Source organism: Melanotaenia boesemani, chromosome 1, assembly GCF_017639745.1.
Source record: "Melanotaenia boesemani isolate fMelBoe1 chromosome 1, fMelBoe1.pri, whole genome shotgun sequence".
NCBI lineage: Eukaryota > Metazoa > Chordata > Actinopteri > Atheriniformes > Melanotaeniidae > Melanotaenia > Melanotaenia boesemani.
Window position 1 is genome coordinate 13426847 of NC_055682.1, and position 59069 is coordinate 13485915.

At 38.8% G+C, this 59069-nt stretch overlaps 3 protein-coding genes across 5 annotated transcripts; 2 read left to right on the top strand and 1 right to left on the bottom strand.

Moving 5' to 3' along the window:
* Window positions 1-489: 489 nt before the first annotated feature.
* Window positions 490-21420, top strand: tnfaip8l3 (tumor necrosis factor, alpha-induced protein 8-like 3). Its single transcript, XM_041982892.1, has 2 exons — window positions 490-838; window positions 20215-21420. Exons 1-2 carry the CDS (start codon window positions 793-795, stop codon window positions 20775-20777), a joined length of 609 nt encoding a protein of 202 aa, XP_041838826.1. The 5' UTR covers window positions 490-792; the 3' UTR covers window positions 20778-21420.
* An 11718-nt stretch (window positions 21421-33138) lies between these two features.
* On the top strand, window positions 33139-45426 carry scg3 (secretogranin III). Of its 2 annotated transcripts, XM_041982601.1 has the most exons (14): window positions 33139-33584; window positions 34157-34209; window positions 34381-34423; window positions 34602-34817; window positions 36022-36164; window positions 36508-36660; window positions 36748-36973; window positions 37274-37390; window positions 40151-40234; window positions 40518-40628; window positions 41698-41787; window positions 43978-44092; window positions 45006-45009; window positions 45339-45426. In XM_041982601.1, the coding sequence occupies exons 1-14, from the start codon at window positions 33482-33484 to the stop codon at window positions 45348-45350; spliced, it is 1470 nt and encodes a 489-aa protein (XP_041838535.1). In that variant the 5' UTR covers window positions 33139-33481; the 3' UTR covers window positions 45351-45426. The 2 variants fall into 2 exon arrangements, with proteins under 2 accessions (XP_041838535.1, XP_041838545.1); XM_041982611.1 differs by lacking the exons at window positions 45006-45009; window positions 45339-45426 and having other exon boundaries at window positions 33140-33584; window positions 43978-44849.
* lysmd2 (LysM, putative peptidoglycan-binding, domain containing 2) lies at window positions 38629-52708 on the bottom strand. Of its 2 annotated transcripts, XR_006009999.1 has the most exons (4): window positions 52264-52708; window positions 50873-51225; window positions 45339-45626; window positions 38629-38643 (listed from the first exon to the last, which is right to left on the bottom strand). XR_006009999.1 is itself a non-coding variant. In XM_041982874.1 (3 exons), exons 1-3 carry the CDS (start codon window positions 52507-52509, stop codon window positions 45575-45577), a joined length of 651 nt encoding a protein of 216 aa, XP_041838808.1. In that variant the 5' UTR covers window positions 52510-52708; the 3' UTR covers window positions 44952-45574. The 2 variants fall into 2 exon arrangements, 1 of the variants encoding a protein (XP_041838808.1); XM_041982874.1 differs by lacking the exon at window positions 38629-38643 and having other exon boundaries at window positions 44952-45626.
* Window positions 52709-59069: the final 6361 nt, after the last annotated feature.

The following is a 59069-nucleotide window of genomic DNA, read 5'->3' on the forward strand; positions in this document are numbered from 1 at the left end:
CACAAAGCTTCATCAGTGATGGGGGGCATATGACCAATTCACAGCCTCCCCACAAAGTTATCCAAAACACTTCAGAAGCATCTAATGATTACCTGACATCATGTGACCATTACAGATAGTACACATTTGATTTCCTAACAGCCAGTAACAAGAGGTCATGGGATTTTTACTGCTGGAGATGAATTTCAAGTCGCCATGAATGAGTCTTTCCCATTCCTCTGCTAAAACACAGGCAGCACTTTTACCAAGAGACAGAGAGGGAGGGAGAGAGGAAGAGAGAAAGAAGAAGAGACAGCACTTGCAGCATACAGAAAGAGGTAGAGAAAGAGTTTGAGTGGAGGGAGCGAGGAGAGGCTGAGTGTGACAGCACCAAATGAGAGGCGGTGGAGGAGGAAGAGGAGGAGGAGGGACAGAGTGGCAGGGAAAAGGGGAGGGAGAAACTGAAGGGGGACGGGCTGAGAAGGAGTGAAGGGAGGGAGCATCGGAGACTGGAAAGTAGATGAGAGGCAGAAGTAAAGAGGGAAATTGAGGGAGTCAAGAGCGCAAAAAACAACAGGAGGACAGCTCAGCAAATCAGAGCAACAGCATTCCTCTCACAGCTAGAGATCCAGGGAAGGGGAAGATTAGCTAGCAAGAAGAATAAAAAAAGGAAAACACAAGAAGTTGAGTTTTTATCTTTTTTTTTATTTTGGGGGGTTAATAAATCACAAGATTCCACGAAGAGAAAAGGGGAACAAGAAGAGAGAGGAATAAGAGAGTTTTTAGAGCCTCTGAGTGTCCTGAAAGGGGAAGATGGATTCAGACTCTGGAGAACAAAGTGACGGAGACATCTCTGCAGGTAAGCCACGACATCCGTTTCTTAGTGTGCCAACTGGTGTGTCAGTTTATCCAGAGTCTCACTGGGTTTTCTTTTTTCCCTTTTCTTCCACGCATGTTTCCTTTGCATTTTAATCAGTTACCAGACCCTCAACATATAGATAGTGAAGCTAATCAATTCCTCTCACAGACGCAGCTCTGTGCTGTGATCAGCAGCCAGCTGCCAACAAAACTGAAGACTTTTTAATTTCAAGTCTTTCACACTTTATCTAGCCTACTTCTGAGATGTATGAAATTCAGCCTGCTGGGGGCTCTGATGTATGAACACTCTGATGCTGGTGACAGGCAGAGCCTCTGAGAGAAAGCCAGCTCAGTCACCACCAGGAACAGGCAAGCTCCAACACGTGCAATCAGTTTGTTCATCAACACATCCAGCCACAGAGAGAGCACAGACTCCCCGAACACTAAGATTTTCCTCCCATTTGTGATGCATCTCACATTCAGAAAACATAAATAAATGTTTAGATGAACAGTTTCCAAGAATGTATGTGCAGTTGTTTGATGGAAAGAAGAATTTATGGTGTCAGAGCACAGGGCAACAGTTTACTGCAATATTGAGAGTTACACATTAAACAGGAAGATAGACACAAACACTCCTAGGACTTGACTTTCGCTGGAAATATTTTAGCCTTCCACACATGTGGGCGGTTTTCTTAGCTGTGAGTCTGAAAGAAATTCAAAGCGGGAAATGAAACAGCTTGTGCAAATAGTTTGAAGATTTGATATGAAAGTTCACTGTAGAAGGTTTTTTATAACACTGTAAAGTGGATTTACTTTTGCTCATCAAGAAGTGAAACTTTCTTCTTCACTTCCTTCTGCACAGAGGTTAATTTTATTTACAAAAGTTCCTCTAAATGTATTTATGAGCGATATGAGGTCTGTCCTTGAGTTCTTTTAGTAGACATGATTTACATGATCTTTATCACTTAAAAGTGTTGCTGATGTGTGATTTCTTCGCAAATTTGTTAGGGAACAAAGAGCTTTCCATGTTAATTATGCTCTGATGAACCATCTGTCTGTCCATCTGTACATTTCTGTCCTTCAGTCCATTAGCAATAGAGGAGGAACCTTGATATTAGAGCCAGAAGGCTTCATTTACATCAGTAGGTGATGATATGTCTATCATTTACTGACTCCAGGCAGTGAAGATTAAAACATCAACCACAACTTTTGTATTAATGGTCCAGCCAGTACATAGAGACATATGATTTATTTAACTCAGAGACTTTTCCAGAGATGAATTGGCACTGTGATAGTTTCAGATTTCTATAAATACAACAAGTCTTTGTAGCATATGAGGAACAAAGCCTTTTAGATCTATCATAGCTGCTGGAAGACAATGTTGCACATGTTGAATAAAGCACAAACAGCTAAATATTCTTCCCGATTAAGAGCCAACAAGAGCCTGAGTCATGCTTGGAATACAACATGCTTAGTGACTGCTGCAGTCTCTGTTCCTCTGTGTGTTGGTCATTAAAGTTTTTTTTTTAATGGCTCAATTTTTAAGGTCGAGTGTCCTACTCAAACTGGAGAAAAGGTATTTTGAAAACATGTCTATTTTGAAACCCTGCCCAACACAAACATGACCCTCATTACTGGATATGGGGATGTGGGTTGTGTGATGGATCAAAGCTTGATGTGTACGGACTCTGGTCCATAACTTCAGCGTAAATGCTGAAGTACTTTATTTCAGGAAACTCTGACTCCCCAGCCTTCCTCCTCAGGCCTTGAGCTGCTGGTGGTTGCTATTAGAGACTGTATCTGTCTTTTTCTTATCTTTTATTCTTCTCTTCTCCCTCTATTTTACCTTCACATGTGTTTATGAGAATGTAATTCTCACATACCTTCCCTGATTTCTCAAGTGCCAATGTATGCTGATCTGAGAACATACATAAACTTGCAGATGAAGTAAAACTGATATGGTACTAAATCTATAAACCAAAAATAGATTATTATACTATATTTGTTGAATTTTTAGAGGTCTAAATCATGAAAATATTGCTTCTAGGCTGCTGATGAGACAAGAAAGGAAGATAACTTTATTTCTTCCTGAGAAGAAATTAGTTTAGTTCCACTTGTATACATAAAAACACTGTAAATAATGGTGGGCGGTCATGTATGTGTTGCTGTTATGTTAGACACAAGAAATAGGAGAAAAACAAACATACAACATAAAATATGCACGTTAGTACATGCAGCACAGCTTAAGTCAACTGCTACTCTCACATAAATGCTAATCTGGCTGTTAACACACATCCAGCACATTGTAATGAATTGAATTTGGCTGAAAACTGAGTGGAAAAAGATAAGATCATGTTGTTGCCTCATTCATTGAAAAATTATGCCTCAGAGCGAATAGAAGGTACTGCAAAGCAAAAGCACCAACATGCAGAGTTACTTCATTTCACAAACAAAGCATAGACCTAAATTCTGAGGCCTCTGCTTATCGGCAGAGCTGTGTGTCCATTACTGAGGGTAATACGATATTTTATGACTTGGAAACTTAGATGAAAACAAATGCTGTACAGGTGTTTTTTTATTCTAGATGATGGCAGATCACTGTTACCACTGTATAATGGCTGCCAGGCTATACCTAACACAGCTTGCCTTTCGGCTCCCAGCCAACCAAACCTTTTAATGCTCGCTGCACGTGGAAGGAAAAATAAATTAAGAAAATAATCACCAACACCCCTCAGTAATTACTCAGTACATTTCATTAATTGTAATCAAAAGAAGTTAAATGATCAGTGCTATTTTTATCCTTTTGCTGTATGCCTGCACATAAATTGTGCTGCTGATTGGTGTCAGCATATCATATTACCTCAGTCCACCTCCAGCAACCCACCTTTAAAGCGGATGACATTGCTCCCCACTGCTTGCTGAGTAGAGCACAGTGTCTTATTGTAGGGAGTGAAAAGATGGTGCACATTTATACCATGAAGAATAAACAATATGTTGAACGTGTGCCATCAAAAGGATTTTAATGTCACAAAGATGGTGGAATATAAGTAGAAGGGAAACTTTCTTGGATGTGAGAGGAAGGGCAGAGCTTCATTACACAAAGCAGTTCATCTCTTCATTGTGTTATCATGTCATTGTTCCCCTGTTCTCTTTTCCTTTTGTCTGCTTCAACCACTCTGAAAGAAACACACTACATAAAAATACAGACAAAAAGATCCCATTTTTACCTATAATCATCCAGTCATGCAGTAAGCATGCCTCAGACCACAGTAGTAGCCACCAACTTCGCCCAGCAGCCCTGTCCTTTCTTTCTGTGGTGGAGGGGAGACAACAAAACACCTCATTATGAATTGTGTTGATGCTGTTGACACACCTGGATCCTGATTTTTGTGAAGCCCACAAAAACTGGACATTACATTTTACAAAACAGCAAAGCTCCTGTGAGTTTAAATTACTTGTCAAATTGATCTGGTGTTATGTTGGAAGAGAGTGAAAAATCAACTTACTGCCGACTTTGGGCTGATTCATCATGGTGATGCGACCCTTAATGCCAAAACCCCAATCTGCCATCTGTGGAACCATTTCCACCAGTTTGTTTTTCCGTCAGTTTTTCCGGGAAAAGCAGACTTGTCGAAAAGTGAAGCTGTTGTAATAACAGCTGTGAGATGCATAAGGGTCATGAGGGCTGTTGCTTTGCTTCAGTTACAAACAAAAAAACCTGCAGATGTTGTTTGATGACACAGCTGAAATTTAATCTTCAGCCAGGTGATCCTATTCCTCATTTGATGCACATTTGCAGACCAATGAACTATTTTGCTTCTGTTAATTATCACTCTTGAGCAAAAATCGTCGCTTTTTTAGATGAGCCAAAGCGCACTCAGCGATCACAGGAGAGCTTCTGCCTCATGATTGCCATGTTGGCAGACCAGCCACATGCTTCACACATGAGAGACAGGCTGACTGAGCCAGCGCTGCACACACTGTAACACTCCCATATACAAACAAATACACACAAGCATGCTCATTCCTTTGCTTGTGTGCTCTCCTAACACATGCATCCCTGATTTTTTTTTTCCCCCTCTGCCTTTAATCTGGCCCACAGATGGAGACTCCACTGAAACCAGCAACACACAGATGCACACAAACACACACATGCTCAAGACACCAAGAGCCAGTTCTGGAAAATTGCAACAAGAACTGAGGATGAAAGGAAAAAAAAAAAAGGAGAGAGGCCATAAGTGGAAAAGACGATGCAGGAAAATGTGGTTTTTCTCTATGGCTGCAGCAGAAGACAAATCCTGTAACTCCCAGGTCACTGTCAATGAGTGCCTTTTCCCCTCCGTGCATATACATGCATGTATGCACTGACACAATAATTTGGTGGAATTTTATTGTACTAGATGGCGCTTGGAACGAGAGTTGTCTCCCTGCGGCTGAGCCATTACTGAAACATGGAATTAGATCGTGGAGGCACTTTCAGTGGCATTCTAGTCAAAGGCCTCATAGAAACACATTCAGAAGGAGAAGAAAGCTGTGGTTTTTCTGGAGGGCCATTCATAGCAAAGCAAACAGTCAGTTGTGGCGCCTGATGTGTGAGGGGAGTGCTTTAAGGTGTGTGTGTGTGTGTGTGTGTGTGTGTGTGTGTGTGTGTGTGTGTGTGTGTGTGTGTGTGTGTGTGTGTGTGTGTGTGTGTGTGTGTGTGTGTGTGTGTGTGTGCAGTGGGGAGGCAGTTTGTATTAATGGAAAGTTGGACTTGTGTCAGTAGCACCTAGCCGGTACAGACGCCTGATTGGTTCATCTGCATTTGATCTGTGATGCAGAGACTTTCAGATCTGTCCCTCCTTTTATTTTTTTACTTGTCTTAACCATAATTCCCAATTACTGACAGAAATTGTAGGAAAAGTTTTCTTAGGATTCAGTTTTGGGCTCGAGTTTTAATGGTTCAGACAAGATTTCTCCATTAATGCCAATGAAAAGTCTGATGTGTTTGTGGGAAGCCACTGCCATCTGGGTTTGTCTTACTTACCTTCCCCCAATATACCCTGGCTGCATGCAGATGGTATCAGGCTAAAAATGTCTCTCTACAATGCAGCATAAATATATATTTGAAAAATTATAGAGTGGGAGGCAGCTGTACACACAGCTTTTCACGCTTAACTCTGGCACAATTGGACTGAACTGTGCTGAATATGGCATTTTAAGGTTGTGGTGGGAAAAAGTGGAACAACCATGTTCAGCATAGTTGTTTCAGCAGTATGTGACATTAAACAGCTTTAAAATAGAAGATTTAAACCTTTTATTGGCAGTAATAGCCACAGTGAGAGACAGAAAATTCCACGCTCTGTATCTGCTTAACAGCCAGGATATAGATTAACTCGAGGAATAATAAGGTTCGAGCTTGTGCAAGAGGTTAAAAGAAAGAATGTAGCCACTAAAGGTCAGAAACAAATCTAAAAAATGTGTGTGTGTGTGTGTGTGTGTGTGTGTGTGTGTAGGTGTGTGTGTGTGTGCGCGATTGCATTTATATGAGTGTGTGTGTGAACCGCAGTTATTTCCTGGTCATTAGTTAGTGGTGGGTTGGCAGCCAACAGAGCAGAAGTACTTTGGCTTTACACTACAGCGTGTCATGGGTCATCAAGGCCAAAGTTTGCAGCATATCCAATTTTATCACTCCAATCAAAGCAAAAGCAGCCTTTTAAATGAGGCACCAAGACAGCTGAAACCCTGCCCCATTTCCTGATTTACCTTTGCTTTCATATTAATTTAATATACAGTAACGAGTTTATTTTTTCTGTCCATATGACAAGCAGACATGTCTACCATTTGCAAGTACAATTTAAACATAATGTGAGTATTTCTGTTTATCTTTACTCTCTAAAAACAACATCCAAACCCATCTGCTTAAATATAATAATGAATTCTGCTGAGAATAAAAGAAAGATGTTGCAGTTCCTCATGGCAACAGCCAAGTTACCCCTTTCATTTGCAGACAGGACAGCCTGGTCATGGGGGCAGGGTTTTAGCTCGACATATAGAGAGGGACAAAATGAGCTTCCCTGCAAATGATTTGTGGGTTCTCAGGGCCTTGTTTTTTGTACGTAAACCCAGTTAAAGTGGGTGAACTAGTAAACAAACCAGGAGGCCGAAGTTCTGGGGAAAGCTGGCAAGGCCTGGACGACGGTGCATGCGAGCTTTTAAGTATGTGCACATCTTTGCGTGCACGTGCATGTCTCTTTGTAAGATGATGCTGGAGCATGCTGAGACTTGGCCGTGGTCTATGAGAGGAGCAGCTCACCCAGGGCCGGAAAACACTCACTTCCTTGCCACTCAGTGTTGTAGATCTGGTGAGAAATAGACAGGGAGGAAGAGACAAAGAATAAGAAATGAGATAAAAACACTAAACAAGAAGAAGTTCTTAAACAGCTGCACATTATGTAAAAGAAAATGATAGTTTTTTATTTTTTGTCTTGTGTGAATCTGTGTCTGAAGGAAAGGGGTTTTGACAGCAGCTACAATCAAACTGTAGACATATGATTCCACCAGTCTTTCTTCAACACCACCTCCCTCATTCTGTCCATCCATCCTCCATGCTCCTTTAAAGTGATGTGACACATCTTCAGTTGTGTAGAAAGGCTTTGATATTACAGTAAGGTTTATATTTTATCTTTGCTAATTCAGAAAGTCTTTCAAAACCTGCTCTTTTTCCCCTCAAAGCCCTACTTTCAAAAGCTCACTTCCATTAATCTTGACTGAAAGGTGTGAAATTAAATGTACATACTACCAGTTCTGCCTATCCCCTCCCTCTTTCACTTACCCCACCCTTCTCTCTGCAAATAGTGTAGCTTTTTCTCTTTAACATGGAAAATATTAAAAAAGACTTTGTTTCAGATCTTTAGGCCAGACATAGTCAAAATATATTGTTTTCTTCTGTGTTTTGTCAACCAGTTTGTCATACCTCACACTTAGTACCAAGCTTTCTATAAATAGAGTGGCACATATTTTTATTAATTACATTATATTTCGGGAAGCTTAGCACACGATTCTTTGCTCAGCTGTGTTTCTACATAACTGTATATCAGTCAAACAGCATTTTATACCAATATCTCACATTTTCTTGAATATTTGCTCTGCTTGACTGCATATAGAGGTTCCTAACTATTCCCGACCTGGTTCTTAGCAAAAACGAAAGAAAAAGTAGCCTGCAAAGTTGTGTTGCAGAAATTATAATTAGAAGTGTCCAGACGTTTTTGCCGTAAACCAACATCCACATTACAGGAATAGTTTTCCAGAGAAGCTCCCAAAGGATTGAAGCAGAGAAGAGAGACAGCCTCCAGCCAGTTCCCATGTCCAGCTAACCAGCTAACTGTGGCCTGGCTCTTTAATATAGTTAAACAATGGCACACAGGAGGAAACCACAGCTGGTGAAGATATTAGCTTTACAGCAGAAGAGAGGTCAAAGTGCAGGATTCTCACAGGACCCTGCAGTCCATGCTGGGTCCTAACAGGATGTCCTGGATACCACTTCGCATCCTCAACGGACCACTTGCTCCTCTGGTCTTCACAACAAGTAGGAGCTGTGATGAAAGCTACAGGGAAACTAAAAGGTGGAGGTCAAATCACTGCCGTATCTCTCACTCCTTCTATTCTCCCTCCCATTTCTTGTGACAGACCATCAAGCCTGAGGCACATTAATCAATCAGATGTCTCCTACCTCCTTCTCCCTTTGCTTCATCTCTCTAGATCAGCTCTACAGGGATGTGGCCATTAAAACTGAGAGACAGAGAGAGACAAAGAATGAGATGAGGGATGGAGCATTAAATAAGGTTGTGCAGCAGCCAAAGGCAATTTTTTCTTGTGTCCCCTCTGATTCAGAAAGGCTCCTAAGTGCCTTTTTCCGGACTGCTCACCACAGTAGAGACACCGGTTGCTTATACCATAGTTTCAAAGACTAGTTCCTAATGCATGATGGATATTTTCTATTACAGTTACTTTGATATGCATTTCGTTATAATTCAGTTTGTATAATATGCATCAAACTATTGCTGACAAACATAAAGATGCTTTAAATCTACATTTAATTTAAACTGCTCGGCTTGATCAACTTTAGACTATTCAGTTCCATTAAATTAGTCTTTATTTAGACTTTAAGATGTTAGAAAACATTTTAGAAAAGGTTTTTACATCAAAATAAGGACTGGGACATGTTCTCCAACCAACTTCATTTTTGTATTAAAAGATCCAAATATCTGTTAAAGATTGAGCAGATATCTTAAGCCTTATTAAAACTTCCAGTTTAAATCTATTTTTCTTTTGTTTCTGTCAGTGGAGCAAAAAACCCACATGGAATAAAATTTTCTCAAACGAGATCCAGACCACATTTGGATTTTGTTCATAGTGGGATTCAGATCAAATCCCTACAGATTTGTCTCTGTGCTCCAATCGCTCAGTCAGATTTTGGTCTTCTGCAGAGGTTGCAACACAACATAGAAGCACATCAATGGCAGTCCTGACAGGAATTAACGTGGCTTTGAGAAGCCTGGAAAACATTCTTACAAACTGACATCAAACTATATTGCTGTGTGTGCAGCTTTGACTTCTACAGGGCTCTGTTATACTGTGTTAGGCTGAGTGGGTCACCTTTATCCTGTCATGAACATCTTTTATCCATATGGGACAGTTATCTTCCAGGATGATGAAGCATTTAGCAGGACAATGATATTAAATATGTTTTGACCTACAGAAAATATAATCTTTTAGTTTGTCAAAACACAGAATGAGGTAATAACCTCAGGTAGATTAGTGTTCATCCCTAAGGTAGAAGGCCAAATACTTGGAGAATAAATTCCATGATGTACTCAAGCTGTTCTGGCACATGATAGCCAAACACCTCTGAAGAAGCCTGTGTGATGGTTTTTCCTTTCATTCGTCACCACATCTGATGAGGGATGGTAGGAGAGAACGCTTTTCCCAAGTCCTGGCTTCTCTTCACTGGCTTCCTGTGAGTTCCAGGATCGAATTTAAAGTTTTACTGCTCACATATAAAGCTCCAAATGACCTTGCTTCATCATAACTCAAAAAGCTCCTAGTTCTACACTGTCCCAAAAGAACACTCCGCACTCAAAAAGCAGACTAACTTTTGGTTCCCCATGTTTCTAGAAGTAGATGGGGAGGCAGGGCCTTTAATTATCATGCCCCCCTCCTGTGGAACCAGCTCCCAGTCAGTGTTCAGGATGCAGATTCTGTCTCTACTTTTAAGACCAGGCTTAAGGTCTATAGTTAGGCTCAGCTTCGGTCAGAGTTAACTTTATGTCTTTTGCAGCACTTTGTAATCAGTTATGTTTATTCTCTTTACACTTTCACTTTTCAATTTGATTTTAATCAATCATATTTTTTACTAATACATTTTACTGTTATTAACTTTTACCTGTTCTATTGATTGTTTTAGATTATCTTAGTATTTTACATTGAAATAATGCTTGATTGCATTTCTTTAACGTGTTTCTTTATGTGAAGCACTTTAAATTGCAGTTGTGCTTAAAAGGTTTAAATTACTTACTTACCTTGCAAATCAGAGTGAGGAGAAACATGTCCCAAAGATCTGAAATTTGTCTGAATTTGTCTGAATGTAGGCTCAAGGCTTCTGTATTATTGACAGGAACATATACAATATATAAGGTTGCTTCTTAAACAAAAATGAAAATATAATCAAATTTCTTAAGATAATTTGCTAGCAAACCAGTTTCGTACCACTATAAGTAATGATATATTCGATATTCTAAAAGAAATACCTTTACTCAACTTCTTTATTTTTCCATTTTACCCTGTAGCATGTTAAAAAAGAAGGAATAAAAACTTTTCCCCCTAAAACGGGAGAAAAACATGTCAATTAAACTTATTCCATCAACAAATAAAATCTAGCTTAAACGAGAGACAAGCGACACCTGCAAAAAAAAAACATGAAAAATAAAAAGTCTCTTTATTTTTTTATATTTTTGCTAAACTTTAGGGTTAGTTTGCTTAACAAATCTATGAAGAGAATTTATAATTGCTGTTTTTTCACCACCTGAAGAGCAGCTTTAACTGTCAGCCTGAAACTCAAAATGATCCACAACTGTAATGAACTTTAAACTCCATGACCCCACTTCCAACAAATGAAAGCCATTAAGGTATTAAAACTGAGTTATTTATTAACTCTAAATGTCTGAATGCTCCTCTACATCCTGAACAGCTGTTAATAGCACACTGAATGACCTCCTTTAGCACCAGACTGCCCTTTGGAAACTGGCACACAGTCAGATTTTTACAAGTCATGAATAATGTAAATCATCACAATACACATCCCAATCTGTTTCTCTCAGTAGAAATCGTATCTTTTTAAGCTTCATCCTTGCCACTTACATCTAGAAGCCAACACACATGCATTACAACAGACAGAGAGTGTGTAGAGGTGGCAAGTTTGAGTCATCATCTGAGTCGCATTGTGGGAGTCAGAAATATGCCTCCACTGAGCCCTTGCAGGTCCAGAGTGAGTGGAGGAGAGATATGAAATGATAATATTCTATTGCTTGAATACTTCTGCAGGTGTAGGAAGGCCTACACTTAAATGCATCTTTAAGCCTTGAATTTACTATATCTTTGTGTGCTTAAATGCCAATGAAACAGTGAAGTTGTGCAGCAAGTCAGCAGCCTTGAGACTGACTCTAAAATAAATTTCCCTCCTCCAGTGTTACTGGTGAAGGTACCAGCTGGCTCAGCACACCCCCTCTGCCCCCTCCCAAGTCTGCTGGCCTCTCAGTCCTGTTTAACATGAACCTAGCAGGCTATTAAAACCCTCTTTACTAGTGCTGAATGACCCACTCCATTGTTTACCTCAAGCCTTGTAAAGGCAGTCAGAGAGGCTCTGCTGCAGCTCCTTACTGCAGAGCAAAAGCAAACCCAAGGGCCAAGGCAAAAGTAATGGAAGTCAAGTTGTTGTCCTTTACTTCTTTTTGTAATTTCGCTGTGGGATGAATAAAGTATATCCCATTTCATTTCTTTCTAAAGAGCATTTCCATGACATTTTCACAGTATTGGTGCTCTCTGAAATGACATTGCTTACTGTATAAGCAAATACTCTTCCTGGATTTCTTGTCACAATATGGGTACACAAGCTTGTTTCTAGTATGTGAAATATGAATGTATGCAACTCCTGCTGCTCAAGGTCAGTTTTACAGCCCACCTGAGTCCCTGAGGGGATTAAAACATACTTCTGAAAAGGAAAATGTCTGGAAAATGAATGCTGTGGTAGCATTTACAGGGTGAAAAGAATTACCTGGCAACCACACATTTCAGAGAGGCACACATTTACAAAAAACAGTCCTGCCTGAGAATGGAAAATGAGTCGCAGATGGAAAGAAAATGTACATCACTGAATATTTGTGATAGCTATAAATGGGCTTCAAGGAAGAGTTACAGAACTCAACTGCTTTTTTTGTTTGTTACCCACCAAAAAAAGCAGCCTTGCAGCTTTCATGCATTGTCTGTCAGCTGCCTTCAGTGTTTGAACTACTAATGTTTAGAGCATAGTGTGAAGCATTTGACCATATAGTAAATAGAGGTCCTAATTTTCGTTTCCACTTCTTCATTTGTCTGTTTTTGTTTTTAACTCACCTGGTTAGCCATATGTAAATATCCAACCCCCACCAGAGTGAACATGTAAGAGCACCTTTGTGTGCCCTGTAAGCACAGATCATGCATGGTGTTATGTGTGCCTGTGTGTCACCTTTGCTGACCAGGTTTTGTTCATGCCAAAAATAAACATGTTGTCATTAATAAGTTCAAACTGGGAGCCACTAATGTGTGTTTCATGTGTCTATCCTTATCCATGCCTACCATTCATTTCCCACCCAATAAGACAGCCAATACACAGTTAAAGAAGGGATACATTTTAAGGTGTAGACTCCTTCTAAAAATCGCAGGTGTTTAGCACAGACTTCCCATCTTTGAAAGCTCCAGGCAAATTTAAAGAAAGGTAGATTCAGCAAACTGTGCTTGTTCCCTATTTCAAGAAGAGGGAACTTTTTAATCATGTTGTGACAGAAACTATTTAGCAGTGACAGTCACCTCTTCTGAGAAGCAATGCTCAAGTCTAAAAACTCCCCTGTAGCCTGATTCCCCCAGGAGGAAGCTTAGACATTAAAAAGAGGGGGTGGAGGTAGCTAATTAATAATGCAATTTATGAAAAAAGACCCATTTTAAATTTAACCCACATCCTGTAATATTAACACCCAACATATTTAACAAATATGTTAGATGCAAAACTTTGGATGTTAGATGCAAAACTACTGTAAATGTATGTTAGTTTATGCAAAACTGTAGCTGAGTTGAAAGTTCTCCTTTTCTGAATCAATAAGCCCAACTCAACAGAATAACACGCATCCACAGAAATGTTGCTGTTTTATAATAAACGCTGCATTTTGTCTACATGGTTAGAAGGATGTTCAGCATTTTGTGATGTCTTGGTACATATTTCAGGATGTCATCACTAGATGTCATGAGATGTGACATGTTCAAATCTGATCACTTAGCCACAAATGTAAGGATTGGGGGTGTTTGGAGATGTTAGTCTGCTGACACCAATCCCACATAATGTTTTCCATATCAACACAAATGGCATCAGTATATCATTTAACACTCAAAACAAATCCAAATAAGGAGGGGGAGGGGTGGCTGGATGGAGCAGCCGAGTGTTGTGCTTTCAAACCATTTAAAAACATGACTTATGACACGATCATAGTTGTGAGCCAAAAAAACATTCTTTTTATGGTACTATTTCACAGCCTGGAATGGTTACATAAAAACTCATCTCATTATGAAAAAAATAGTTTCTTCCTAGTTGGAAGAACAACACTTGGTTAGGGACAGAAATCAATACTATCTGCTCTCATGACAATTTGAAGTTGCATATTCTTTTAATCTAAATATAGTTAGTATTTGTCTGCATGCTCATAGGCCACATGCACATGTTTAGGGTGCAAGGTAGTCTCATTAAACAACAGGCTCTGGATGAGTGGGAATCTCTTCAACTATGGCCTGTGACATTAATATGTTTTGTGGATGTGGACAGTTACACCTATCGCATGTTTTCTGGTGGCTGAGCCTAAAACGGATATGTAAAACGTGACTGTGCAAATGCATGCTTAACATACTTTACCCTAAAAAACCACCTGGGTAACTATTGGACCAATAGTAGTTAATTTGACCTAACAAAATTGGATGTGCACTTTAACCTATCTAGGTGGGTCACAAATGCTAGGTCAAAATAATTACACACCCGGGTACATTCTACTATGAATTGGTTAAATATTATGCAAATTATACTTTATATTCCACCCAAATGGTGAGTCATATGAATTGCAATTGGATAATTCTACCTCAAAAAGGGTGATAATTCGTGATGTGTTTTACTGTAAGAGAATACCCATGTCTTGTAAACAGTTACATTAAAGAACAAAAACACTTTTAAACAATGTTAGAATCTTGGAAGCTGCCATGCAAGGCGCTCAACCATGACCCATCAGAGGCAAATAGGGGTTTGGTATCTTCCTCAGGGGCACCTTGACATGAGTTCTCTGGTGGTGGGATTGATCAGGCACCCCTTGGGCAACAGGACAACCACTCTACCGACTGAGCCATGCCTCCCCTAATCCCTTCCCTAATCTCCTTCCATTCCGTACACTCCATTTTGGAGGAACTCCCAAACTGGTGCACACTGCTTTGGGTACTTGATATCAAATATATAAAATACCTTAAAAGACATTGACTGCTTAAAGAAGTGTCTTTTGCTCCAAAGCCTCCTTAGCGACAATGACAAAGGCCTGAGACGAGTGCCATATGTACCTAGCCCTTCGTTCGCCACGTCAAAGATGATCGGTTGGGTTGCCGCCCAGAGCTCCGTGGTGGTTGAGGGGAGAAGTTGACGTGATGATGTCTGACGTGTTGACGTTCAAAGCATAAACAACCCAGGTGCTGGGTTAACTGATTTTTGTTGGGTTGATGGATTTTAACCATAGACTGTTTATAACTCAATTGTGTTTAAGCAGATGCATGGGTTCACAAAAACAATCCGATAATAACCCAAAACCTAGAAAATGGGTTACACATTTCATAACCCAGCAGTTGGGTTGATGAAATAACCCAGCATTTTTTAGGGTGTTGATAAAGTCAAGGTGTGATTTCTGCATACTGCTGCAATTTCTGATAGTTCAACAGATCCGAAAAGCTACTGCCCATAAATTTAGGAGAAACAGCAGTAGCAGGCATTTCCAGTTATTTAATCTTTGGAAACATGCTTTTTTTCTGGCTAATTCAGCAGTAATTTTGATCATCACTATCATCATTAGATAGTTATGATAGCTGTGACAATGATGCTCAAAATGCATCTAACTATGAGAATTTGTATTTGTTTTTTTCTATTATCAGCGCATGATGCTTAACACACACAAAATAACACACATATTCACACGCTCACACTGGTGCCTCAATCAGACAAGTGTATTCTGCAGCATAGAGGCCGTTAAGCCTCCAGAGCTGACTTGGTAAAGGCCAGTCGGTGCACCCCAGCGTTAGCTACTGGGCCTGCTACTGGCTCATTCTTCTGGTTACTCTGTAATAATACCAACACTAGCCTCAGGCTCCCGTTCTCAAAGAAATGCTCAGATATGTAACTCATTTAGCTTTGAGCTTTATTACTTAAAAAAAAAAAAAAAAAAAGTCAAAATGCCATGAACAACTCACTCAGCATCTAAAGAAGGCTATTTTAATTTTATATGGATTAACTGTATAGATTGATGATGCTATCTTCCAATTTCTGCCTAATTACAGAGTTTTTACTGTTAAGTAAATCTTGCTATCTTAGAAAGATTTCATTCTAAGATCAAGCAACATGCACAATAGCTTTGGTTCAAGTTGGTTCAGGACTAAAGTCATACTTGGATTGGCTTTTTGACATTAGCCACTTCATTCAAGCTTCACTGTTAGTGTTTCATTCATTACCTGACAGGTAAGTCCGAAAGTTTTCATGCAGATGTGGAGCATGGTCATTATTACTCACTCGCTAGAGGTGCAGGTGCAGCTTACTTTATCGTTCCAATCTCTTTCACTGCGAGGAAAATGCCTAAAGCTCAGTATGGAAAGGGGGAATAGATGCATCTTGTGCAGGCCTACATATGGACACACCAGTAATGGTTTGAGAAAAACAGGCAATAAATAAAAACCCAACCCAATCCTAGTTTATGATATTCCCATCCCAAAGCTCAGAAGGGCAATTCTTCAGTCATTAGCAATAAACTTTCACTACCTTGATGTTGTTGTCTTGGACAGATATAGAAATAAATCAGAGTAGATAGACTTTCAGCTGAACACCACCTTCAACAGGGCAGATTTGGCTGGTCTCCATGTTCCACACTGGATGTATGTTCTGACGCAACGCAGCAGAAAGTGTTGACTCAGCCCTCTAAAAACATCAGGCTGAACAACGAGAGACTGTCTGGTCAACAGCCACAGCCAGAGAGCAGCAAGCACCTTGCTAATCCTGATGTTAAAAGTAAACTTTACCAACTCCCAAAACACTGTTATGTAACCACTTTGATGGGCCAGTGCCTCTGCAACTCGTCCTACATCGGTGGTTTGTTTTCAAAAACTTATTCCCACATGCGGCACAGAGTACCCACTTTATTTTGTGAAGACTTAACGCTTGAGGACAAGTGAGGCAGAGAAAATAATGAGCAGGTAGTAGAAAAAGTGTAAGAGCAGGAGGAAGATGAGGACCAGGACAGACAGTTTTCTATCCGTCTCTCTCCTGACAGCTTGAGTTCTTCTCTAACTCTTCCTGACACTCTGGTTCATGCATGTTGCTCATCACAGTCCCTGGGTGACTGGCTGTATGAGAGTGAGTGAGAAAGCTTGGACTTTTCATCGACTTTATGGCCACTTCCAGTAATCTACCCTCACTTTCCCTGAGTGCTAATATCCCCAATCAGACTGAATCATCCACCTCCTTTACCAGTGCTCTGACTCACGCTCAAAAGTGGCCTCATGTCTTCATTTTTGCTTACATTCTTCATCCTTCTGAAAACACAGACAGGGGTCAAACAAGTGACTCGATAGCCACCTGCTGGTCTTCAGAAACAAGCTCAAGGCTGTACAGGGGCGGGTGCAGGAGAAAGAAATTAGCCTGCTTACAGCTCTATACTCAAAACAGACAAGACTTTGTCAGTTTCTTGCATACAACACTCTTTTCAACAATTAGTTTAATTATTACTGGCAATAATAATTAAGGATATTGGATTTTCAAATGGACAAAATAGAAATTGCTGTAGAACTTGTGTAAAAGTTACACATCTAGGTCCATATCCAAATAGTCTGCACAGCCATTGGACTGACAAGGCCTGCTTTATGGAGCAAGCTGTCACCTTTATCAGTGTGCCAGGGTTTCAAAAATCTATCCAATTGGGTTTCTGAATATCAGAGGCTCACTGGAACAAAGAGCTGCTTGAGAGAAACAGGAAATGACAGTGACAAAGAGAGCCTGTTGATGAGAACCACTGATCCAGCTAATGAAAAACAACAGTTACATATCCTGCTTTTGCTTTTCAAATATCATTTAAATAATTATGTTTTTTTGGGGGGCACTTTGCATGTTATCTTTTCGTCACCTCAGACCACAAAATAACCCATACCATTAATTTGTTTATGAGCAGTCTACAGGAGAGATACATGACCTCACTTTGCTTAGACTGATCTGAAATGCCCTGGATTTGTTTAAAGTCAAAGGCAAGCTGATATGCTTGCTGTTGTAAAGCTATATTATACTTGAGGACATCCTTCGTAAATGCACAGTGGCAAAATGGTGACCACATTTTAAACACAAGATACTACAATACTATATAAAACATGGAACAAAGAAAAAAAAACAGAACTGGCTGATTTTCTCTGCAATAACAGACAGTTTTCTAGTGTCTCTCCATACTCGGTGAGCACATTTTTTCAAATGCATTTTATGAACTATATCTGCTGTAATTTGTTGTATACAGGAAAGCCTTTAAACTGTTTTTAATAAAAATCAATGAGTTGTCATATGTTGATTAAATGTATTATCTTTTTAGACTTTTGTTTAAACTAATTCAGTCCCCGATAAACCACCATTAGTGTGTAAAGGAACCAAGATAGAGTGTTTTCATACTGATTACAGTCAGGGTGACTTCCCCTTACGCAATGATCTCACAGTTTACAGATTCAAATTTACTGTTTGTTTTTATATATTTGTTACTCAGTAAACCTGCATCAAGCCCAGAAACAATAACACTTCAGGAGTTAAATAACAGTGGTAACTTCTGCATGTGTGATGCCTGTCTGAACACGTGCTTATTCACCATGTAATATGTCTCAACACACCTCTTATTCACCTTATCTTAAAGGGTGTGGTGAGCATATCAGATATTGTGTATTGGGTGGAAAACTGTAGACAAAAGAATTTGCTTTATTTGCTGTTAAATGTCATGGTGTGCTAATTATATTAGATGAAATGTCATTTAGCTTCAGACCAACACATGAAATGTCACTCCTCTACATTCATGTGAAATGCCACGGATTAGGTTTCTCCCAGTTGTGATGCAGACCTCTTTTGTATGCATGTATTTAAATAACAAACGACCAGATGATGTGATGACTGTGAGAATTATTGTCAAATATCTGTCTATTTTAATTAAATTATAATGACAACGCACCAGGTGTTCCTCTTTGAATTAAGGTTTGCTGCTGCTCTGAGCTAAACCCCCCATCCAATGTCTTCCTACTCTTTCTGCTTTTAAACGAACATGTGGAGGAGGATGACTGTAAGCCCAGGGAGCAGGAGGGAAAAGTGAAGCCTCTTTCCTTGGCTTTAATCATAATAGGAGTTATCTGGTGTGTAATTTGAAGCTGGGTGGCACCTAAATAAAACCCTCTGTCCAGCCTCCCACTCCTCATATTCATATAGACACATCAGGCTACAGGCATCACTGTATGAGGACACAGGGAGCCTTTCATTTTGGTCTCTATGGTAAAGTGGGACTGCAGTGGGACATAACATAAAACAGTGATTAGTCTGGATTTGTAGAAGGGCAGAGGTTCTTATCACAGTGCTGCTGTTTGATGTTATCCAGAGCAGATAGTTATTCCTCCTGTTGCCAGCAAACTTAACCACAGTCAGTTAAAGGAAAGCCACCACCCTGCTGCAGGATGTGGTTGCACCTCGTTTTCTCTCCTCATCAGAGTTCATATGTTGAGGTTGGTCTGTTTGTTTTTTGTTGACACCAACAAAGCACCATAAGCACCGAAAAAAAAAAATGTAAAAACTGAAGAAATTAAATATGCATGTTTTTACTTGTGAAGGTCAGTTGACTTGCAAAAGCTTTTATGTCCATTTGGGGCATACTGAACATGAAAGGCAGAACTAAAGACCATTACATGTTTACATACAAAGATGTAATGTGAAAGTACTGTAAGCTTTTCATTAACCACAAGTAATAAATTAACAAGCAACATCCATTAAAATGTGCATATGATCTTATATAAAGTTTCAAGTTCCACTTCAGCAACTATAACTCACCTAAAACCTCATCTGTTTACCTCAAAACTGTACAAAATGGCCTAAAATGGCTTTTGAAATTTCGCTAAATCCCTTTTATTTATGTGGTAACTGAAGATCTGTAAATATGGTTCTATTCATACACCCACATCTCCACCAACCAAGCCAGTTGGGGTTAGTTCTGGCTGCTGACAGATAGCTAGTGTTGGGACTGTTAGCAGACACAAGCTGACAGCAGCTAGGACATCATCTGAGTCAAATGGGCATTAAATCCTGCTAGCCCCCAGCTAACTTTTCAATGTTTGTGCTAACTCCTTATTTGATCAGTTAGCACATACATGTTGCCTGTGCAGCTGGTCCCTGCAAGAAGTGAGAATAAATTCCTTACGTTTTTGATGTGCAATATTCTGGCTGCTTGACCTTGCCTATCTGAGACTTTAGGTGGTGTGCAGCAGACACAGCAGATACACAGCACTGATGGTTGATTTTGTTCATGATACAGTATGTTTTGTAAGAAACAGATCATAGAAATGGCACTTAGATAATATAATATAAGTGTCAACAGGACTCAGTACCCCCCCCCCCACACACACACACACACACACTTTCAGACTGGATTTAGTACCAGGATCAACTGGGAGCTCTTTTATTTAATTTCTTTTTGTACTGTCCTTTTAATGTATGTTGCAGTGAAATCTTCTGACTTTAAAGACCAGCCTCATATTTTTTTTATCCTTTTCTGATTTTCTTTTATTTTTTTCTTTCCTTAGGACAGGAGAGCTTTAACTCTCGCTCCCTAGCCCTGCAAGCCCAGAAGAAGATATTGAGCAAGATGGCGACCATGGCAGTAGCCAACATGTTGACAGATGATACCAGCAGTGAGATCTTGGATGAGCTCTATAAGGTGAGCCGGGAGTTCACCAAAAGCAAAAAGGAGGCCCACAAGATCATCAAGGACGTCATCAAGATCGCCCTGAAGATTGGCATATTATACCGCAACCACCAGTTTAGCCCAGACGAGCTCGACACAGTGGAGCGCTTCAAGAAGAAGATGAACCAGGCGGCCATGACGGCAGTGTCATTCTATGAGGTGGAGTACACCTTTGACAGGAATATTCTGTCAGAGCTTCTGCTGGAGTGCAGGGACCTGCTTCACACCTTGGTCGAGCAGCACCTGACCGCACGCTCACATGCACGCATCGATCACGTTTTCAACCATTTTGCCCATGGGGAGTTCTTGGCTGAGCTGTATGGGGACGGAGAGGAGTACAGACTCTCTCTGAGGAAGATCTGCAATGGCATCAACAAACTGCTGGATGAAGGAACACTTTAACCTCTTGCACTTCACCTTTTTCACCTCTAGCTCCTTCTCTTCTTTGCTCCTTTTCTTGGTGTTTCCTGTCTCCTTCGTTTTCCTTTTCACTTGCTTTCCCTGACAGCTACATCCTGTGTCTTCTTATTGCTCTTATCTTCCTGTTTCTTCGACATCCCTTTCCATGGAGGTTGTTGTAACATCCTGCTGCTGTGGTTTATTGAGGGAAATTTTTTGTAGACTGTTGTTTCCTCAATGGATCATTGCTGCCCAACAGGACAACACGTTTCACATTGTGTATGCATTTCACATCCCTTTTGTGTGCAAAAGTGTACTGTATCAATGGCCAAAAAAACATACACTAGGATGTTTGGATATGAAAGATAATCAGTTGTAGTAATCACTTGCTATGGGTATGTGTGTGTGTGTGTGTGAGTGTGTGTGTGTGTGTGTGTGTGTGTGTGTGTGTGTGTGTGTGTGTGTGTGTGTGTGTGTGTGTGTGTGTGTGTGTGTGCACATGTGTCAGAATGGAACGTGCTTGAATAATGTTGTGTTGTGTTTGCACATATGACCAACTATGTCATGGTGTGTGTGTCATGTGTCTGTGTCAATCTTCTCAACAAGAGTGTAACACTTGTCTTTATTAAATATTTCTTTAAATCAGTGTTAAGCAGTTCTTTTATCAGCTCCATGTGAACTGGGAAATTCTTGGGTATGTCCAGATTAGATTTGCAGTCATCATAATAATCCAGGTAGTTCATAATTTTTTTAGAATGAGGGAGAACTTACTCTAGGGTAGGGCTACTCAGAACTTCATAGGCTGTTGGATCCATGTAATTTGAGTCAACTGTGTCGGAGCAGGGAAACACTGACAAACTTGCAGGACTGCGGCCCTCATGGGACCAAATTGAGTAGCCCTGCTCCAAAGGGAAGCATCCTCCTGACAGGGAGAGGATTTGGTGGAAGTGTCTTTTGATTAGTTGAATTCCTGGAGGTTTCCCGAGGGGTGAGGGAGAAGCCAACGGTTACTTGTGAACACGTACTTCTAGTCCCCAGTCAACAGGTTACCAAAACTTTTAAATAAGGGAAAACTCTGATATACACAATGACATCACCCCATAATATGATCCAGAATATGGCGATGAACAAATTGGAGAACTGGCACAACAAAGATCACAGCAAGATGTGTCTGTTTGAGAAATATGCTCATGGACTGCAGTTGTACAATATTATAGATTATATTGTCTGTCGATTCCTCGCCGTGTATTTATTTTTACTGTATACTTCTGTGTTACAGTAATAGGTGCAGATGTGGGAAGTGTAGAGAAATCTCAAGTGAGACAGAAAACATCTGCTGATATTATCCTTAAAAATAATGATGCATTTACACTCCTTCACTGGTACCCAGTGTTAAGTTGCTAACGGCTTTTCTTTGTACACAACATGCAAAGAATAAAGCCAGTTATGATTGCTTGTGTGAGTAACTTTCTAACAGTTTAGGAAGTAATAAATGTATCATTTTGGTTGTATAGCAAACAAACACAAACTGTTAGTGTGCTTCCCTACCTTTTCACTCAATACACAGTGTATTAAGTGAAAACATCATGGGTGTATTATACACTCATGATGTAAATGCAATCATACATCAAAGAAAAAAATATTTTGTTGGAGACAACTCCAAAACCAAAACAAAGCACCAAGCTCTGAGAAATAGCCGTAGATCATTCATTTCTCACATTTCAAAAACTTGTATTTTAAAGTGGTTAAAGTATACCATGTGCAAGTATTAGCTGGGGTGATGAATTTGATGATACAGGACAATCTGAAACTATAATATAGGTTACTTGGGGAAAAATAAATAAATAAACTGGTAAAACTGTGCTGTTAAATGCTAACATTGGATAAACTTCTTTCTTGATTACCATCTTAAAACCACTCAGCAAGCTATGGGGATTACCTCAGCAGAAACATTGGTTCATTCATGATTTTGAGATGGTCATTTTATGCAGTTGCAAGACAGAAAAGCACAGAGATGGTGGTGACTGCTTATACACTCATGTTAGTAATGTTATGAACTAGATTTTTTAGAGCTATTCTTTGAGACGAACTATAAGAGAACAGATATTTTAGAACCAAGAAGTAAGCACAAAGCTCTTTTTCTCCATTTGACCCATATGCACAGGAAAAGATGTAACAACACATGTTTTGAAATGACCAGAAAAATATGTGATTTCTGGTTCATTAGATGCCCTTTGCTCTGCTCTATTCCTCACTTCCTGGAGTGAATAAGTGCTCCCCACTTGTCTCTTGCAGAAACAGAGCAGACAGACCACCCACCTACACACACACACTCACACACACACTGTTATACTTACAATGAGTAAGTTTTAAAGCTACACTGTGTTTATGTTATTGGACAATGATACTGATGTCATTGACCATAAGTTTAATTTAACTCCAATAACCTCCGTTCGTCTTGTCTCTAATGAATCAGACAGATCAGATATGACAGTGAGAGAGATTAAATATGACAAAGTTGCTATTTATAATGTTAAGAAGTAATTATAAATTTGCTACAGGAATAAAAGACTGCTTGAACATAACATAGTCTCTGCTTTTATCATAGGTTTGATTGCATGGGATAGGTTTTCTGTTATTTTTAGTTTAGGGTTTTACTTTTCACATTGTCTTGTGAAAGTGCAGTAGTGCGATGAACAGCAAGAAGGTTTAGTATAATCCTGCTTTCTCTGTGGACTATGATTGTTCTCTGTTTCTTTATAGATTTTCTACAGGTGTTCTCCTCCAACAATTCACAGACAGGCATGTTAGGATATTTAAGGGATTTTAATTAGCTAGGTGTTATTGTGACCATAAATAGGCACAAGTTTGGTGATGCGCCATGCCTTTTACAGAATGTCTTCTGGGATAGCCTTTAGTTTCCCTCTACAGCATGAGGCTACTGGATTGAAGGATGTAAAAACATGACCTAAATAAAGTTAAAAACAGGGGAAGCAACTGGCTACTTTGACTAGAGTTCAAAACTAATCACATTAAAGGATCTCTGTCAACTCTTGCTCTATATCTAGAGATACATACATGCAGGACTGTTGGTCCTAAACATTTTTTTAATTAATTAAAATTATCAATAGAATATGAAAAGGTAACATCAGTTCTATTACATCAGGGATGTTTAGTTGCTAAAATATCTACTCAACATTGCAAACCCTCAAACACTGGTAATAGAAACAACTATAAGATGCAATGACTCAAGATATAAGAGCAAGTCACTGAAGCGTTCACTTTTTCCTTTTGTGACTGTGCTTGTCAAAATGTGGCTATGTGGGCTATATTATATTGGTGCAGGCAGATGTGGAGTATTTTTGCAGCTGAAGATTAAACAACTTCAATTACGAGAGCAACTGCATGTGGTTGCTTGTAAAAAGAATGTATTTTAGCCCCAATCATGATAATTTTCTAACCATAAGCAAGTAGGTTTGAGTCCTAGCCCTAAACAATGTTACAGCCTAAAATCAGCTAGGATGTGAAAAAGTTGTGTTTTAATGTGTTGGCAGGCAGTAAAATGGTGACTTTCTATTGTAAAAGAATGTAATATAGCTCAAACCATGATATTGCTCTAATTCTACCATAGTTATGCAACCATGAAGTGAGAAAAGTGTTTTAGTAAAGATTTACTTTGCCACTGACCTTATGTATGTTAGTCCACATCTCACTTCTCACAAATTTCTGTGGTTGAAAGTCCAGCACTTTGCTGTTCCAGCCAACCACCCTTCCTTCTTCTATATTTGGACTTTGTGGCTTTTTAAATGATAGACTTGACAATGATGTCTGCTCCGATGTGGAAACCTCATGATGGCTCTTGAGGTGATACTTTACAGGATGTCATTAGCAGAAGTTTTTTATGGTATAAACAACATATATGGATTAGTTGGAGCATTTGTTGGTTTTATATCAGGCAGCTTTCTTGCAATATTCTGTTATGGCATTTTCATTGATTATCCAAGTCTGATTATCTACTTTTTATTCCAAACCTTAACCACCTGTGACTAACAGCAAAGCTGAAAAGTGACTAGCTTTACAAAATGTTGTGTCAGAAGAGGTTCAAACTCAGTTCTACAGTGTGACAGTCTGAACAACACCTTCTACCTCCAGTAGCAAGTTTTACACTGGTTTAAGTACAGTATTAACAGACAGATGTGTGTAAATTAATGTGAAAGTAGTTTTAGGAGAAACAACAGTAACACTTTCCTCTTCGCTTTTTCCCAAATTGCATTTTTAATGCACAGTAATAACACTGAGTGATGAGTGTGGCAAAACTTTTCCATTTGAGATTTACAACTAATCTAAAAGGGGAAGTTTACCACATTATTATTATAACAGAAAAGGTCAAAACTGGAGCAGCACGGCCATGATGTCAAGAACCTAGGGTGGATCAAGCCCCACAAACACAAGATACTACAATTCCCAGACTGCCATCAACAGTTTTTTTTTTTTTAATCTACAACAAATGGGCATAAACTCACATCATATAAACTCCATGTCCCCCTAAGTTTTAACACAGGATCCACTCCAATGCAAAAATAACCTGCTGGACATCATTAGGGTCAGTTTCTCAGACTTGACAAAGCTCCTCTAGAGGACATTAGATAAATGCTTTACAGTCATATTTGTGCAAAAGAAATGTCTTAAAGAATCTAAATTGTCTTTTAATATAAATTTTCTCCCCACATCCCACTATTATTTTATTAACTTAAAAGGATTCTCAGAAGTGAAGCTCAATGGGACCTACCCACACACGCACCCACACACTCAACCCACAAACCAAACAAAACACAAAACACATGAATCTTTTCATCATCTAGGAGTGTTTGGGGACTGAAATGCCCTCCAGCATACTGAACTTCCAAAGCTGCCCCCCAAAGGATCAGAGAGTGAGGAAGAATCAGCGGCATCATAACTTAATGTCAGCTGATGAAAGAGCAGCTCGACTGTTGATAACATCCCTGGGAGGTCACATGTTGGCTCGCCACTGCAGGACATGTGACCTTTCAAATTGTTCAGGAATGCTGGCTCATTTGCAGCAACTGCCTACAGGTGGTAAAACATTTAAATAGTACAGTAAGTAAAACTGAAAAAGGTCATAACCAGCAAACTGTGTGGTGTCATGTAATGTATTTGCAGTGGCATTTCACCTACAATTAAAGCTCAGATTTGTGTGTCCTCTCTAACCTCTCCTCTACTTGTATACATAAAATCTGGTGGTGAAGTGACTCCTTGCATAGATTGTTTTGTTGAGTTTGAAATCAACATAATTAAATAGAAATATGTTTCTCATAAAATGTCAATGAGTGTGATTTTATAGTAGTGCAGCTTTTTGTCAAAAGAAAGTATATCAGATGCAATCACTGGTGTAGTCTAGATTATTCTAGTGGGTATACTACTGCGTATATGGACATTTAAGATGACTATGAATTGTCTTCATTTTTATTTAACCATAATAACTTGCAAATATAGCGTTAACTTTGTACATTTAAATAGTTTCTACCAGCTTTAAATGTCCAACATTTACCTAACTTTCCGTTTCTCCACTCTAACCAAAGATGCCTGTTTTTAAATTCCCCTACCTGACTTTCACTCCACAAGGCCGGCCAGGTCGAAGTCTCTTCTACGAGCACAAGCAAACACACACACACACAGAGAGCGAGAGAACAGCAGTATGAAACCACCACTTTAGTTAGCTAGTTTTATATAATTTAATATGCCAATCACCTGCTGTTTAACACACGAATTCCACTCACCGGGGCCCCGATTCAGAAAGCGGGTTAAACAAACTGAGTTTAAAGCGCAACTCTGGGTTGACCAACTCTGAGTTTTCACTAAACCCGCTTTCTGAAACGCGGCCCAGGCTGGACGACAGCGTCAGGCTCTCCTCCCCGCCCGTAAGTGTGTAACTGTAGTGTGTAACAGTGGAAACAGAACCAGTAGCAACACTCACTGACACACTAAAACAGTGTGATTTGACTTTGTTTTCATTTCATGTTTTTTCTCTGCATTCCCTCTCTATTAACTACTCTTACGGCCAAAAAAATCATCTTCCTCTTCTTTTTCTGCTGCTGCTGCATCTTCTTCTTCCTCTCATCCGCCACTCTTTAATTCGCGGTTGTCTAGCAACCAGCCACCAGCTTTTAAGGAACGCAGGTCAGGATCAGCACAGACGGCCAAGCTGTTTTCTCTCAACGTCACTTTTGACGGAATTCCTCATGGTCTAAACGGGCGGCTTCGTGGCTAATTTATGACCGGGAAAGTGAAAGTTATGTCACGAAACATGTTGATACGCATCTTTGAGCATTTTTTAGTGGTTATACGGAAATTTGTGACCTTTTCTAGTGGGTATACGGCGTATACCTGTGTATCACGTAGACTATACAACTGGATGCAATCTATTTCTCCCAAATAACTGCAGGCGTTTTAACTGAATAAATAAAGTGTTACCCTACACACTGTCAAAAGAAAGCTTCAAATATATGGTGTATCAAATGCACACCCCTCCCTGAATTTCTGCTGAAATGGATAATCTTTGAGGTCCAAACAGAATTCCCCTAAGTCTGATGTAAAGAGAAAATTCCTCTCCTTCAATCTCTATGTTGTTCCCCAAAGAAATCCTCTGTTTAGGACTTCCCAAAAAGGGAGTCAGAGGGCATTTACAAAGAAAAAGAACAACTTAAATAAATTCCATATTACTGGTTTGCCCCACCACCTCCCTCCCCAAGCACAAGCTCAGCACATGCACAGCCAGCTATGATTCCCATGTTTCTCTGTTTGTTTTATTCATATTAGGTTAAATGACTATGTAACTCAAATATCAAATTCAAAAGGAACATATTACAAAGGAGTTGCAATCTGTTCTGTTCTGGTTAAAACTTTTCCACAAACAGGATAACTCAGGAGTCATTTTGTTCTGACTTGAACTGATATTCTGCAGCTCTAGTGTGACACCATGTGGTTCTCTAAGATTGAATATTACACCAATTTTAGCCAACGTTAATCAATGTTCCAACCATTTACTGAAAGTGCTCATGAGGAAATGTTTATTTTAAACATCATATTATAATATTTAATGAATTTTTATATATTTGTCCTCATTGGCTCCCCGTTAAATCCAGGATGGAATTTAAAATTCTTCCCACATTAAAACTCTTCATGACCAAACCGTACATCAAAAATAGTTCCATGTTTTCCCAACAAAGCACTTTGCTCTCAGACGGCATATTTACTTGTGGTTCCAGCCTCTAAATGAGAGGTAGAGCTTTCGGCTATCAGGCCCCTCTCTTATGGAACCAGCTCCCAGTCTGGGTTTGGGTCAGTCTTCATCTTTAAGATTAGGCTTAAATTTTCCTTTTTGATAAACCTTATAACTAGCGGTGATTAGCCATCCCTTAGTTATGCTGCAATAGACTGCTGAGTGACTTCCCATGATACACTGAGCACTTCCTCCTCTTTCCGTCTCTCTGCTCTTTGTCATGCATGAATTCATGACAGTATTGCCGTCCTCCTATTTCTCTTCTCTCTCTCAGCAGGACTCCTTGGCTAGAAGTTGTGGTGCTTGTTGTCCTCTCCACACAACCAACCTCAATAGATGGCCGCTCTCCCTGAGTCAGGTTCTGCCAGAGGTTTTTCCTCCCTGTTTAAAGAGATTCAAAAGCTCAGATTCAAAGACATGCAATTATATTTTAGCAGTTGGCCTGTATTAACACAGTTATTATAAATTGGACTAATGTGGATTTGCTTGATTGGAGCACAGGTAATTGGCTTGAATTGATTACGTCTGTAAAGTGCCTTGAGATGATTGTTGTACATTGATTGACAAGTAAAACTGAATAGATTTGAATTATTTAGTAGAGTATGAGGCTAACCAGATTCTGTACAGTATAGTTTACAGTCTTTAGTGGCCCTGACAAAATGCATTTGTGGATGTAATTTAAAGACCATCTTGAGCTTTAAAGCTTATCCCCACATCCCTAATTGCATATCTTTTTGTGTACTTAAAATGTTTACTAAGTTACAGAGCCTGAAACTTATAGTTTTGTCATGAGCCATGGCTAAAAGGTGATGAAGAGGAAGAACCCAAATGCAGAACTAAGAAGGCTTAGGAATCTAAAGAAATGATAGGTGCTGCAAAGACAGGATAAGCAAAAGTAGAATTAGATAACAAAACTCATAATAAACAATGATTTCAAGACAAATAATGATAAGATGGACAAGGATCTGGCAAGGAGCAAAAAGAAACCAAAGGGTATTTATACTGTGGGAAATAATTACAAAGAAGGGGCAGATGTGGCAATCAAAGCTGAACTATAGAGAGGGATAATAACAATAAAATCAGGAAGAAAGACTGAAAACAGAAATCTAACAAGACCTTTAAACAAAAACTGAACTAAAACAGAGGCCATGACTAATTTATTTAGTCTAACAGAAAATATTGCTATTGAACTGAAACAAAAACTAACCCAAGAGGCAGAACCAGAATGTAAAAGATGGGCATTTTTTTTAAGTGCTGACAAAATAAAGTCTTAACTCTTAAAAAAAAAAAAAAAAAAAAAAAAAGCATGGCAGCACAGCTTAGATTAGCTTTTAAAACATGGGCTGCTCTTAGTTTTTCATGCCCTGCTTTTGCATTTTAATTTAGTTCTTAGTGGATAAATCGTGACTCAGCATAAAAAGCCCCATTGTGTTTGCCATCTAAGTTTGTACCTAATTTTAAAACCTATTAACAACCAGATCATCTTTTGTAAAACTTCAAAACTAAGAGATGTAATACTTTATTTTTCAACTGATTTTATGTCAATATCCTGAGGGGGCAATCATAAATTATGTAAACTTTTAGATGAAGGACTGCATGAAGGTTATGCCACTTGATGTTGCTAATCTCAGCCGTTAGAAGCTGTCAGTAGTCTGATCTGATGCACATTTTAAGGAAAGAGTTTATCTTAGTTTAGTCAAAATTATAAAGACTGAAGGTCAATCCTGTATGAAAGTTTAATCAGACAGAGCATTATAAGTGGCATGCTACGTCACCCAAATCATCATCTAAATGCTACTAATGTTCTGTTTAATTAAAACAGGTCATTGGTGGGTCACTGCTTCTCCTCCTTCCAATACATTTAGCACTAATGCACCCCAGGGCTGTGTGCTGGCTCCAGTCCTGTACTACCTTACCACTTGTGGCTGTTCTCCAGTCTACTCATCCTCATTAGACTCAACAATAGTGGAGATGAGTCAGTTTATGGGGATTAGATTTAAAAAAAGATCCTGTCAGGCTGGGATTTGGTGAATAACCTGGTCTTCTTCTCTGAGAAACTCTCCAAGCCAGCCCCCACCACTGCAAATGCTGCACTTACTGATAGAGCACAACGCAGAGAGGAAACTGCTGGTGGCCTTCTACCACACAAACATAGAGAGCCAGCTAAAGTACTGCATGCTGGTGTGGTATCCAGGCTGCTCTGCTGCAGATAAGAAAGCACTACAGAGTGGTGAAAACTGAGAAAAAAAAATCACTGCCCTCTATGGAAGACATCGCTGCTTCAAAATACATCAGCAGAGACATAGAAATCATCAAAGCCTCTCCTCACCCTGGTCATCACTTTATTGAACTGCGGCTGCTGCAGGTCAACTAAGCATGCACATCTGGGTTCAGGAACTTTTCTTTTCCAGAAATTTGAATACGATAATTGAAGTTTGGTAACAGTTACATTTAGATTTAGATGACATGGTTGTTTTGTTTTGCCTATTTTATGCCACCAAAGCCTGTAATTAAAAGAACAATAAAGTATTGCTCCATTTTCTGAGTTGAGATTGGAAATATGTGCTAATCTTTTATGTTCTCAGGTCTATAACCATGATCTCATCATCCCATTGTGTGAATCTGTATGTGATATGTACACTACCAGTCAAATGTTTGGACACACTTTCCCATCTAATGTGATTTCTGACTGATACTGTGTATATTTTTTTAAATGTTTATCAAGCTAAAGCCCTAATAAGCTGTGATACAATAAGTAAACACATGATGGCAGTCTTTTTCTCTATCTCCATTTTTCCTACATATTAAGTCAGGATGTTTTTGGACTGTAAGAGAATGAGTGTAATTACATCTATCATTCACCAGATGTCGGTGGTGAACTACCCTTTGCACATGGCAGCAGACTGAGAGCAGACATACTCTAACATTCATGTGGAAATTCAAATGATTCAAATTCTTACTTTTTATTGTAATCTGTATATTGCACTTGTTTTAGTTGCTAAATTATTATTTGTTACTGTATTTTTTACACTACCAGTATTGTTTGTGATGTGATTTTGTTTGGCTTGTGTTTTCCTGTCTTCATCGTTTCCGTGTCGCTCCTTTCTGCTGCCTCTTGGCCAGGTCGTCATTGTAAATGAGAAGAGGTCCACAACTGACTCACTTGCTTATAAATAAAAGTTACTACAAATGTGAGGAATTGGTAGTGAATATGTTCATAAGAATTGCATGTTCTGCATGTGAAGCAAGGTTGCAAATTCTCATGTTCCCCTTATCACTGCTTCTGACAATTACTTGATTTTCCTGGAGTATCTGCTGGTGTATTTTAATTTCACATAAAGCTTTCTGCTGTTGGCATGACTCCTGTTCTTCTAGACTGCTGAGGCAAGCAGGAAGTACAGTCATCCAACAGAAGGTGGCAAACATCCCATCCTGCTCTGATCAGAGCACAGTGACAGAGCAGCTTTCATTTTAATATTTTAAAGCATCTGCAGGTCCAATCATGTCTAATTTTGATGCATGTCTAACAAAACATTTGAGCAGTTTGAACTTGTTATGTTGTGGTAAGACATTGGTTATTTTTAGATCTAACTGTATTTATTTTATTCACTGGGGAGATAATATTATGAGAATATATCATGTTGCATGCAGTTGTTATTATTTGTGTAGTTTACCAGATCCTTCCACAACTGTACATAATTCATTTGTTGCCATCCATAATTTAGTGCCAATAGTTTGATGACTGTTGCATTCACTATGAGTTCACTGAAGCAACATCTACACACTGACAAGGTCAAAGAAATGAAAAAGAACATAGTGAATCATTGCATCATCTACAGACACTAACCTGCTGTATTGTGTGCTAATGTAAAATAAATTTGAACCATGACACTGGATGACAAACGCAAACCAAGCAGTCATTTTACACTATTTCGCTTCTAAAGTGCACAAGAGAGAGAGAACATCTTCTCTTCTCAGCTTCTATTGAAAAGCATTAAAACATTGACATCCTGCTCACAGAGGAAATTAAGGAAAGAGTTCAACTTAGTTCAGTCAAAATGGTAAATATGAATGAAATGATTTCTCTGAAAGAGGGTTTGTCCAATTACTGACCAAGATGCATTTTAATCTCTTATAAAGCTTTCACAAACCAGAGGATTAGTGGTGGTGCCACATCATTCAAATCATATGCCCTAATGCTACTAATGTCTTTCTTGTTGAATAGAAACAGCTTGTAGTGATGGTGCCCATCAATGAAACATTAACGTGCTTTAGATTTCAAATTCATGACATTTGGTTTATTTTCATTTCATGTTTCAATTTCAAGACTTTGTTTTTTCAAAAAAGAAGGAAAGATCAAAAAGAAAACTCCAGATCAAGGAAGTTATCCTTTTGAATCCTCCCCTTTTTGTAATAAAACAACTTTGAAATTAAAGGAAAATTAGAGATTAAGCCATTTAGGACTGGAAATAGCACCTGCAGGATTACTCTTAAGAGACACACACCTACGCTTACATCAAATTAACAGCAGGCTGAGGTTATGAAACAAAAGTAAAGCACTCATAAAACTGTCCCGATATATCTTTCGTTTGTTTGTGTGCTCAATTACCGTTTTAATATCGGTTGCTATTGACTGGACAGTGGAAGATCTACAAACATGACGCAGATTGTGTATGACGCACGAAATGGGCGTTTTGTCTGCTTCTACGCTGCAAAAGATATCTACCTCAGCACTTTTGTTTAATCTCTGTATAGTTCATGTGTAATGGTTAAGAAACTAAGCATATAACAGTAAAAACATGTTTAATACCAGTGCATCGTCACATTTTTTCTGAAAGCTTTATGAAAACTTGATTGAATGATGGTTAAAACCATATACGAGGAAAATTATATTAGAAAGAAAACTATTTAGGTTTATTTTTGCATCTTTTGACAAAAATGTTTCAATAACTATTGCTTCAGTTGGACATAATTGAGACGTTACATAAAACATGGACACTTCTTGCAGCGTTTATCTCCTCCTCTTCCTCCTCCTCTTTTAAGACGGATGGGGGCAGGTCTTGTTGTAGTGGGCTCTATCACTGCTTTGGCAGGTGATGCTGTAGCTCACACGGGGCTTGACGAGCCTCCTTACTTATCTGGCTTTAATTAGAGAGGTGACCTGGTTTCAGCACCGCGGCGCGTCAACAGCTCCAGGGTACAGCGGAGATTTGCCCAGCCCCTCCCCGCCTGGTACGTCTGACAGAACGGGTGCCCAAGGCGGAGCCTTGGCGGCGGTTTCAGCACCAGCAGCCGGAGCGGAGCTGTCCACACATTCAGCACTTTAGTTTTTCCAGGGAACCACTCCCCAGACAAGACAACCAGGAGTTAACTTGCTCCTGGGAGCTCCGAGACAGCTTATTTCAGAATGGCGTCAAAATACGTTGGCCTTTTCGTCCTCCTCTGTCTTCTTGCTCTGAATGTACTGAGCCAGATATCTGCCTTCCCCACACCGACAGCCTCAACGGATGGTGAGTCCAAATAATTGTGGTAGCGTAGTTGTGTAAAGTATCAAACTATTATTTTAGAAAAATTTAAAATGCCACTAAAAGACACTAATATAAGAGCACAAAAATTAGATTTTGCACACGTTTTCTTTTTTCTTTTTTTTTCGTCTTCTTCTTTTTTTAAATGTTTTCCAGTTCTTTCAATTCTGTTTGTAGAATTCTGATTAATTTAATTGTAAACCTGTTGAGAAAAAAACATCATAGAGCAAAAAGCAGTGGCTTTAAAGTTCAGCTCCAGCTCACAGCGAATGGTGGTGTTTTTAACTGCGCCTGGACGCTTAAGGCCGATTGTGATCTATTTTCGCAACAGTTTAATCTTTTGTTTGATAATCCGATTAAGCTCTGCCTCTGGTGGAGAGTAAGGACAGCAAAAACACATCATATCAAGACTGAAAGATAAAATGTGTTCAATTGACAGAATTAAAACCAGTATTTCTAAAACTTGTTTGTGTTGAAGGTGCATTTTCAATCCTAAAAGTCTGGCTTCCTTGGAGGCACCAGTTTTAGGATTTCATTTTCTTTTTCTTTATTTTCAGACCAGACTGTGTACAATAGACAGCTGACAGAAGAAAGGCCACTACAAGAGCAGGTAAGGTCCTTAGTCTTCATGCATCATAGTTAATTTTCCACATCCAATATCCGGCCAAATGAGCTTTATGATCACTTGTCAAACAACCTGGGTATTAGCCTAGCAAGCATTAGTAATCAGAGCTTATATCCTGAGTGAAAATTATGTGTTCAATATTTGTCATTTCCCCAGATTGCTGAGGCAGACAGCGTGAAGGCTGCAGTACAGTCAGCTGGTAAGAGGAAGCCTCATTGTCAATCAATTACTGACTTAATTTCCTTCAGCTGGGCAGATTCAGGTTGCAGTCTTTCCTGTAAAACAGACCTAATCCATACGGAGAGATAGCTAGAATCATGGAAATATGAGAGTTTCTCATCCTCAACATTAATGAGTTTGTTTCTTCTGCCTGACAGAAATCAAACGTCCTGCTGCCTCCAAGGACACAGAGTCAGAGAGGGACAGTGATGACTTTACCATGCTCAAGTCTCTGGCTGACGGCCAGAAGTCAAAAGAGACCACTGAGGCAAATGTGAAGAAGGAGGATCAATACATTCCTGATGAATCAGACTCTACGAAGAATCGACGTCTTGCTGATGACTACGACTCCACCAAGAATGGGATGGACTATGGCAAGTACCATGGTACACACTCAACATGCATATTGCTCTAAAATGGACATAATAGGTCTCGGACGCTCTTCTTGTTTACCTCCCCCATCATCAAGGACAGGCTTTGTCTGTAGCTGGCAGGCCACTAGGCAGACATTTTAAGAAACAGTAGGCAGAGGAAACACGTGTGTGGTGAGGATCAGCACAGACAGATAGAATAAGTCAAAGACTGGACACGTGAAACCAAGAGAAAAAGATTATCCCTCCATTTCCGTCACCGTGGTTGTTGTGCTCTGCTATGGTACAAGCTTTTTCTTTTTATTTTCACAGAAGACTTTTAAATGTCATGGTTGGGCATTACAATCTCATTTCTTTTCTATGTGAAATGATAAACAGGGCCTCATTTAAAATAATATCAGAACAGCTTTCTCAAGCACTCTGATCTGTTTGAGCTAAAACATTTTTCAGTTAGAGTTAATTTTTTACAAGTCCAAACCCAATCATGTGTTTAGTGTTTATCTCAGTAGATTTCCTCAGATAGGCTCATGGTATACTGCATGTAATTTGATCAGTAGCCATGAAGCTCTCTGTGAGGTGAGGTGACTCAGACACAAAGCGCTGAGTGCTACACTTCCTTGATTCATGCAGTCATACCAGCAATGACTCAAAGCTTTTCAAATTACGCTTCATCTACATTTGGCAAGCAGATTTCATTTCTTATTTTCTCCTGTGAGTCAAAAATAGAAGGTAAATTACATATATAATGATTCAATTTGCCAACACAAGCAAAAAAAAAAGTTAAAAAAATCAGCTTATGCTTATTGTGTTTAAACTTTGAGAAACACCAGGGGTTGTTATGCAAGAGTGTGCTAGATATAAGGCATGGGAACGTATTTACTACTGGTAATTAATGTTCAGTCTGTTGAAATAGAGGCTTCATGTCCAGATCCAGGTTTAGAATTTTACAGTTCAATAAATAAAAAAAGAAAAAACATAGACCAGGTAGGAGAGTATAAAATTTATGACTAAGATTTTAGCATCACTTTTGGCTTGTGTGAATAATAAAATTGTGGAAGCTATATAAAAAAATCATGAAAACTGACAATATGTGAGAAATTTTAGAAAAAAGTGTCTTTCTGTCAAGTAGATTAGGAATTAAAGCAAATGCGTTTAGCTTGTTACCCCATGAGGAGCATCATTAATGACATTTGTGATCTCCTTGCAGATGACCCAGAAAGCTTCCGTCAAGTTGATGGCACCCCTCTGACAGCTGAAGACATTGTGCAGAAGATTGCCAACAAAATCTACGAGGAAGACGACAGAGGCGTGTTCGACAGGATTGTTTCCAAACTGCTCAAACTGGGGCTGGTAAGCTCTGAGCTTGTGCTCCCCCTCCAGCAGTCTTATTGAATCCAACCCAGCATGTAGCATGACATTTTCTCTGCAGGGCTTCTGTCTGTCTCTCTGTACACACCCTTTTTTTTCAATGGAAGATGAATAGATGTGTTAATTGCTTTTTTTTCCAAGATTTCAGCTGTGAATTACTTTTTTGACACTCAGTAAGTAGTTTGGTGATGCCCAAACTGCCCTCTCACAAAGATCACTCAGTTATTGTGATCAATTTGTGACATACAGAGTTTTATAGTCACTTCATGCTAAGTTGTTCTTTTGCGTTTTGCTAGTCTGTCTATTTCTCTTTGTCTTTCTGTAGATCACAGAAAATCAGGCAGATACTCTGGAGTACCAAGTGGCTGAGGCTCTCCAGGATCTCATCACCAAAAATGCCAAGAATAATGAAATTGAGGACATTGAGAGCAATGATGAAAACAACAAGGAAGAGCAGGATAACCAAGGTTCCGACACGGTAAACCCTGCAAATAAGCCACGTTCATGTTAATTGGGAAAACAATAAAGGTGGATGCAAAAATAATAAAAACTCTGTCGTTTCCAGGACATATGGGAGCCACCCAGGAGACGCTACAATGATGAAGAGGATGAGGAAGAAGATAGTGATGATGATGTGATTGAGGATGAGGTGGACAGAGATGCAGATGAAGATGTGGATAACACCTGGGACAAAAATGGAGAGGAGGGGAATGAGGTGAGCCCTGAAGATGGGCTCCAGGACCTGCAATACTTCCCAAACTTCTACCGTCTGCTCAAAAGCCTCAATTCAGGTAGAAACACATGCAAAGATAGCAGCTCCTCTGATCAACACAAGGAATGAATACTGATGTTGTAGTCATGGCGATGTTTTTCCAGTATGAGTCAGTGTTTTTTTGAGTCCCCCCCCCCACCTTTGCTCCCTATACATCTAGGAAGTCCATATGCACAACATTCACTCACTGAGCTTATATTTTATAATCCAATCAATATGACCACCACAGCCAAATACATGTGGTTACACTAGCACCATAGTAACCACTTTCCAATCCAAGATAATGGTCTTAAATGTGTTATCTGCTCTGCTTTCACAGATCAAGACACTCAAGAGAGGGAGACACTGATCACCATCATGAAGACGCTGATTGATTTTGTGAAGATGATGGTGAAATATGGCACCATCACACCTGAGGAAGGAGTGTCATATCTGGGTAAGACACGGGAGAACATGATTAGCAATGTTAAAAATGCATCAATCAAATTATTTATATCTAGAGCCTCGTCTTGGAAGTGGTAGTAGGATAAAATACTGCATGCATTAGGATTCTGTTTGGGGTCTTACTCTGTGTCTGTTATATGATCACTTTAATTAACAAGTTTGCCAACATCTTCTACCATTTTTATGCTGAAACCTGGGCTGTACTCTTCCTTAACTGATGGCTTGACTGACATTAATCAGTGGGTAGCTGATAAGATCCTTACTTTAAATATGATCAGACAGATTCAGAATATTAGCCCCAACAGTGTAATTTCTAAGTTCAGCACTGATTTCAACAATGTCCTGCATGTCTGTAAAGAAGGGTGATGATGAAAGATTGAGGACCAAGGCATTCATCTATTCACTGCATTAAATTCTGATGTCTTTGTGTGTTAAAAAATATTCATTTTTGCTGTATTCTTATTGTGTTCACTTGGACTAATAATGCCTCTCAGTTGATTCAGTGGAGTGTGACACCTGCACAGGCAGATTATTATCAGGGACACTCTGTATAAATCTGGCTGCTTGTGTTTTTTATAGCTAGTCATTACATCAGTAGCCAGTGGAAAGGTCAGCCACCTGTAAAGGACAGCTGTCATCTCTGTGCGTTAGCCTCAGGGAAACCCAGACCCAACTCATCTCTCTCTGGATGATATGATTGCCTTTTTTTTCCTTTGTTTAAATGACATCCAGTCCCAGACTAGATAAAAAAAAATGATATCCTCAGTCAGACATGTAGATCTTTATCAGGTTTTTTAAAAAGCCATTTTAGATTTTCCACATTTTCCAGCCACACTTTACAGTTCTTATGGTGTTGAAATATTGAAAGAAAAGTCTCAGAAAGCTTGAATTGTAGCTATATCTTAGGCTAAAATATAATTGTTTTTACAGATTTACATTTTAGGTATTAAATGGAGAGAGTGTCAATAACAAGTCTTCAAAGTGCAAGATGATGTCTTTTTATTTCTGGGTTTTTAAATCTTGCATTAGAACTCAGTAATGATTACTAAATAGTAAATAGATTGTATTTATAAAGCACTTCACTAGACCTAGTGACCCCTCAACTCCTTTAACTAAGTAGGATAAATTTACAATGATTATATCCAGCAGTGTTACTAAGGTTGACCTACTAGATTTAGTCTGTAGCAGCAGCTGGCCATTGTTGTCCCACAAAGCAGAGCAAATGACCACTGCTGCAGCTACACACTGGATCTAAACAGGCATATACCATTAAAAACATGTGACTTCCCATGGCAGCCCCTCTGGCTCCATGTAGTGCAGGTTGTGAAGAAATAATCAAATGGAGCTCCACCACTGCCTAGCAACATGCTACCCCCACCCCCCCTCATCATCACCCATCACCCACCAACTGACTGTGATGCTCCAGTAATGTCACCAAGGTACACCACTGAATAAACAGAGCTGTCAGTCATTTGTTATCTGCTGATGTGTGATGCAGATGGCAAGACAGAGAGAGAAATAGCAAAGGAAGAGAATGGAGGAGGAAGATGTGTGTGTTCTTGTGGGCAGAGGAAAAGGACATAAGAGTGGGCTTCCACTGAGCTTTCACAGGTGTGAGGAGGCGGATTGTATTCATAGAAAGAGCAGAGGAGAGTAGGGATTGTTAGATAATAAGATATAAAAAGTACGCTGGAGTGAAAACAGAAGAAAGGAAATTACAAGGCTCCTTTTTCTCAGTTAAAGAAATGAAGTCAAGCCTTCTTGTTTTTCTTTGGACTTTGTTGTCCTTCTGTCCTCATATTTTTAATCAGCACACAAAGCCTGATTTATATCTGTCATAAACAAGTGTAGTATTATCTATAATCACATTTTTCCTCTGAGCAAATAACCAAAATCTATGTGTTACAGTACTAAGAATTTGTCCTACAGGGTATTAGCTCATTGAGCTGGAGAGGGCCTTTTTCACTTACTGTGACGGCATACATCACATGTTTTATAAATATTGTTAATTACCCTCATAATTCATCTTATGAAAGGAGAAAGTGGCAAACACTTGAAAACATTTTGTAGTTGCTTTTGACTGATTTAAACAATGTATGTTTGTATATGTACAAAATAAGTGGACGAACTACAGAGGAGATCATTTCAGTTTATCTCTTGGATGTGTGGTTCCCTAGAACATTTGCCTCCCCCATTAAAAGAAAAAAGTAACCCCCATCTGTTAATCCCGTTCTGTTGCGCCATATGATCTGTTTGTCTCTCCCTGTTTTGTAATCCTTGATGAAAACTAATCCCAATGAAAACCACTGAGGATTACTTAACAAATTCCAAATATTAAGAATGAAGAAAAACTCATTTTTGTTGTTCTTGAAAAAATAAATCATTTTTTAGATTAGATAAGTATAGATCTAAAGGAGAAATGTGCCATAAAATTTTATTGTAGCTGAACTATTGCTAGAAAAATTGTTTTTAAACTACACATAATTTGTTACAATACATAATTAAATAATTGGGAATTATAGTGGAAAAACACAAACTTATGTTTATTACTAAAATGATAATCATCATCCTTCTTTTCAGTGATTAGATTCAAAACCTTTTTCAAACAGTAATAACCCTCTGAGTCACACAGCAGCAGCGTGGCACCATTACGCTGCCAAAAGGCTTTGATTCAGTTCCTGCAAAGTGAACTAACAACACAATGTTGATGAAATCTAAAGTAAATGTTTGCCATTTTTCATCTGCCTTTCAGAGAACCTGGATGCTATGATTGCCATGCAGACCAAGAACAAGCTGGGCAAGTCCCTCGGCACCCCTGATGTCATTGGACCTTACGGTAAACAGAAAAACGTTTGAGGTTGGGACTGGTAAAGCATCTCTGACTTTTTAAAGCAAAAATCTAAGTTCAGAGAGAATTCCAGATGATTTTGCTCAAAGAGAACTTGAATATTTTGACTTTAGCCTAGTTTAGCTAATAGCTTATCCGCTAAGCTGTCAGACAACAAATAACAAACTATATGCAGTTTCTTTAATCTTCGCAAGCTTAATCTTTCATTCATAATAAAAAAAAAATGTTGAGCATCTGTGCAGTAATTTTTAATCCTCCATGTTTGCTGTAGGGAAAAACTTGGATGAGGACGACAACACCAAAGCTGAGGCCGCCAAGATGCAGAAGGAATATGAGAACCTGAAAGATTCGACCAAAGAGGAGCAGCCATCATCCGAGACCAGTCAGTTCTCAGCCAAATCCTGACGACAAGAAGAAAAATGACTAAAATTTTGTTATTGATTTAATAACCAGTTTAATTGATGTGATACAATTTTGTTATTGTGCCCCTCACAAAATGAAAAACTGTCCTTTTGTGAATTGCATGGCTCATTTTTATTTTTTTCTTAATGGTTTTATGGTTTTGATTTGTGCCAAACATCTCAAATAAATACACAGTTCATAAATAAATACAGAATTCCCACATCACTTTAATGAAGCAAAAATATTTTCCCGTTTGACTCAAAATGAACACAGTGGCCAATTCCATTCAGACATTTTGTTTTCACTCAACTGACCGTAAATCAACAACAGTGCTGTCCAGGCCAATCATAATTAAGTCCCTGCATGTCTCTGAACTAGGCCAGTCCAATAACACCAACCGGAAAGCTTGTCATAGCTTTTTTTATTCCCTCCCTGCTCACTGTACTGTATGTACTTGTCAATATAATCTATGTACACGCACACAAAGGGATATTCAACATTAAACGTGGAGCAGGATTACCACAAGACATTTATTTAAACAGCGTAGGAAGAAAATATTATCTTAACTCTGGGATATCTTTTTATTAACAGGCTGTAGTGATTTGCACCATTTATTGCTTATAAAAACATTAGGGTGGATATCATAATCCAAATTTAGTTTGTAATTAAGCTTTAGTCACATATAAATATCTGAGAGTTGACATTAGGATTATATTGAGCCTATCTTCTTTTCTTATTCTTTTTTTTTATTTAACCCGCAGCTATGTGTCTTATTGTGCTGCTGTTTTGTATAAAAGTACAGTTCTGGCTGCCAGTGTTTTTCCACTGCTACCAAAATGAAAAGAATTTTAAGTTTTGCTTTAGGAAAAATTTGTGGTGTGAATAATTAATAAATCTAAGATTGTGCTGTCTTACTAGTTGGTAAAATCAAGGCTCTTCTATGTGTAACACTCCCGAAGAGCATGTGAAAGTCTTTAAAACGTCCAATAATTTATTAAGGAAAATTGTCATGAGTTCTTCCCCCCATTTTCTCTGTCTTTTAACTGCAGATCAGCCTGGCAAGTCAGAGACATATCTGGAGGCCATCAGGAAGAATATCGAATGGCTAAAGAAACACAACAAAGAAGACGGCAAAGATGGTGAGGCACGCTCTCTTATTAAAAAAACTAAACTGATGAAAAAAGCATCATGCAGGCCTGAATTTGTTATATTATGTAGGTGAATAATAACTGAACTGCTCTTCCCTCTCAAATGTCAGCTAAGGTGTAAGTCCTAGAATGAAAGAACATCCTCATTTGCAAACCCTCATGTCTCTAAAACACAGGTTTAAGGTGGCGCTTTAAAGTACAGAAAATGTGAAGACCCTTTTGTTAGCCTCAATTTGCAATTTAAAGGAGTGTGTGGCTGTGTGTTTGTATTCTCATGAATATGGATTATTCTTAATGAGCATGTCCTAATTGCTTGTGATACAGCTGCCTTGTTTCAAAACAAAGGTTGCAGCTACCCGGTTGTGTGTTGGTCTCTAAAAAAGAGGTCTAGTCTATAATGTAGCACAAAATTTTTATTAATGTATGCAGAAGTGTCCAGATATTGTTTTTTGTGTGTATTTACATTTCCATACGTTTAACTGTGAGCGTTCATGAAGAAGCAGCATGTGACCCAGGAAATGGACCAGAATGCAGAGATGTGAAAGCTGTGGTAGTTTCTCCCACAGCAGTACACTCGTCTAACTGGGGAGGGCTAGAGTCGGGCTCTTCACAGTGTCAAATCAATGCCCGGTGGTGCTTAATTAAGCAGAGGAGAACGAAATGCTAATGAGTTCTCACAACTCAGGCTATTGGAGATGATCTCAGTAGGATATCTCAGACAAGAAAACAAAAGTTCTAGCTCAGTGAGGTTTATACTGTTAATGGTAGCTGGCCTGATCTGATCCAGGCTGAACAATAAGAAATTATAGACGCAGGGATTTACAGATAAAAGCAAAGTTTGACCCAGATTCTTGTTCACATCTTAAACGCAGAGGAAAGAGGAAAACAACAACAAGAACAGATTACCACTGAGAATATGGTTCTGAAGAGAAGAGGAGAGAAGAGGGGAGAAGAGGGCCAGATCAGAAGGGAAGTTTTGTTTGCAGCTCATCTCTAGCCTTGCCCCATATAAGACACCTCATTAGCATTCAAGTGTGCAGAATGGTTGTCCAGGACAACAGGGGCCTTTCCCGCCTGCCTGTCTGGGAACTGACAGACAGATAATGGTGTAAAGAACAGACACACAGAGTCAGAAAGACCTAATTTGCTCATTCTGACTCCATATTACAATTAAAAATACAGCTCCAGACCCTTTTCTAACTCATCTTGTCAAGTCCTCAAACTTGTTGTCTTTCTCTTTTTGGAGAGAGAAGTACAGCTGGAGGAAAACAAAGGCCTTTTCAACTAAAACAGTGTCATAGAAACTGAGTGGAAGATGGGCCATTTATTGTATTTACTCAGAAGCAGCCATCAGGACAGTCTCGACAGACTTTGCGCTTGTGGGTTTGTGTGTGTTAATGAGCTCTTGTACATGTGTGTGTGTGTGTGTGTGTCCGTACACACTGCAAAGATTAGCCACAGAGCAGATGGACACTGATGCGACATCCTGGTTTTGGCTCTTAGCTTCTCGCAGTCAAGACTGCAAGAAGTGATGCTGCCTGTAATCACATTCAAATAATCCCTCACACATCTCCTGTTTGTCACCTGCGAAGCAACTGTAGTTGCAAGCATAAAAATGAACTGCACAGCTAAAAATGCTGAGAGGTTGCTGGGGGAGCTTTTGGCTGTCCCCTAGCCTTCTGTTTCCACCTCATTCTGAGTCTGAGTTAGGGCAGGGAGTGGTGGTGCTGCAGCAGCTGCTTGCCTGCTCTAAAACTAATTCTTCAACATGATGGATAACACAGAGTTAGACAGCGTTCATCTCTAAATATAACCACAACCTAGAGATGTTTTATTCAATGACAACAACTTGTATGGAGCAATGTGAATACTTATAGCGCATTAAGAAAGGGAATGTACTAGAAAATTTGTTTATTTAAAACTTATTTCATTCCAAGTAGTAAAACCGCATTTTAATTTCTCTATGTCCTTCTTCTTGTATGATTACATGTAGTGTCTTCATAGCATCAGACAAACATGCTCTGACCTTAATCCTCCGTGGAGCTTGTTTGGGTGTGCAATCTTAAGAGGACAGTGTGTGAACAGTTTAACATCTGATCTTTCCTGCCAGCCATAATATCCTCATGAACTTCCTCTTTGAATCGTAGATTGTAAACCCATTTGCCATGCCTGTTTCTCTAGATTATGACCTTTCCAAGCTGAAGGATTTCATGGACCAGCAGGTTGACTCGTACATCCAGAAGGGCATCATCGCCAAAGATGAAGGCGACACCATCAAGAGGATCTACAGCAGCTTGTAATAAGATGACCCACCCTCTGGCCTAAAAACACAGGACTTAATCTTAGGATCTCCCACAAAGCCATGACTACTTAATTATCATTTCCTATAGTATGGCAAATTACTTGCAGTGTACTCAAAATTTACTACATAGGGGAACCAGTTTACCCTTCCAGACATTCCCAAAAGAGGTAAGGTTTAACAATATTGTTGACAAAATTTTAGTCATTCCTTAAATATTTCCTGACCCAGCTGATAAAATTTGCACGTTAAAGTCAAAGAGTTATAATTACTAAAGTATTATAGTGAAGTATAACACTACTTGATCATCACACATGATGTAATTATTTAGTCCAACTTGACTCCAGTGGGAAATGAATGTTATGGGAGTATGATGCTAGCTTTGTTATAAGCTCTCTTTTCAATACATTTTTGCAACAAATACACTTTTGTCAAATTATACTCATTATATGTAACCTGTCTTAGCTTATTATATATTTTGCCCAGTGTGTATGTAAGATCTTAATGTACTCTTGCTTTTTACTTTACCAAAAAATATATTTATGATGTATCCTGTCTGTACTCCTTGTACTCTATTCTGTCCTGCTGTAATACATCTTGAGCCCACTAGGGGGCGATGTCTGACTCACCAACTTTGCAAGTCTCTACTGTTAAACATTTCCATCTCTGTAGAGGCAAAATATGAAGTATTTTTAACTGTAAATATTTGTGACTTTTTCCTAAAGTTATAAGAGACATTAAAGCATTGACTTTTCTTTACCTGTGTTCTTAACTGTGGCAACAAAAACATCAGTGGCTGACATCTGCATGTTCAGAGATCTCCATCATGATACAAACCAAACTTGAGATCTTCACGTTGGTTTTAAAGGCATATTTATTTCTCCCAAATAAAACCAACAGAATCTTAAAGCACAATAAAATAGCTGTTACAAACAGTTTTCCACACACATAAATAATACATTCACGCTTCAAAAATAGAGCTCTCTGCCCACCTTTACCAAAGAAAACAAACTTCTATGAGGCAAAAATGAGACAAGTCCACAGTTCGCCTCCATTTGGGGTTTTGCTCATACAGGGTAAACACTGATGAGGAAGGCCTGAATATACTTTCCAATGATTCTATTTCTAGAAGGAGATTTAGAACATCAGCAGCGGTTAGCAACAAGCTAATCCTTCTGGAAATGCTTAGCGCTTTGTGTGTGTGTGAGTGTGTGAGAACTTATGCAGCAGGTGTGTTCTGTACAGCAAATGCTGAGTGGGTGGGCAGATGTGCTCAAGACGCCCAGTAAAACTATACAAAATAGAAATGATAAAATACATCATAAGAGTTGCATTTTAATAAATAAGAAGGCAAAATGACACTTGTTCAACATGGTAAACACAAAAAGACAAAAAGACAAAAAGACAAAAGCAATGAGGTTGTGGTGGTGGTGTGTGTGTGTGTGTGTGTTTGCATGTGTGTGTGAACAGACTGCTCCTTTATATCTCCTGGTATGATGTTTTGGGGTCCGTGCAGTTCTCCTCATTGCTCCTGCAAATGTGAAAAAAAGACAAAAAATTGGGGAGTTGATCAAAACAGTAACACACACACAAAAAGCACATGCATTTTTATTTAAACTCTTTTTTTTCCCCCCTGTTTCTCTCTCTGTGTTTCTGGTTGCCTGTCTAGGTGAGTGTGTAAATAATAGATGAGGCTAACCAAACAGCTATATTGTTCTCAGTCACAGCCCGAGACTAGAGAAAAGTAACACCCGCATCTCGTCAAGTTAAACCACCATGTTCAAAAAGCCGTCTCAGTATGAAAATATGCCCATTTAAGAAGAAGAAAAATATTTTTCTCTGATGCTGCAGAGAAACTGGCTGAAAAATTCAAATTGATTAAGGGATCAAATATGATAAGTTAGAAACATCAAGAAGGGATCAAGAGGAAAGATTTTGAAAGGAAAGCGAAGTGGATTTTACTGTAAAACAAACTTCCTGAGGGAAAACAGGATCAATAATTCAAACCAAAAAGAAATCATCATCAGTGCAAATTAGTCTCCAAATGAGCCCTCACTAAAAAAATAAAATGATCCAGCAGCTTCCAAAAATATTTATTTCCATGATAAGGGGAAAGTCTGTTTAATCCCACATACATCTGTTGTGCTCAGAGACTTTTAAAAACCCAGTGCAACAACAACAGAGACCTGTGAGAGAATAAACTGATTGTATCACTAAGAACTATGTTTCAGCAAGTATTTAATCACTTTAATTTGTTCTGTTTGTTATGATTTATATCAGTTTGAGCAGAGAGTCATAAAAAAAGAATATATATATATATATATATATATACACATACATATATACACATGGGAAAATGACCATATAACCACCACAAAAGGTAAGTAGAAGAAGAGTACTGCCCTGAGGGCAATAAAGAAAGACCAACAGGAAGAGTCTACATTTGAGAAATGGATGAGAACAGGCAACGACATGTGAATCAACCACATGACAGTGTGAAAAGAAATAAAGAGGCAAAGCAACTTCAGGGCAGAAAACAAGAATAAACAAGTCCAAATTTTTACAAAGATATCTAATTTCTACACAAGCCCTAAAAGAAGCTAAGAACCAAATTACACAAAGAATCTCCCAGTTGCTCATTTACATGCTGTGAATGATCTAATATTTCCTATTTTCTGTTGAATTAATTGTTCATTTAAATACACTGAGTCAGGCATTTTCAATAAATTGATGTCTGAGTGGGTGTCCTTTTTTAATTACAGGACAGCGATCTATTGAATTTTGACCTCCACAACACATTTGCATAAGTCCATTAAGGCACAAACAAAAGAGAGATAGTTATGAGAATCTTACACAAATAATAAAGAAAAAAAAAAAGATGGAACCTTTTGGTTGAAGAAGGTTACAAAACTTTCTCTATTAGGTTACTGGCTTTGTACAAAAGGAGGAAATTCAAAACCACTACACCAGGATGGATCGAATAACACAGACAACTCCTAAAAAAAAGGTGTGTCCACCAGGTTACAATGCATCCTGGTTAATGTTTGCACGGGAGAAAGCAGCTGCTCTCCAAAGAGAGTACTGGCCCCTCCACGATTCACCAAGGATACATAAACACCCAACAACGCTGCTGAAGAAAATAGAACCAAAAGAAAAATAGTTGGTTAAAGGAGAGTGTTCTGTTTGGAGCTCATGCTGTATTCCAGTATGAGGATCTTATCTGTTTTGGTAAACACGGTGTTGGTAGTATCATGGTCTGTGTCCGTTTTGCTACATTTGGGTCACAGCTGTTTGTAATCATTGATGAAATATACCAGTTTTACATGAAAATGGCGATGAACAAAGAGAAACTGCATCTTCCACCTAAAATCATGGTTTTTTGTTTAAAGTTTTGTATAAAGTTAATATTTTAAATGACCAAGACAAAGACCTGACTTTAATATGGAGTAAAGACTTAAAGAGTTTTATGTGGGGAAATCCACAAAAATTCCACAGCTGCAGCTTTTGTTTAAATTGGATTTGACTAAAATTTCTTTTAGCTGATATGCAGGACTGATTTCACAATTTCTGGAAACTTTGACTTGCAGTTATTGCAACACACAAAGGGATGAGACAAGATACTGAGAGCACAGGTTCACATTCTTTGCATTTTTGTCCAAAGTAAAAAAAAAAAATGCGTTCTGCTTGTTCAACTATGCTTTTAATCTACTTCTAGCACTTTTTAAAATATTTGAATGATGTTTAAGGTCACATTTATGATGCTAAGGGATTCACAAACATAAGAAAATTAGTTGACTTTATTTGTCTTTTGGCCTATATTCACCTTGTAACTCTTTAACTGCTACATAGTTGTGAATTCATGACCATGAATGTAAGACGGCTGCCTGTAGACATAAAAAAAAGTTGAGTTTTGGAATAAGATGGTCACAAAGGAAGTAGGAACAATTATCCCTACAAGTCAGTTTAAAAGGGTTGTGGTTTGTTTAATCAAAGGCAGGAAGACGAAAAGGTATGCAGTCTATGTTTACCCTTGGACCGTGTGGAAACAACGGAGTGAGCCTTTGTTTGTCTAAAGACATGGCAGCTTCACAGAGTAGCCTTTAATGTGGTTGGAATCAGAGACATGGCTGAGCTCTTAAACCAACAATCGTGCCTGCACTTTGAAAAACAAATAATATAAATCAAATTAACAACCAGCAGAAAATTGACTCTTATCTTCTTATCATTCTAATTTATTTGCACACCCCCCCCAAAAAAAAAAAAAAAAAAAAAAAAAAAAAGTCAGCATCTGGACTTATCCAAGCAAACAGGTACGATCCTCCCATTAGAAAATCACTGAATGAATGGGTATGTTTAATCTGGCAACAAGTTATTTAACCCTAAACAACCATGCGGGAAGACACATCCAGTGGTCAGATTACTGGCATCAAGTAAAGAAAACATCAGGAGATTGCTGAAACTACTAAAACTGTCCAACGCATGATTGAAAACTGGAGGGCTAGTGGGGAACCATCACTGCTGAGGAAGAAATGTGGTCGAAAAAACATATTTAATGATTGTGATCTTCAACGTTTGTGAAATCAAATGGAACAAAAAAACCACCAGTAGAACCCGCTGCCGTGTTTAATAGTAAAAATATTAGCATTTCCACACACTGTGTAGGAAACTCATGGGATTGGGACTATATCCTTAAGAAAACCACAAATCAGTGAGGTTAATCAGAAAAACAATGCTTCAAATTGCTAGGGAGCATGAAGATTGGACTCTGGAACAATAGAAGGTCATGTGGTCTGATGAGTCCAGACTGACCCTGTTCCAGAGTGATGGGAGCATCAGGGTAAGAAGAAAGGCAGATGAAGTGATGCAGCCATCAGGCCAGGTTTCTACTGTACAAGTCTGTGGGGGCAGTCTGTGATCTGGGGTTGCTGCAGGTGGTCAGGTCCAGGTTCAGCAACATTATGTGTCCAAAGAATAAGTTCTGACTACGTGAATATACTGAATGCCCTGGTTATTCTATCAATGGATTTTTTTCTTCCTTAATGGCATGGGCATATTCCAAGATAATGATAGGATTCATGGGGCTAGAATTGTTAAAGAGTTCTTTAAAAGCATGAGACATCAGAGTCCAGGCCACTGAGAAACTTTGGGATGTGTTGGAGAAGGCTTTGCACAGTGGTTGGACTCTCTCATCATCAATAAAAAATCTTGGAGAAAAATGAATGCAACACTAGATGGAAATAAATCGCGTGACATTCCAGAAGCTTATCGAAACAATGTCATAGCAAATGCTGCTGTAATCAGAGTTAAAGGCGGTCCAACGAAATTTTAGTGTGTGACTTCTTTGTTGGATGGGAAGTGCACATGAAAATGAAAAGCAGAACTGGTTTAACTGCCAGAACAGTAATATCACCTTGATGCCAAAAGGAAGGAAAATAATGTCACAGCTGCTACGGGGGAAACTATATCCACTCTTAAAATAACAGAATGAGCTTAACAAAATTATCCAGAAGTGGAAAACACTGTGCATGTCTGCAGAGGTATCAGCTGCAGTGTGACTCAGTCCTCTCAAAGCAAGTAGTTTTTTTTTTTCTATATGAATGGGCACATGTCAGCCTCCACTACTACTTTACTGCTGAGCAGGCATGACAGTGCTCCCTGTCTCAACAAGCTGTGTGAGAAAGGCATGCTTCAGCGAGCCAAATCTTCCACTAAATACCCGAATGCTGCAAAGCATGCCATCTGACTACGGCAGACTGACAAAAACCCTGATTCTTATTCTCAATCCCTCCATCTGAGAGAACATTTTCACACTATTCCTGCTAACCAGGATTTGTGGCAATTATCTACTGAGTCAGGACCCTGTTTCCTTAAGGTGTTGCAAAGCTTGAATTATCTCAGTTTCATTCCTAGTCTGCGAGCTGGGATCATTGACTTTTGGGCAAAGGTGCTGAAACACCATGATAGTAACAAAACACACAAGCTTTTCTCAACACACACCTCATGCTTACTGTACAAGCTAAATGGGATGCATTATGATCTAGGGTTGCATCAGCTGGTCAGGTTTAAGCCCTGTTTTCACCAATTGGTCCAGGTCAGTAAGGGACCAGTCAGTATGCATTTATTTTCGTTTCCACTGGAAAAAAAAAGGGGGACAAGTGCCAGAATATCCAATATCACCTGTCCGGATTTTTTGGGACCCTTCTGTTGTGGACCTAATATTACTGATCCGACCCAAAAGGGTGGAGCCTGACAGGCTGCAATCTGTTGATTGGTTGAAACAGCCATCATTTCCTGTGCGACCTGGCGACAACAGCGCCATATTTAAATATACATGGATTTTTTTTTTTAAACCACATGCCAAAAAAAAAAGAACCCCAACTACTGGATGTCCACCATTTTCCTCCTGTGTTTCTGTGTTGCACTTTTTGTTAAAATTCAAGAAAAGTGTAGAACTGCTACGATGTCACACTGTTACGTAGCTGACACATCTATCGCTATCCAGCCGATACACCGCCTACCATCCCTGTCTACTGTGCATCTGAGCACTATAATCATTTCTAAAGTTGTCCGGTGGCAAAATTACTAAGCACTTATGATTCTCTATTTGACTAAATCAGACCAATAAGAAATTAGAGAGGTAGTGATTTGTGTAAATTTTTCATGTAAAATTGAGAACTATATTCCTGGCAGTGACTGTATTCAGTGTGGTCTGAAAGAGTGTATTTGTCAACACAGCAAAGAAGCAGCCATTAGCCAGGGAGTTGTTAAAGACCTCACCTTTCTTCCTCTTCTTTTAGCCTGCGTGCAGCCTGCTTTGACTGTTTAATTTGCAAGTCCAGTCTGTGTAAGAAGTCTTTGGCTGACAGCTCCTCTGGTTGAGTCTGAGGCTGTGGTGGTTTGGAGTCCTCAGGGGGAGGGGAAGAGGGTGGTGAGGGTCCCTCAATATCTTGTGTCATAATACAGGGTGTATCTGCCTCCTGGTATGCTGCTTCACCGTCCCCATCAGGAGACTCCAGAGACAGTCCATTAAAAATGGAGCGCTTCTCCGACACCACAGGGATGTTGAGGCTGTTCTTCAAGAAGATGCAGTCATTGCTGAACAGTTTATTGGCTCTCTTTATTTGCTCCATCTAGCACATTGGGATGACAGCAAAAAAAAGAGTTTAACAATGTGGTATATTCTTGCTCTAAAACTATGCACTTTGTGTTTGATCTATGGAAACAAATCTTCTTTTAGCTCTTTACTATACTGTATATATGGTACTATACTAGATTTATTGGGGCTTTGACTGGACACTGTGACTGCGTTCATGGTGAAATCTCCTTGAAGCCAAAAGTTGTTGTACTGCATTTACAATAAAATAAAAAAAAAATAAATAAAAGGTAGAGTCAAAAGAAAGATACCAGTGTATGAGCTTTCCAGCTTTTGAGAGAAGCAATAAGATTGGCAGGCAAATGGTTATTTTTGTGGTGTAATGTACCATTAATTAAATTTCATATCCAGCTCACACACCCTGAGCTTTTGGAGTCACTGGAGGTGTCAACTCTGAGAAAGATTCCCAGTTATTCAAACCGGTGATCCAGGCCCGTGAAGGACAAAAGCAAACCTCAAACTCTTAACTTATAATAACTTATAATCTGTTAAAGATATGTGTAATGGGATGGCAATGTCCCACCCATATACACTTTTTAAATGGCAATGGTCTGGCTGAATGTTTATTATGTGATCTCAAAACTGCCACTTTTGCTAGAGCTGTCAGCTCTAGCAGAGTAAAAAGAAATAACTTTTTTTTTTATCTACTTCCGCTGTGTGAAGGGGAATTTTTTAAAAAAGGTATTGTTACAACTTCCTGTGCGCCTGCAGAATACTGCATCAACTATGCTAAACACAGTAACACAACTGTGTGCATAAGTTAAAATAGCCACTTCTGAGAACTGGTAATAGTTCATTAACTGACTTTATAAGATAATCAAAGCAAGGTCTCTGGAGTTCTCAATGACCACAGATTAAACGTGGCCACATTAAGTATATTAGCATAATGCTGTGGATAGCTCCTCTTATCAATTAGAGAGAAGTGGTCACAAGTGGTTTTGTATTTTATTTCCAATTCCTTATCAAGACAAATATTAGCGCACAAATTGCTGCTGTGGTAGAGCATCAGTCTTACCGTCACACCGTATTTGAGAGCAATCCCTTGCAGAGTATCACTGTCTGTAACCCGATGCTCTATGTATTTCTCCCCCAGAGAGGCCGTGACGCTGGCCGTGCTTCCGTACGAGCGGATCTTGGTCCGGGCCAGGCTTTGTGACAGTTCGCTTTCAGACTCGGAACCGGACCTGGACCGCGGGAAGATGGGCTGGGCATATCGTCCTCCTCCATCCCGTATCGGCAGGACGGGTGAGAACTCCGCCATCTTCTCTTGAACAAATAAAGACCCTGATTACCTGTTTATTTTAACGCCCCAGTTGACTCACTACAAAAGAACTAAATCGCTAATTCAGGCGGCAGGGAGAGGTCCATCCCGGGTCATGTTAAGCACGTCAGCCCATTGGGGAAAAGGCATGTTTAGGAGCCATTACCTCACAGCTCGATTTTGTCATAGATCCGTTACGTTGACGTCAAAACGTAAGGAACGTACAATCCTAAAGGCGAAACGACAAAAATTCTAGTTCCGGTGACACTTTCAAAATATTGCACATAGAGTATGAGCTTTCTGAGCATTAGTTTAATTATTTGTTATTGGTAAATGTTTCAAAAGGGTGTTAGTATTTTGTATGTACTTGTAATTGTTATACCTATTATGCTACATAGATGTAAATGTTGTGTTTTCTTGATTTAAAAAGAAAGATGCTCATAACTTCCGGTAAATTTTGGCAAACATATTTTAAAAACTTTATTAGCAACAAATTCATTTCACAATACAAATACAAGTACAGAAATTAGTGAAGAAAAATCCAATAATCATGACAAGTAAAATGGCAATTCATGCAACATATACAGCCCAAAGTGCTTTGAAATATATATATATATAAAATCTGACAAAACAGTCAATGATTTTAAAAAGAAAATGAAAAGATTCCATTACATTAACAGCAAAAAGCAATTACAGTACAAAGTCTAAATGAGAAAGAATTTAATAAAGTAAAATACATTAGCAAGAAAAGTCAAAATAATTTTGAATACTATAAAAGGACATATTACATTCAGTAATATGAAGGTAAAGTTATACCAACGGTCATTAATGGCAATTTTGTAAGCCAACTTAAATAACCTGGTAACTTTTTTTTTTGTTTCCAAGAATCAACACTTTTTTGATCAACCTTAGGTTAAATATAGTAGTCAATTTTAGAAAAACGCCATTAAACAAATTGTTTTCAGTTACATAAAAACATGTTACCAGTGCAAAAGTAATGTAAAACTATAATTTATCAGTTAGTTGCTTCACATAAACTTATATTGTAAAGCTCCAACACATGAATATGTAGACAGGCATCAAATTTTTCATCCAGATTCTGGTTACACTATCATTAAATGGACTGCCAATAAGGAAAAGTGTGCAACTGCCTCTAGCCCCCAGGTCCTTAGAGTGCTCAAAGGTACATTTAAGTGCACTGTTCACCCGCAGTTTGTGAAGGAGAGATACCGCAGGTCCTTCCTTCCTGCTGCTGCCAGACTCTGCAATCTGCACTACTTCCAGTAGCCTACACAGCCACAACAAAAACTAATAACACACACAGACGTGCAATATCAATACTTGTGCAATAATGTAAATTCATTTTGTATATGTGCTCTATTTACATAGGCTTCTATATAGATTTATTATATAGACTTTTTATATAGTTTTTGTTCTTACTTCTGTAATGTCGGTTTTTTGCACTGATTTTGCACTATCACCTTTGCTGCCGTAGAACCGAAAATTCCCCACTGTGGGACAAATAAAGGATTATCTTATCTTATCTTATCTTTAATCAAAGAAAGTTCTGTGTGATCGAATTAGGAAAAATAATGGCCGCTGATGAGTGTAGGATTTTGGGTCAGTTGTGCTGTGTAGGTACTGTATTAGAATGTAATAAAATGCACTGACAGCTTTGGTTAAATGCTTTGTGCTATCATCACCATCAAAAGTAAACCACAGCACACAGAAGCAAAGAATAAAAAAGGTCTGGAGTTTAAATGTCACACTGAGTGGAAACATTTAGCAGGTGTCTGTGACCACTGACTACTTCATGTGACTTGTGAAGCCAGAACATTGGTTGGCATCTGTGAGCAGAGACTGGTTAACAGTCCCATGACCAGCTATGCACGGAAACAATGCATTTCCCACTATCAACACACTGCACAAGGTATACAGATATATGAGGGATATTCCCAAGCTGGAAATCATAAAGTCTGCCAATTGAGGAACTGGCTGCAAGTAAAAAAAGAAAGAAAGAAAGAAAAAAATTATATTGGCATCTGCTGACATCAAACGATATGGAACAACACATTTGATACAATGTTTTTCTCTTATTTAATGTAAGCTTGTTGTTAAAGCCCAGCATTCTGTTGTACTTGGTTACTATGTTGCTGTTCACTTTTCTGAGCTTTCTTGACTGTTTTTTACAGAAATGGAAGGAACTGCTGCATGAATTAGGTGGTGCAGTTAAAAGTAAAACAAAAACCCAGATCAGTGATGGTCACGATGACACTAAAGTAAACCATAGAGAAGACCAAGACAGCCCCACCTCTAGGGGATATTCTGAATGTTGGCCTCTTTGTTTGGATCTGTGCTTTATTTCATGTTAAGCAAACTTGTTGTTTTCATTTTTCTGTTTTTTTTTTTTTGTTTGTTTTTTGTTTTTTCTTCTTTTTAAAAAAAGAAATACTTGATTGTTTTGTTTCATGCTGAACTAATGCCAATATAATTTGGTTACACAAGTTATAAGTTTTTTCATGTTTTCAGTTTTTGATCATTTTAGTATTATGTATTTCATTGCCATGAAGCCACTATGATTTCATGATTTTGTTGAAAGTGTGGTAAGAACCTTCATACTTTTTATCATGCTGTTGTCAGATAGTAACTTGTGACTTGTGTGGATGTTGCAAACTAAGAAGCTGGCCATCAGTTAATCCCACTACTTAATAATAAAAACACAAGTTATACAGGTGCCACTGCCAGTATGAGAACTTGTGAAGAACAGTGCTCGTTTCATCATGTATTCATGACTAAATAGTAGTGAGTGGAAATTTTCACTGCCCCTGTTACTGCCATCTGTGCAATCCTTTTTGTTCAAAGATATCCAGAACGTGGTGAGCTCATGAGGTTGTTGAGAGTTAGGAAAGTTCATTCATGTCCACAAAGGATATATTAGGCACTGACAGCACACATATATCTAGTAATCTAAGTTTAGCCTTCATGAAAGACGCTAATGTGTTTTATTAGCAGAATGTGTGCTCCACGGGTGCAACTTTTAAATTAGGAAAATGTACTTTTGTAAAACCAAATTCACTGAAGGACAAATGCAGAGGAGCAACACGTAGATTCATGATCTCTGAATGGTTTTATTCATTCAATCAGTCTCTCTTGGTTATAGATGGTGCTGTGGCAATCTGTCTGACATTTTCTAATGGAAATCAGGTCATTAAACTTATATAAGAGTACAAAGAGAGACCAGAAAGAGGGAGCTCAAGGCATTAATAATACATGATGTTCTCAATACAAGATGGGACTTTTTAGATTGAACTGCAAATCAGTTGGCTTTTCATGTAATATTTGCTCCACATCTTTGTTCTTGGCTATTTCATTGAACATGGGGACAGATCTGCTGGGGAGACAAAAGTTCATCTAATGAAGGGATATACAGTTTATTGCAAAAGTGTGTGTGTTTTTAAAGTTAAGGATTACACAAGTTAAAGTTAAGGATTTACATAGCAAGCAAAACAACAACAGAAGATCAATAGGAATCAGATTACTTCACTTCCAAGCCCCATCTTCTTTCTCTTGCATAGAAGGGAAAACTGAACATAGGAAACATGGGCGAGATTATATAAAACAAGGAAGAGAAAAGAACCGCAGCTTATCTGTCATGTTGTAACCATGACAACAGTCATCCTCTTAATCCAACTACACCTACAGGTTTGGGAGAAATTAAATTGTAAGCAGTTCCTAATCACCTTTATTATTAGTTTAACTTTAAGAAGGATTAAGGCCATAATTGATTTAGCTTGTCCTGTTGTGTAGTATTTCAAGGGACCTACAATTATTATAGTGTATAATTTTTCAAGGAAAACAAGAGTTAATATGTGATTATTTACACATCACCTTTACATAGATAAATGAAAAGTCCGCAGCTTCTAAATCATCAAGTATTATAGTACAACCTATAGAGAAAGATTTTTCTTTTAAAACAGATTACATCTTCATCACAATCAAGTTCTCCTTCAATTAGGCAGCGTTAACCACCATCTTATTCTGACCCCTACTGGATATGTTTTGTATTGCATCTGTGTCACGTGCCTAATAATTTTACCCAGCAGATGGCGCTCATCCTTCAAAGGTCAACCTGGAAACTTCTTCAAATACACAAGCGAAACTGGGTTAAGTAAAGCAGGACTGTTACAAAGCATAGTTTTTGGCGTACAACGTGTCCTCACAGGCACAAAATCAACCTCATTGTTAAGATGGAGGTGGTTGGGCCTGTTTGATTTGCTTGCACCATAAACTGGATAATTGTTTATCCATAAATATATAACAACCAATGATATCATGAACATTTCACACAGTTCAAGTAACCACAGTATAGTACTAATTCATCTGAAGTAAAGTTGCCATGGGGATCTACTCTTTTTCTTTAAAACCATTCACTTTCTGATAGTCATTTCTTCCCATCACTGCTTATAATTATTCTTGCACTCTAAACAGGAATTGCAGCTTCACTCTGCACAATGTGTTTGACATTATGAGGCTGATATAACTTACTATTTTTAACACTAAGACGGAAGAAACTAGTGCTGTGTTGCAAAGATGGCTGCCTTTTAAAACTTGCAGGACACAATTTTTGCTCATTAGACCAACTCTTACAAGTTCCAGTGACTCAAACAGAAAGATAAGATTATCTCCACCACCACCATCTAATATATTATTAGTAATCTACATGGCTTACCCAATAATTAGACCAACCACGGTGTCTGTAAGCTTTATAAGTTCAGGATTTATTAGATTCAATCAAATAAACTACCAAGTGTTATAGTGAGCTTATTTCTTCACAGTCAGCTGTTCTCAACTGTTTCTCAGTTATTACATAAGCCTGTCAGGTATGAAGCAGAGTTTGGAGGACATCATCAATACCCTCATTGTCCTGATAATGAGTCAGCTTGAACCTTGAGAAGCGTCAGCAGTGGAAATTAACTGGACCACATCGAGTTCAGCTGAATCCAGTCTTATCACTTATCTTACCTTTTCTTTAACTTCTGATGGAACTTCAATTTGTCTCCAGATATTTTCTAAGATAAGCAAATCTGAAAGTCTGCCCTATAGCACCAGATTAAACAAGTGCTTGACTCCCGTCAACTCTGTTTTTTACTGTGCCATAATGTGACCCCCATTCCCTTGTCTCTGTTGTGATCAGCTCGCCTTTGTTTACCAAGTACATGAGGTCATGACAGAGAGGGACTCCTGAAAGCTTTGTTCAGACTGTAGCTCTAATTATGATGGGAAATCAAATGCAATATGGTAGCTAAACAAACCTGTTTAAGAACAGGTTCTAAGAACATAGTTGTGGATATATATATATATATATATATATATATATATATATATATATATATATGGGTGTATAAGCACTGCAGCCAGATTACAAGTTAAGCTTCAGATGATGACCAGTGAATATCTCCTTTAAGGTTTCATTTTCAGATTGACAGCACCCCCATTAAAAACTAAATATAGCCTCTTACATATGAGAGCTTTTGCACATAAACCTCAAATAAAGACAAGGAGTAGAAGCTAGAGTTGTTTTTCCACATGCAGAGGCAGCAACAGTTGTACTGTACTTACATAAGAACACAACCATGGTTTGGATTTTTCTTTTGTAATGACCCCTCCTTGTATGATGTTCTTGTTTTTTTCTACTCTCAGTAAGTGGAAACACTTGAGTCATTTAACCCCCATTCCCCAGGGCCTCCAATCCACCCTCACAAGGCCATAGCTCGCTGCCAGCAGTAAAGTTTGCTCTGACATCAGCTCACCACAACACTCTGGCAAAGGAAACCCAGAGAGGGATGGAATCATATATATGACATCATCTTTCAGGCATGTACAAACAACCTGAGAACTGGATCTGATTAAAGGCTCCCTACATACACCACCCAGAGATCGTTTCAAACAAGAAGGCCAATACACTTGTTGAACAGGAGACTTCAGATGTCATGTTATTAAATGGTTGCTGAGGTACAGCAGGTAGGTGCGTATATTTGTTAAACAGCCTGTTAACTGTCATGGTCCTCCAAAGATCACTAGCTAAAACATGAGGTCGTTAATTTTAGTTGGGTTTGATGCCAGGCTTAATCAACTAAATTCTCCAGCAAAAACAAAAGATATGACACAAAATTATTTGATTTACCAGCTGAACAGTCTGGAGTTTGTTAGCGACAAACAAATGAACATCCTCTAAATGTGGGGAGATGGTACATTCATGTTTAACCAGAGAATTAGGCTGGCAGTTCCCTCATCTTTCCTCTAACACAGGGGTGTCCAGCTCCAGTCCTTGAGGGATGCAATACTGAGGGTTTTCCAGGTTTTCCTGCTCCAACACACCTGACTCAAATTAACAAGTCAATTTGCAGAACTTCATAGGTCGTTGGATCCATTTAATATGAGTCAGGTGTGCCAGAGCAGGGACAGACAGACAGCAGCCCTCGACGACAGATTCTGACACCCCTGCTCTAACATCATTTCAGCTCAAACCTAAATAGTGACATGCACATCGGTTTTACATT

What these genes read in the sequence shown, in the direction of transcription:
- lysmd2 (XM_041982874.1), bottom strand. Translation starts at nt 52,509, where the DNA reads ATGGCGGAGTTCTCACCCGTCCTGCCGATACGGGATGGAGGAGGACGA. An exon ending in CTCTCAAATACGGTGTGACG is followed by an intron (nt 51,226 to 52,263) that starts GTAAGACTGATG and finishes CCAATGTGCTAG; the next exon opens with ATGGAGCAAATAAAGAGAGC. An exon ending in CTAAAAGAAGAGGAAGAAAG is followed by an intron (nt 45,627 to 50,872) that starts GTGAGGTCTTTA and finishes TCACATTTGCAG; the next exon opens with GAGCAATGAGGAGAACTGCA.
- tnfaip8l3 (XM_041982892.1), top strand. Translation starts at nt 793, where the DNA reads ATGGATTCAGACTCTGGAGAACAAAGTGACGGAGACATCTCTGCAG. An exon ending in TGACGGAGACATCTCTGCAG is followed by an intron (nt 839 to 20,214) that starts GTAAGCCACGAC and finishes TTCTTTCCTTAG; the next exon opens with GACAGGAGAGCTTTAACTCT.
- scg3 (XM_041982601.1), top strand. Translation starts at nt 33,482, where the DNA reads ATGGCGTCAAAATACGTTGGCCTTTTCGTCCTCCTCTGTCTTCTTGCT. An exon ending in ACCGACAGCCTCAACGGATG is followed by an intron (nt 33,585 to 34,156) that starts GTGAGTCCAAAT and finishes CTTTATTTTCAG; the next exon opens with ACCAGACTGTGTACAATAGA. An exon ending in CAAGAATGGGATGGACTATG is followed by an intron (nt 34,818 to 36,021) that starts GCAAGTACCATG and finishes ATCTCCTTGCAG; the next exon opens with ATGACCCAGAAAGCTTCCGT.